At 36.0% G+C, this 72089-nt stretch overlaps 6 protein-coding genes and 1 long non-coding RNA gene across 7 annotated transcripts in view; 4 read left to right on the forward strand and 3 right to left on the reverse strand.

Moving 5' to 3' along the window:
• Positions 1–2709: 2709 nt before the first annotated feature.
• Positions 2710–3485, reverse strand: LOC309483938 (extracellular superoxide dismutase [Cu-Zn]-like). Its single transcript, XM_082150043.1, has one exon. It carries the CDS (start codon positions 3478–3480, stop codon positions 2827–2829), a length of 654 nt encoding a protein of 217 aa, XP_082006169.1. The 5' UTR covers positions 3481–3485; the 3' UTR covers positions 2710–2826.
• A 2647-nt stretch (positions 3486–6132) lies between these two features.
• On the forward strand, positions 6133–26171 carry sacm1lb (SAC1 like phosphatidylinositide phosphatase b). The gene is made up of 20 exons (XM_082150734.1): positions 6133–6233; positions 7906–8003; positions 9471–9545; positions 11198–11325; positions 11982–12131; positions 13467–13526; positions 13928–13961; positions 14141–14242; positions 14316–14401; positions 17631–17717; positions 18149–18217; positions 18306–18385; positions 18462–18560; positions 18680–18818; positions 20470–20539; positions 20640–20712; positions 20802–20895; positions 23163–23255; positions 23674–23731; positions 24346–26171. The coding sequence occupies exons 1-20, from the start codon at positions 6205–6207 to the stop codon at positions 24480–24482; spliced, it is 1761 nt and encodes a 586-aa protein (XP_082006860.1). The 5' UTR covers positions 6133–6204; the 3' UTR covers positions 24483–26171.
• slc6a20 (solute carrier family 6 member 20) lies at positions 25643–45149 on the reverse strand. The gene is made up of 11 exons (XM_082150732.1): positions 44888–45149; positions 41761–41901; positions 41575–41666; positions 40490–40717; positions 39188–39298; positions 38866–39107; positions 37420–37582; positions 35283–35487; positions 33942–34101; positions 31688–31853; positions 25643–28253 (listed from the first exon to the last, which is right to left on the reverse strand). The coding sequence occupies exons 1-11, from the start codon at positions 45009–45011 to the stop codon at positions 28083–28085; spliced, it is 1803 nt and encodes a 600-aa protein (XP_082006858.1). The 5' UTR covers positions 45012–45149; the 3' UTR covers positions 25643–28082.
• Positions 45150–50024: 4875 nt separating this feature from the next.
• Positions 50025–57367, forward strand: ggctb (gamma-glutamylcyclotransferase b). Its single transcript, XM_082150854.1, has 5 exons — positions 50025–50308; positions 50886–51040; positions 52180–52325; positions 52470–52602; positions 56974–57367. Exons 1-5 carry the CDS (start codon positions 50245–50247, stop codon positions 57148–57150), a joined length of 675 nt encoding a protein of 224 aa, XP_082006980.1. The 5' UTR covers positions 50025–50244; the 3' UTR covers positions 57151–57367.
• Positions 57368–58023: 656 nt separating this feature from the next.
• Positions 58024–69578, forward strand: nod1 (nucleotide-binding oligomerization domain containing 1). The gene is made up of 11 exons (XM_082150683.1): positions 58024–59207; positions 62659–62833; positions 62929–64729; positions 65316–65399; positions 65479–65562; positions 66340–66423; positions 66591–66674; positions 66767–66850; positions 66948–67031; positions 67691–67774; positions 68349–69578. Exons 1-11 carry the CDS (start codon positions 59037–59039, stop codon positions 68419–68421), a joined length of 2808 nt encoding a protein of 935 aa, XP_082006809.1. The 5' UTR covers positions 58024–59036; the 3' UTR covers positions 68422–69578.
• A 6-nt stretch (positions 69579–69584) lies between these two features.
• Positions 69585–71549, forward strand: LOC309484507. Its single transcript, XR_014200866.1, has 2 exons — positions 69585–70736; positions 70772–71549. It is a non-coding gene; the product is annotated as an uncharacterized lncRNA (long non-coding RNA).
• The window catches only part of znrf2b (zinc and ring finger 2b), a 65409-nt gene continuing 63326 nt past the window's right edge, over positions 70007–72089 (reverse strand). Inside the window, exon 5 of the mRNA XM_082150855.1 lies at positions 70007–72089. This exon is cut by the window's right edge and continues 1035 nt beyond it. The gene's annotated coding sequence lies outside the window, so the exon portion shown is untranslated.

A 72089-nucleotide genomic window follows, 5' to 3' on the forward strand; every position in this document is an offset into this window, starting at 1 on the left:
GGTTTTCTCAGGTCGTCTCCCATCCAGGTGCTGACCAGGCTTGCTAACCTCTTACAATGACAAAGGTGTAGGTTGATGACACATAAGCGGAATTATGGAACTTGTCGTCATGCCGAAGGATCTAATAATGTTTATGGATGAGTGAATACATTGATGTTTTTAACATGACTGTGGTATGAAGCAGGTCGCGATTGCTAATGAGAGACAGATATCAGCGCCACATGCGAGTCCCGCGGACATGAAGGATTAAGGACATTTCAATCTACCGATCTACCCGCAAGTGCTGAATTAATACTCACACATACCCCTTTTCCACCAGCATGAACCGGGTGCCAGTTCAGAGCCAGAGCTATTGCCAGTCCGGAGTTGGTTCGACTGACGAGCTCTCTAAGATCCGGTTTGCCTTTCCACAAGGCCAGAGAGGTAGCCTGGAAATTCAGACCTAAATATAAAAGATTAATGGTCTGGCGTCGACTAATGAAACTCGGCCAGCTCGAGGGGTGGCACCAAGCATGCATTTGAAGATCTCACTGCACGCAATTGGATAACACTACGACCAATCACAACAATAAACCCCATACGCTTAGCTACCAGCGGAGCTAACTGGTAGATTAGACTCTTACCGTATCCGGTCGGCAAAACAGCAAAAACGTCCTTCTTGCAAAGGAACGACTCGAGCGGCGTCTTCTGTTCCTGTTTTAGATAAAAAGCCAAGTCTAACTCGTTCATTGTAGCGGCCAAAGCCGTTTCAAACAACTGCTGTTCATCCATAGCCATCTTGCAATGTTTACTAATGACTTCGACGTCACAGTGCTGTCGTCTTCTGTTTAGCTCGCCTCTGGCCCGCCTATATCAGATAACCCCATGTGACTGGTGCAGCTCAGATCGAGGGGCATATTTAATGAGCATCATTACTCAACACCAGAGTAACTCGCTGAGCAAATTCAACTTGTGCTCTCGCGAGAATTCTGGATTACCAAGGTACCAGAGAGCCACCACAGAGCCAGATCTTACGTCACTGTATACATCTCATGTTGCCCAGCAACGCTAGCGTGGCAGCGCCAAACACAAACACGCCAGGCTTGTTCGAGATGGTTCGGCTTCTCGCAGACCGATCGGCTCATGACATCAAAGCACTGCGAAAGCGATCCAAAAGCACAAGGAGTCGTATGCTCTCCAAACACTCCCGCAGCTCCGGTCGGTCCGTGCCGCTCCGATGCATCTCGAACGAGCCTTCCATCAACAATGGAGGTCGTTGCGTTACTATTGATGCTCATGGCTTTGCGAACCTACATCGGCATCCAAACACGGCGAATCCAACGTGTTCGTGCAGCTCGCCGTAACTTGCATAGACGGAGATTACAATCAAGCTGCTATTAGCTCGATTAGCTGCTATTTGAAAAATGGCGGTCACAAGTTTCTGTTCGTCTTGTTGGTCACGGTAACCCCGCCCCCAGCCCCTGACGCAAGCGGTTCTTACTTCTAGACCAGCAATGTTTTTTGGTGCTACTTAAGAACCACTTTTCCTGGTTCAGAGCTGGTGCTTTGGGTGTCGAAAAACAAAGAACCGATTTGAAACTAGGCTCTAGCTCCGAACCAGCACCAGCACTGCCTTGGTGGGAAAGGGTTAACAAGTCAGTTTATTTGGCGAATTAAACTTGTGAGGTAACGCAGCACTGTTTCACTTGGTCTATCACACTAAACTGCATTTGAGTGTGTTGAAAGTTATAATGTTATTCTATGTGTTTGTTTGTCTGTATGAGACTAGCAGTAAGCTAGATGAACATTAGAATAACATACTGATCATATTCTAACATTTCATCATGTTGAGCTATATAACATTGATTAGTTTTATGTACATTTGCTCACCTGTCTAATAAAGTACATGCAAGACGTCTCGGTCGAGTCGAAGTTTGTCACGGACGTGGAGCTCTCGGCATCTCCAAAACACCACACCGATATTGATCCTCGTTTTAGTTCTCCTTTTGTCCCAAAGTCTACTTGCCATGGTCCATAATGTTTGAACGAAACAACTCCATGAGCGTGCCGCTAGACGTAACGCAGTTGTCGCCATGGTTACGATGGCAGTACGAGCGGAAACCAGTGATAACGCGGATATTACGTCATTATTTAAAATTGGAATTTCTCTGAAATTAAAAATCTTTGGGAACTTTTGGGATACTGAAAGTACACAACTACAGGAAATATATATATATATCACACTTTGCAAGTGATTTTTGGTTATTTTATTACAAAAATCGTACATATTGTAGCTTTAAACACCTTACAAGAAAACCAACACGTTTTTAAATCTTTTTTTTTTGCATTTTGATTCCGTGTTAACTGTAGCAACAAACTGTCAGAATAATATACCCATTTGTTGACATTTAGCGAGAAACCTTATAATTTAGAAAATAAAATCTTATGTCTACCTTCAACAATAAGGGTGTCCTCCCTTGAGATGTAGCCACACCCTCCAGTGTCATATTGCATCAACCAAAACCATTTTATCATTTAAAGAAATAGTGTATCTTTAATTAAAGGCCATTGTCATGCTCTTAAAGGGTTAACCCATTGAGCACAGTAAATCAAACTAAACGGCCCACTTCGCCTGCATTCACCCTACATTTATTTTTAAGAGTGCATTTACTATTGGAAGCTATGGCCAAAAAGCCTCTGAAAAGAGCAAGAAAAAAAAACATGGGAATGTTCAGGTTATGAAATATACTTTAATGTAGGACACATACAAAGAATACACAAGGAAAATCATGATTATCCTATTTGAGTCTGCCCTCCCACCATATCCGACTCCCTCATCTTTGACTCTCAGTGCCTTCCTCCACATGGTTTCTTGGGGAACGGTCCGGTCTTCTCCCACAGACTTGGAGTAGTAATACCAATCACACCGAGAGCAATTATCTCTCCAGCATTCCCACTGAGTTTACTCTCCTCATCTGAACCCATTCCCAGATCATCCTCCTTCTCATGAACCACCACCGCACGTCCCAGAATGGAATAAGGCCCAAAGAGCTTGGCGTCTGGAAGCGTCAGGAACTGCCTTATAACTCCTCGCTCGGAAGCAAAGTTGCCCAGGTCTCCAGGATGATGAGGGTGGTCAACGCCGTTTGGATTATAATGAGGACCAACAGTGATGCAGCCTTGACTGAGGTCTCCATACTGATGGATGTGCATGGCACGCTCTTGACGATCGGTGGCAGGCAAACCACGGAGGTTGATTTTCACTTCTAAATCTCCATTGGGGAAGAGCTGCTTGAAGAGGATTTGCCCAAAGATCTTTGGCTGGTTACGTGGCAAATTGGGGCTGGGAGTTACTTCACAAGTGGCATAGATTGTGTTGTCGAACTCCACGACTTCCGGCTGTGGAGCTTCAGGCAAACAAGCTGGATATTTGGAGAACTCTCCTCCTTGTATATGCAGCGCCAGCAATATCAGAGGGAATATTAGGATGATTTTCTCCATGTTGATCTTTAAAGCCTACAATGAAGAGTGGATTCAGTCAAATCATGCCGTTTGGTTTAAGGATGTAATATTTTTGATAAAAGGTCAAAGCTTTGAGAATGGAAGTTGCATTAGGTAAAATAGCACAACCAGATTAGTTTGAAAACATTACATTCTTGCACTTAAGTATATTTTTTATAGCTTTATTTTCAATAATATGTACTTCTTTTTAAAGCATGCTAAAGTGTACTTTTTTCACAAGGACAGGTCAAATAAAAGACAAGATCTATACTTTTGCTTAAACTAACTTTTTTTTTGTTGTACTAAATCAAGTCAGTTGATGGAGAAAAAAAACAAAACACAAGCCTAAAACAGCAAAGGTGCATTACCGTATAGCTGAAAAGTTGTCCTCAATCCGTGTGGAGCCTGAATAGTGCAGTCACAAAAACACTACAACGCTTAATCCGTGTGCAGTCCTGACCTGGGGTTGAGAGAATCACACTTTTGGCTGCTCTTTTAGGAACTCATGTTGAGCTACAAGTTAACCATGATAGTCTGTTAGTCACTAATTAAGTTCACCTGTGTTTCATTTAGCTCCCTTTGTTTGCCTGTTTATATATAGCACTCAGTTTGTTCAGTTCTTTGTCTTGCATTGCACAATGTGTTCTCCATTGTAGATTATCTCCATTGTTTTGTGTTTATTAAAAGAAGTACTGCTATGGATTCATCTTCACTTCATTTGGTGGCTCATTTGTGACTCATTAATTCTTAGTGTACAATTCCACTTGACGTTCATGCTTGACACCACTTCTCATAGCAGATATTCATCTCACATAAGTGAATAGCTGACAGTTCTTCTTTTTCATGAAGCCATTTCTACAGACTCTGATGTACCAAGCCTGACAAGCCTATATTACACATACAATTGGACTGCTATTTAATTGTCTTTGAAGGCAGAAGTAAACATTTCTGAGGGAATGATTCTTCTATGGCATCGATGTTAAAATCCCCTTTTAGTAGATTGAATGCATGCAGGTAAGGTGGGACGCTTTTTGTTAAACGTGTCATTTAGATATACAGTACCTAGATGTTTTTTTCTTTTTATTACTTTTGTTAACTTTAAGGTCCGACTTTAATATTTCATTTTGAATACAGTTGATATGTGTTATTTGCAAGGTATATACCAATAAACATTTTGAGACCATGCACTCCAGACAAATTTCTTTTCAGGTAATGTGACCCATCCCTAATTTATCAAAAAATGATCCTGGATCTTAAAAACACATGATTTATTAACTCATCACACAAACATATTCCACAGCATATTTAACAGACCCAAAAGCACATAGATAGGCTATGATGAGTAATACTCATCAGTTCACTCAATGCATGTGTAAAGTTCAAAACAACTAGAACATATCTCATGTTGACATGAAATTGGATGAAATTTGAATATCAGATATCTTAATGAACTCTACGACATATTACAAATGGAACTACAACACATGCAACAACAAATAGGCTAACAAAAATTCAATAAGAGGAACATTTAAAATGGTAACCTTATTGTAAAACTTTTTTTCTGTCTGTTTTCTCTAAACACTGTAAATCAACTTAAATTGTGTCCATATTTTAAAGCGTTATATAGCGGCATCTACATTTTAATAATAATAATAATAATTTGTTACATTTATATAGTGCTTTTCTGGGTCCTCAAAGCGCTTTACAAGGAAGGGGGAATATCCTCAACCACCACCAATGTGCAGCATCCACCTGGATGATGCGACGGCAGCCATATTGGGCCAGAACGCCCACCACACACACCAGCTTAATGGTGGACAGAAGACAGTGATGAAGCCAATCAGTACATGGGGATGATTAGGAGGCCATGATGGACAGAGGCCAAGGGGCAAATTTGTCCAGGATGCCGGGGTTACACCCCTACTCTTTTTCAAAGGACATCCTGGGATTTTTAATGACCACAGAGAGTCAGGACCTCGGTTTAACGTCTCATTGGAAGGATGGTGCTCTTTGACAGTATAGTGTCCCGATCACTACACTGGGGCGTTAGGTCCCACATAGACCAAGGGTGAGCACCCCCTGCTGGCCTCACTAACACCTCTTCCAGCAGCAACGTGGTTTTCTCAGGTCGTCTCCCATCCAGGTGCTGACCAGGCTTGCTAACCTCTTACAATGACAAAGGTGTAGGTTGATGACACATAAGCGGAATTATGGAACTTGTCGTCATGCCGAAGGATCTAATAATGTTTATGGATGAGTGAATACATTGATGTTTTTAAAAGGTGAAACTAATATATTATATAGACTCATTACATGCAAAGTGAGATATTTCAAGCCTTTATTTATTATAATTGGGATGATTATGGTTTACAGCTTATGAAAACACCAAATTGAAAATCTCAGAAATTTTGAACATTTTCATAAGCTGTAAGCCATAATCATCAAAATTATAACAAATAAAGGCTTGAAATATCTCACTTTGCATGTAATGAGTCTATATAATATATTAGTTTCACCTTTTAAGTTGAATTACTGAAATAAATGAACTTTTGCACAATATTCAAATTTTTCGAGCTTCATCTGTATTACATTGAGACTTTTATTACAAAACGGGACTTTTATCTGTCCTCCAGAGTTCATTTCCTGTTGGTGTTCGCTGACTGTCGCTAGATTCCCGCTGCTGTATTGACACGTCACGAAGGTCAGGAACGAACTGATGGAAAAATGGCGTCCACCTACAACACCTTTAATCTGTGAGTATAAATTCACTACTCTGATAGATAACTGGTTATCGATTAGATTAATCGAAGAGAGATCATTGGTCATCTTTGATCTGGTGAAGTCTATAAATAGTTTAAGGAAGCAGCAGTGACTTGCATGTTCAGTGAACTACAGGCGCCCTCTCTGTGGCTGTGACTCAAAACCTAAGTGAGCTGCCTACCTAGACAACATTTTGGGGCTGCATTTTAGTGAAGTGCTTGTCTAGACAGCATGTAAAAGGCACTGTTATTCCCCAAAATGTTAGTATGTTGATAGCTCGTGATGTTCTGATACACAGCTTGTGCTGCTGGTCATCAGTCATGGTGATCAGATTCCAGTCAGTTCACATCAAAAATCAATTTAGTTAAACTAAAATTGTTTCATTGATGGTCAGCAGTAGATTGCTTGAACCTCTTTGCAATTCAGCTTCCTCATTTAGTTGCTTATGTTGTCATTGCTGGTGTTGATGCAGATGCCAACATCTTACAGAAATGAAAATATAAATCAAGAAATAAGTCCAAGCAACATACTTTCAAAGAAATATATGTAGAATATGGTGTGATTGATGTTTTCAGTGGCGCATATTAATGAAATGAATGTAAGATATACATGATAAGTGAGTGTCATGTAGTGGTCGACCGATATTGGTGTTTTGATGGCCGATGCCGATATCTTAGAGAGCAGGATGGCCGATATAAAGCCGATATTTTTATTATATACTTTATATTTAGTTTAATCAATATTTTATACATTTTAAATAAATTAGAAAACAAATCTTTAAAATAAACATGCTTATGCTTTAGATGGCAACTTCTTGAATCTGCAGTATTTTTCACAAATAAAGTAATTGTTTAAAAATATATGAATATGTGAATAAAAAGGAAGTAAACACTGTAACATTGCACTCAGTAATCTGTTAATATTGTGCGCACTGGTAATCATATCTTTTCAAATAAAGACAAGGTAACGCTAATATTATACAGCACACAGTGAAAACGATATGAATATGACACAGTGGGCAACTGGATATAGCACAGCATATTTTAAAATGAAGGATTTAAAGTTTTTCGATGGCGTCTCCTGAAGCTGATCTTCTGTTTGCATTCACTCACTTCACACGGACCGACCGTCACTCGCAGTCACACGTTTATCAGACTACAAACGCACACTTCACAAGATATCACAGCTGGATTCCATTAAATATGCAAGGTTTGTGAAATTAAATGTTTATTAGATATTCAGAGATTTGTTTAAATGATGTAGATGCGCATTTGCTGAATGTTGACGGTAAATGAGAAAGTATTTTAGACTGATTGTTTGCCTTTTCTGTTACAAATAATATAAAAGCAACACTTTACTTTTTCGCATACCATTTACTTTCTTTGTTTACCTGTTCTGTCTAACAAAGTATTAGATATGACTGACAAGAGATCGTAAACTAATGAAGACGGAGAATGTGAGTGAGCGCTGTGTGATCAGGCGCTGGTGTTCTCAGCGCCGCCCGTCAAAATAAAAGTCCCGCTTCCATATTCCAAATATCGGCCGATATATCGGCCTTGGCGATATATATCGGTCGACCACTAGTGTCATGCCCTCGCCCTGTTCCTTAAACTGGATTTTACTACATTAACTACAAATAATCTTCACTATCCTCTCCTTTCACAGGCACACGACCCCTGAGAAGTTCTACATCGAAGCCTGTGATGATGGTGTTGGAGACGTCCTCGCCATTGACAGGGTGTCCACAGAAATGACCCTTACAGGTACAAAAGAGAACTGGATGCTTGAAACGCAACTCAAACGCGAATTTTTCTCCTGCAGTGTAGAATTGATTAAAGGACAGACACCGTCTGTATCTGTTCACACTGAAAAGTGTGTGCTGAAAAGTAACTTGCCTCATTTTATGAGGGTGCTTATTGCATAAATGCTTTGAGTTGTGTTGTGGCAAAAATAATAATTAAACAATCATCATCACTGCATAAGAGACACCAAGAATCAAATTGTATTTTAAATGATATTTATTCTCTTGCAAGTGGCTTAGTCACAAAATCACAGCAGCTACCCCGTGACGTGAGCAAGACCTGACACCCATCCCAGGAAATTCCCTTCTTATACTCCTTCTTCAAGGTCTTTCCTCTGTAGTTTTCCACTCACCCAGCCACATCTAGCTGATTTAGAATGCACAAACATACATGTATCCTGTTCACATTCCACAATATAGACATGTGACACAATATGTTGCAATATATGTTGAAGATCAATGGAAATCTAATTTTTCCATTACAGTTGAAAGCTCCTTTGAGGTGACAGAAGCATTTGAATGAATCATGTGTTTCCCGAGTCGTTCCTTAGTTAAACATTAGCAGAATTTTCAACACTTTAGGACAAATTAGGATGCAAAAGAAAAGTAATATTTGGAAAATGGTTAGAGGTCGATCGTAATACATTCTGCAGGGGTTGTCGATGGTTCACAGTTAAATATCTAACATTATCTGATAAGTTCTATATATCATTATATCATTTTGAGAAATATATCATTATTTAACATATTAAATAATATTAAAATGATATATTTTGATGACTATAATAATAATTAGCGATATTATATACACTGCCCTGCCAAAAGAAAAGTCACTGCTTGGATTTAAATAGGCAAATGCTTAAGAGTCTATGATTGGATCATTATTGCAGTGATTATCATTTTCTAGCATGTTATATGTTTGGCAACGGTTCTTCTAACCCTAATTGATGGAGCTTTTCACTTCTTAAACAACCATGTAGGAAAACACATCATGGCCATATTCCAGGATGACAATGTCAAGATTCATCAGGCTTAAAGTGTGAAAGAATGGTTGGGATGGAGCATGAAGAATCATTTTCACTCATGAATCGGCTCCTGTCCAGACCTTAAATTAAATGTAAAGTCTTTGGGATGTGCTGGAGGAGACTTTACACAGCGCTGGACTCTTGCATTGATGCACGTCTTGATGGAAATAACATCACATCATTTCTCAATTATCAATTTGAGGTCAATGCATCTTGACATTATCATCCTGGAATATGGCCATGATGTATCTTTGTACATGCTTGTTTAAGAAATGAAAAGCTACACACTCCAATCAATTTAATAATATATTTAAAATGTATATCATATTTTTCCTATAATATAATAAATTAAAAAAACAGGACAGATACGGACAGATAACCTTAAAATGATGTCTCTCTTTCAGTGAGGAAGGACGTCCCTCCTTCAGCAGTGACACGACCAATATGTGGCATCATGGGAACCATACGGCTGGTGGCAGGTACGATCTCTGAAAATGAATTGTGAGTCATAAATTACTCACCCTGTTGTTGCTCTAATGCCGTTTGCCCTTCTTTCTTTTATGGACCACAAAAGGAGAATTAAAAAAAAAAATCCTGCTCGCGCTCGTCCATATAATGGCGGTGAATAGCGACCAGCATCAAGCTGGTATCACAGACTGATGCCATATGACACATATCGTATATTCCAAGTGTTCTGGGGTGTACGATATGAAATTTAATGTATTATTTAACGAAAATCCTGGCCTCGGCCGTTGTGCTGAGCTGAAACGTTCGTGTGACTCTGTTAGCGCCGTAGTTCACTCCATCTCGCCCAGAAAAAGTACACAAAATCAGGATTAAGAAACACGCGTACCTTCTTCTCAGAGGTGAATATATTCGTCGTAACAAGAAGTTATCGAGTTCACATCTGTCAACAAATGGAGTTCCGGTCCGGAGATATTTAACTCTGTGAAGAAAATACACTGATTCTTCTAGGCGTTGTGTTTCACGTCGTGTTTTTGTTCATCTTGATTTCTCACATTGTGTGCTTTTTCTGGGAGACAGAGTGAACTGCTGCGCTAATAGTTTTGCGAACACGCACGTCATGTAGCTGTGCACAGACCAGCGGCCAAGGGTCAGGATTTTCGTAAAATCCATTCAATTTCATATCGTATTCCCCAGAACACTTGTAATATACGGCACGGGATCATTCTGTGATACTTCTGCATCTTTTTTTTAAAAGCTTGATGATGGTCGCTGTTCACTGCCATTGTATGGACAAGTGTGAGCGGGACATTTAAAAAAAATTCTCCTTTTGTGCTCCCTAAAAAAAGAAAGAAGGGCAAACGGCATTAGAGCAACAACAGGCTGAGTAATTTAATTTTCATTTTAGGGTGAACTATCCCTTTAAATTCCACATTTAATAAAACATCAGTTGAATATGTTAACATTAGTTAATGCACTGTAAAATAACATGATCAAACAATGAACAATTGATTTTTACTAACATTAAGAAAGATTATTAACTGCTTTAAAGGGGTCATCGGATGCTCATTTTCCACAAGTTGGTGTGATTCTTGAGGGTCTTCATGTAAAGTTTATAACACACTTTGGTTAAAATTCAATGGCTGTGTAAAACAACACCTTTTTTGCTCTGTTCACAGCGACCCGTTTCAGTGCATGTCTCTTTAAATGATAATGAGCAGCTGCTCACCGCACCCCTCTCTTCCATTGGGGCGTGTCGACACAAGACATGTAAAGTGCTGCCATGGCAGACGGTATACAAATGGCTGAGGGCGGAAATATGCTAATACGGGACAGTTGTGGGCGGAGCATGAGCAATATGACATCATATTGCTCAGAATATCCAAACGGCTTGATTATTGAGAGTGTTTAGGCCTTTTGAGGATAAAAAAAAAGGGAGTGAATGTATGTTTTTTCATTGTATGGTGGTTGTGTCAACACACTGCAAAGACACCATATAAAAGTGAATTTTGCATCCGATGACCCCTTTAAAATATATTGCTCATTGTTCCTTAATGTTAACTAATGCATGTACTAATGTGAAGAAATTAGACTTTATTGCACCTTAAAATGCATTCTGAACTCTCATTCTGAATGATGCTGAGCCCTGCTCTCTCTGTTTTTTCAGGCATGTATCTCATCGTCATTACAAAGAAGAAGAAAGTGGGTGACCTGTTTGGCCACGCGGTCTGGAAAGCGGCTGACTTTGACATAATTTCATACAAGAAGACTGTTCTGCATCTGACTGATAATCAGGTTGGGTTGTTTTCCAGAAGTATGCGTAGAATTCTCTTCCATCATGTGCGTCACTGGTGTCACCGCAAGGAAGTTATTGTTTTGACTGGATTTTTGCCCACAATATTTATGGGACTTTTGAGCATCTCTTTATTTAAACAGAGCCAAACCATGATCTTGAACCATTGAATTCTTCAAAATGTATTTATAGCCAAGATATTTTTGTTTTGCTTTAATTTTGGAGCGTGTATATTTTTGCTGCCTTTTCTCAAGAAAAGTTATTCAGGTCACATTTTTCCCCAACAATGAAAAAAACCAAAAATGATATTATATTAATATAATGCATAATGTGTTCTTTAAACAGGCAAAATAATATTTGAATGATTTTAGGGCGATGTGTGCTCATGTTTTTGACAGTTTTTGTGAGATTCACCCTTTTATTTGACCGTTAAGTGTGTCAAATAAATCAACCAAAATTCACTAGAGAAACAATGTTTTTGACTGTTTGATAAGCAGCGAAAAATAACTCAATTTATTACTGAGGGGCCTTTTTAGTCAGCAGAAATAAAAACATTATTCAAGTAAGTTGGGCTGCTTTCTCAAAACATTCCCTAAATGCAGCCTAACTTAGAAACTTTGTCTTATCGAAACTAATAATGTTTCTATGGATCTTCCAGATGCAAGACGACAAAGCCTTCCTGTCCATGATCAACAGTGTCCTGAACACAGACGGTTTCTACTTTGCCACGGACTATGACCTGACGCACACGCTACAGCGCCTGGCCAACACCAGCCCAGAGTTTCAGGAGATGACCTTACTGGAGCGGGTGAGAGAGATGCTCAGTTCCAGCATGCATTTAGCAGACACTTTAAAGGTGCTCTAAGTGATGTCACGCGTTTTTTAGGCCGAAAATTTTTTTGTCACATCCAGCAAATATCTCCTCACTATCCGCCAGCTGCCTGTCCCCTGAACACACTGTAAAAAACACGGTCTCTGTAGACAGCCCAGGCTCCACAAACGTCAACAAAAACAAACTGGCCCAGCCTGGACCACGAAACATAACAAACAGTGTTCCAGCCAATAACCGACAAGAATGATTTGGGGGTGGGGGTTGGGGGGTTAGTGCGCGTGCACATGAAGGGGGGTGTGGAAGCATGAAGAGGGGAGTTAGCTAGAGGAGAGATGTCCTAGACAACGACTAATGTTAGAATTATATTCTCTTGAATTTTGATATGGCCGACACACGACCAAAGAGACGATGTTCCAAAGAACAAATAGCAAAGAAGAGGGAAAAAGGAGAAGGAACGCGCAAAGTCATGAATTTACATCGGAAAAGCACGTAGGGGAGGGGACGGGAGGAGGAAGGGAGGGTCGAGTTAGCCTCTGTTTTGTTTGACTATACTTCGAACATCAACAAGAAGTGACATCACCCAACATCGCTTAGAGCAGCTTTAAATCTAAGGTGGCATACAAATGAGGAATACACCAAGCAATTCATTTTAAAGGGAACCTTTTTTAAAGTCTTGATTTTGTTTTTGGGATCTACTGCAATAGGTTTTCATGCTTCTAAAGGTTCAATAAACATAATTTTTCTCATATTTTATATTGTAACACCTCTCTTCCCAGTCTGTCAGTTTAGCTCCTGTCTCTATGAAGCCCCTCCTGCAAAAGTTTTTTTTTTTTTGCAGGATGTTGTTAAGTTATGAACATAGCTATCATTTAACATCCCAATTCTGTAATGCTCATTGCTTAAAGAAGTCTTATCATGATGTGTTTATGGTAACACACACACTTTACAATAAGGTTCAATTTGTTAACGTTGGATAATTACCTAACAATAAATAAGAAGGAGCAATACATTTGTTACAGCATTTATTTACATTTCTTTTAAATAAAAATACAACTGATCATTGTTCATGTTAGCTCAGTTCCATTAAATATTATTAACAGATACAACTTTAAATTTTTAATTATGTATAAGTTGTTAATGTTAAAATTAACCTTTCATTTCATTGTTAGTTCATGTTAACAAATGGAACCTTATTGTAAAGTGTTACTGTTTTTATTTCATGTTTTTCTTGATGTCTTTTAGAATATGGTGCTTTCATGAGGTATGACAGATAAAACTGTTATTATAGCCTCTTAACATTGTTTTATACAGGCGGATCAGAGATTTGTGTGGAACGGTCACCTTCTCAGAGAATTCATGGCACAGCCTGAGGTAAACGCAAGATTGTTTTAGGTCGAGCTACTATTTTAAGAGGAACTCATTTAGAGATTGTGTAGAATTCTGCAAGGAGCACCACATGTCTCTGGGCCGAATTATATGTAGAAAAATCTGGTTACACTTTATTTTAAGGTGTCATTGTTACAGTGTAATTATATATTTAAGTACTGTGTAATATTAAGCAACTACATGTACTTACTATAGGGTTAGGGTAGGATTAGGATTTGGTTGTGGGTTAGTTGCATGTAAGTATGCATAATTTACTGTTATTACTATGGTAAGTACATGTAACATATGTAACAAGGACACTGTAAAATAAAGTGTTACCAAAAATCTTTATCTAAAGGATGAATTATGTTTCCTGGTTCTTTTTGACGTTGTGTTTTCTCTTACAGCTACATAAATTCGTCTACCCGGTTGTTCACGGCTGTATCCTTTAACCAGACAAACGTTTGTTCACATCGATGTCTGTGTTCACTTTCAGAGTATATTTTGGGCCTTAAATGTCTTGCATGTATGAACAACACTGTGCAGTGCTTATAATGTCTTCATATGTCACCGTCCATATGCTCTCAGACAGATATATAGTCCTTAATCTCCGCTCACAGTCATCACTATGAAGTCGTGCTGCATCAACGGCAAAATCTTCGACTGGATCATCGTGTCCAGGAGGAGCTGCTTCCGCGCTGGTGTCCGCTATTACGTCAGAGGTACGCTTGTGCGGTTTGAAGACGGTGGCTGTTTTTGATTTATATGCTACTAAATGCTCTCTTCCTCTTCCAGGTATCGACTCTGAGGGTCACGCGGCCAACTTTGTTGAGACGGAACAGATTGTTCAATATAATGGAGGAAAAGCATCATTTGTTCAGGTAAGCCTCTGAAATGTAAGCGTCCAAATATCAGTTTCCCATACAACGACGTAACTCGCTGGTTAACTACCATAGTACGATGCATCGTTGTAGAAATCAACTAGCTAGTCACGACTGGTTCCCGAAACCATATTGTCGCAAATTGGTCGTTCAGCCACGTTGTTTAATGATGTCACGCACCTGTTGGAGTAATAACTTATTTTAATGTATCTGTTTGAGATCGAATTAACGCTAGATGTTTTGCTATAAATTATGGACATGACATCTGAGGACTATTTCAAATTTTTCTCAGTTATTTTGCTTTATTTCCAGATTCAATCGTAGGCTCGTTCTTGTGTAGTAGAGCACGTTCGCACATGCGCACTCTTAAAAAAACAACGCTTTAAATCTCTTGACAAACTAAAAGATGTAAATTACATTTGTATGTATTCTAAACAAAAGACAGGTTGTGCTGAATGTCAGCTTGCTTATTTTGCTCACGACAAGGATTTATTAAGTCCACTTCATGCAAACAATAAACTATGCTTGTAACCACAGCTCGAGGGCTGTCGTTCAAACCACACGACTTTGCGATGCTGTTTGCGAATGTTCGTTAGAACTATGGTTTCGGGAAACACTAGGCGCGTTTCCATTACAGATTTGCGCAAAACTTTTGTGATTTTTAGTTTTTTCTTCTAAGTATAGATTAAAAAACGATTGCAAAATGACGCTGTTTCCATTAACACGTTTTATGCGACTAAAATGCTTACTTTTCCTCTCGCGATAAGTCGTTCCAAAAATCATGGCGACGGACGTTGGTAAGTTTATCACATTATTTTTATTATTATTATTACTGGAAGAAAACGTAGGCTTGTTATCCAAGCATTAATGGCAAGGAAAGACCCTTATACTGTGAGCGGCACATATGAGGTGTTTCTGGGTGTTTCTCCCTCATTTCTGCTCCGAGGTCTTGATTGTGGCACCTCTATGAGGTTTAGAATCCAGTATTTCTGTAATTCTTTTGTCTTTTATGAATTTAATAAAGAACTCTGTCTCGTATATTGTCCAAACACACCGCGCCTTCTAAGTCAGGCGACTGTAAATGCAAAACAATTGTTTCTATTGCTGTTTTGCGAAATAATCCTTTTTTCGAATTGCCTGAAAAACCACCTCATGCGAACGTAAACACTTTTTTGAGTTTTTGAGAAATTGACGTGTTTCCATTGGGCGTATTTCCAATTCGCAATTTCAATTTACGCAATTTGAAGGGTAATGGAAACGCGGCTACTGACTCGTTGAACTATGCTGGTAACGATGGAACTTGCGACCATAGTTGGCTAATGATGCTTTTGGGAAACGCACCCCAGTGTAGGGGAGAGCGGGGCACAAAGTAACGCTTTTTGACTTTCTCAGTTTGTGTAAATCTACTTATGGTTCTGAGTATTGATTTTTTCCCACATTAATTTCCCACATGTCTAGTTCAATTATGTGGTTGTGTTTTATTAATACAGTATATACTTTTTTCTTGATATACCCCGAAAGAATGGAAGTGAAATGTGACAACATGCCCCATAGCACATTGTAACATGACCATATGACAGCTTAAAATGTTATCTGATCTAATAAAAAAATATATACAAGACAAACTAAAATATTTTCTAAATAAAATATAATTATGAACTTTTTCATATAAAATAAGGGCATTTTTTTATAATTAAATATAAACTCATTTTTGAATTTTGACTACGAACACAGGAAAACACAGCTATACAACATAGTTCAAAACAAATAAATAATTAGTAATTTCTGAACATTGACTCTCTGTCTTTATTCACCTTTTTCTCATGTTTTCGCAATAGAATTAATAAAAGTATAGAATAGAATAGCATATTTCTAATAGGGGCACATTGTAACGCAGTGTGACAACATGCCCCCAACTGCACAACTGGGATTTAAACCCGGCTAGTGTCTTCTGCTAGTTAGCGAAGCATTAAAGAACTATCTCAACTGTTAAATAACATATTGGAGATTAAAATAATATCAGATTTGTCTAATTTTAAATAAACACAAAAAATAGAGATGACAAATTTATTTAAGTAAGAAATTTACTTTTGCTATGATTTAATAAATGTCTATGGATATCTTCCAAAATGTTTTTAATTTTTGCGCAATTTTTTCTCTATATAGTGTTGATATGGCAACTAGTAAATACACCAAGTTTCGTCATGCTAGCATGTGTGGAAGTATTTAAAGGAGCTGTATGTAAGAAATGTATTTCAATTAATCATAAAATGGACCTGATATGTCACTAGACATTAAGAAATCATGTTCATTTCAAATACTTATATCACTGACAACAGTAGTCCGGCCAGGATATTGTCATTTAAAATGTGAAGTTGCAGCCCTCAACTGATGTTGATGTTGTCATGTTGTGTTTTGGCCTGAAGCTCCACCCTCCACCTATCTACCAATCACGAAGTCAGTAGTGTTTTGGCATCGGGGTTGCCAGATCTGCTCTAGTTACCACAGCTATGTAATAGCCTACGTTCCTGCTGGATCCTGCAGCCTATCTGGCAACCTCGAGTCAGGGGGGAGGGGGAGGGGATACACCGCTCTACAGTAATTTGAAAGTAATTGCAGTACCAGTTTTGGCCACAATCTTACATACTGCTCCTTTAAAACAAGTGTGTTACAACTAGCCCCGCGCTCCCCTAGTTTCAGTGGATAGTCTGGAGGAATTTTTTTGAGCTCTTAATGTTGGAGTGAATCTACATGTCAAATTAAACGGTTTTATTTCAAATTTAATGAAGCCATTATCTTTTTGGTATCTCTCCTTAATGTCTGTCCGTCGGCTCGATTCTCAAGGGTATAAAGACAAACAGCATCTGTGGGCAGCAGAGATGAATGTCACAGTGGTTTGATGAATCATGAACCACAGATATCAAATAAATATGCGCTTGTTTTTGATCTGTGAATCCATGCAGCCGTTTAATGTCACGATACTTACAGATTTAGACCCTCATGTTTCCTTTTCCCACAGTCGGGAGAGGAAACTTACCGGAATGTTGCTCTGCTCTTGTTTTATTTTTTCTTGAATTTGTCTCCACTCTGAATGCTGGCTGCTAGTTTTCAATGTCATTTAATGAGCAAGAATCCCAACATTTCTTATAAGACAAAGTTGTGCTTTCTTTTGATATCTTTTAATGAATGAACGAATAATCCAGTAAATCTCTGTAATCTTTGTCCACAGACTCGAGGCTCCATCCCGTTCTACTGGTCTCAGAGACCGAACCTCAAGTACAAACCAAAACCACAGATCAGCAAAAGCATCAATCATGTGAGATGCTTTCTTTATTTTTCTTTCTTTGTTTTGTTGGAGTCAGTGCAAATAAATATGTTCATGATTTTAAAAATGTATTAGTAAATGTTGCAATTAATAATAACTAAGGTTAAAATATGCTTATATATATAATAATATATATATATATATATATACAAACAAAATAGAATATATATATATATATATATAGATAGATAGATAGATAGATAAAAGTATTTATAAGTAGATAAATCATTTTAAATTGCTTATATTAATCAGCCATTATTGTGTGTCTCCATTTGTGTACCTTTTCTCTTCTCTTCTCTTCTCTTCTCTTCTCTTCTCTTCTCTTCTCTTCTCTTCTCTTCTCTTCTCTTCTCTTCTCTTCTCTTCTCTTCTCTTCTCTTCTCTTCTCTTCTCTTCTCTTCTCTTCTCTTCTCTTCTCACAGCTGGATGGTTTCCAGAGACACTTCGACTCTCAGATCATCACGTACGGGAAACAAGTGATTCTGAACCTGGTACGTTGCCTGTATTTGCTCCGTTTACACTGAGGTGTCGCTCCCAGGCTGGAAATATCTCATTAAGAGATTTTATTTTATTCTCCAGGTAAATCAGAAAGGCTCAGAAAAGCCGCTGGAACAGGCCTTTGCAAAGATGGTGGACAGTCTGGGCAACGGCATGATCAAGTGAGTCGATAAGAAAATCTCATAAAGCACTGATACAGATCCACAAATGCCGAACTCAGACTGTGTTCATCTGCAGGTACATTGCGTTTGACTTTCACATGGAGTGCAGCCGTATGAGGTGGCATCGCCTGCAGATCCTGGTGGACACGGTGGCGGAAATGCAGGATGAGTTTGGGTATGAGGTGTTTGCATGCAAAAAAGAGTTTTATCTGTTATCATCTAATGCTCCTGGGCATAATTTGATATCTTGATATCATAATTTGAATGCTCTTATTTATTTATTTTTTTCAACAGCTACTTCCTGGTGGATTCAGACGGATCGGTCCAAAAGCAGCAGGACGGGACGTTCCGAAGCAACTGCATGGACTGTCTGGATCGAACCAACGTCATCCAGAGTCTGCTGGCCCGCCGCTCGCTGCAGTCACAGTTAGAGGTTTGTGTGATGAGACTTATTTATTATCCTCCATGGGACTGTCATTAGACCAAAATTCACATTAAATTAAGGGTGTGTGATGTCATGATTATATATAGCGAATATCACCAAGTTATGGAAATATATAGGGAAATTTGAGCTATATTGCCCAGGCCTACGTCAAAAGATGAGTCATTATTTGCGGTCCGTTTTGCCAGAAGACAAAGACTGTACGGAGACTGTTTGAAATGTGTGTAGTGTCTTATATGAGCTGACAAAATCATCTTTTAGGAGTACACAAACATAAGGGGCTTTCGCACCGGAGGAACCCTTTCATATAGTTCCCAGAACTATTGGCGGAAGTACCTGGATTTTGGCGCTTGTGCACCGCAGGAACTAGGAACTATTTTAGTTCTTGGAACTCTTTTGGAGGAACTAATTTAGCTCCTACTTCAGGGTAGGGTCTAAACCAGCACTATAGGAACTATCCTTGACGTTAGTGTTCGCTGATTGGCTAAACACCAGAACCCGCCATTTTTAAAAAGGCTGTGTAAACACACAGATTATAGCCTATATATTTACTCCACAAACTAACTCTACGAACATGGAAAACAGTGATAGATGGGCATCTTAACCTTTACGCTGATGAGAAAATCCAACGCAACTTTGAGGGGACCAAGAGAAACATGATTATGTATTTCTGCTCAGCTAGCGACACTGTACATCAACCACACGGCATATGCTAATAACTTTTCATTACTGTCTACTTTCTATGTTTAATAGTTCTATCTAATAACATATTATCGTATTATTTAGATCGTAAACTAATGAACATGGAGAATGCGAGCACTGTTTGCTCAGGCTCTGGCGTTCTCAGCGCCGTCAAAATAAAGGTCCACCGTGCCGTCAAAATAAAAGTCACAGCAACAAGCGCGGCTTACGTCACTTCAGAGTCCCTACTGGCGGTGCGAATGCAACCAGAAAACGTTCCCGGGGAACCATTAGTTCTCGGGGAACCACCCTGGTGGCTAGTTCCTAGAACTATCCGGTCCGAAAGCCGCTATACAGATACACTACCGTTCAAAAGTTTGGGGTCAGTAAGATTTTTTTCATGTTTTTAAAAGAAGTCTCTTCTGCTCACCAAGGCTGCATTTATTTGATAAAAAAAAAAACCAAAAAACAGTAATATTGTGAAATATTATGACAATTTAAAATGACTGTTTTCTATTTTTATATATTTTAAACTGTAATTTATTCCTGTGATCAAAGCTGAATTTTCAGCATCATTACTCCAGTCTTCAGTGTCACATGATCCTTCAGAAATCATTCTAATATGATGATTTGATGCTCAAGAAACATTTATGATTATTATCAATGTTGAAGACAGTCGTGTACAATTTTTTTTCACAATTCTTTGATGAATAGAAAGTTCAAAAGAACAGCATTTATTTAAAATAGAATATTTTCTAACATTATAAATGTCTTTACTGTAACTTTTGATCAGTTTAACTCATCCTTGATGAATAATAGTATTGATTTATTTTATTTATTTCCCCAAAAAATAAAATTAAAATTCTTACTGACCCCAAACTTTTGAACGGTCGTGTAAGCTTTTAGTTCCTGTCTGTTAGCTGTGAGGCTTCCTCATATTTTATGTCTTGTTTGTATGTAGAGGATGGGAGTTTTACATGTGGGGCAGCGGATTGAAGACCAGGCGGATTTTGAAAAAATATACAAGAATGGTAAGCAAAAATGAATGCTGATATTCAATAGTCTGGCTATGTGCGACTGTCTCGTTCATACCCTTTCTATTCTTGCTTTCTTTGTTTTTATTCCCTGCAGCATGGGCGGATAACGCCAATGCGTGTGCCAAACAGTACGCCGGCACAGGAGCCCTGAAGACTGATTTCACACGGTAAGAAGGACCGTCTTCTGCTCTGCTTTGTGTCTGAGAGTAAATGTTTAGATGGATTGTAGAAGATGATTGGCTCTCTGTGTCCTCAGGACGGGAAAGAGAACCCAGTGGGGTTTGCTGATGGACGGGTGGAACTCCATGATCAGATACTACAAGAACAACTTCTCGGATGGGTTCAGACAGGTGAGCCTCGCGTGGACAAACCATTGTTCCTTAATTTGTCTTAAACACATTTTAAATAGTATTTTAACATTTTAAAAATGTATAGTTTATGGATTCAGTAGAAACTGTTAGCTCTTTCCCCAACATTGACAAGATTTTTCATCATTTACAGTACAGGCCAAAAGTTTGGACACATTACTATTTTTTATGTTTTTGAAAGAAGTTTCTTCTGCTCATCAAGCCTGCATTTATTTGATCAAAAATACAGGAAAAAAAAATAATATTGTGATCTATTATTACAATTTAAAATAATTGGTTTTCAATTTATTATACTTTAAATTATCATTTATTTCTGTGATCAAAGCTGAATTTTCAGGATCATTACTCCAGTCTATCACATGATCCTTTAGAAATCATTCTAATATGATGATTCATTATCAAAGTTGGAAACAGTTCTGCTGCTTAATATTTTTTCAGAACCTGTGATACTTTTTTAGGATACTTTGATGAATAAAAAGTTTTTAAAAAAAAGAAAAGGAAAAAAAGAAGCAAATGTTTTAAAAATAGAAATCTTCTGTAACAGCAATATCCACTACTGGTCAGTCATTTGGGGTCAGTAATTTTTTTATTTTATTTTTTTTGAAATAAATCAATACTTTTATTCAGCAAGGATGTGTTAAATTGATAAAAAGTGATAGTAAAGAAGATTTATATTATTAGAAAATATTTATTTTTTTTGAATAAATGCAGTTCTTTTTAACCTTTTATTCATCAAATATATTAGGCAGCAGAACTGTGTCCAACACTCATAATAAATCAGAATATTAGAATGATTTCTAAAGGATCATGTGATAGACTGGAGTAATGATCCTGAAAATTCAGCTTTGCGTCACAGAAATAAATGATAATTTAAAGTATAATAAATTGAAAACCAATTATTTTAAATTGTAATAATATATCACAAAATATTACATTTTTTTCTGTATTTTTGATCAAATAAATGCAGGCTTGATGAGCAGAAGAAACTTCTTTCAAAAACATTAAAAATAGTAATGTGTCCAAACTTTTGGCCTGTACTGTATGACACAACGCTTCCCCGCTGTTGACAAGTTTTCCCAGCAATCCATGTTTTCACTGTTATATGGTAATAATACACACCCTTCTGAAAGAGTAAAGAATCTCTGGATCAAAACACAAGTGAGAAAGCAACAGAAACAAGCGATAGAAGCTTTGCTTACGCTGATAGAAGCTAACGTGATCATCAAACATCCAAAAGTATTTAAATCAAAACTGCCTGACGTTAGCGAATGAAATGTCGAGCCAGGAAGAGTATAGACTGAAGCTTTAGGGGTGTTGATGGACTCAATCTACTCCATCTGTGTTTATCATCGTTCTCAATCCCATCCAGACAAAGTCTTTGACAAAAACGTGATTTTCCCAGTTTTGTTCAAAATGTTGCTTTTTTCATGAAACATTCAAGTCTTGATAAAAAAATTTAATAATGCATGAAACTAGAATATTTTGCTTTTTCTTTTTATATATATTCTGTGTTCAGATATTCATACAAAAAAAATATTCTGGGGCCCTGAAACTTATATGAAAAAGATATTTTAAAAAACACTGGCACTGACAGGCAACTTTTGTAAAAAAAAAAAATATATATATATATAAAAAAATATGCTGGCAGGGAGTGTTCCAACCCCTTTGACCAGAAATATTATTATGTATTATATTATTAAGAAAATACTAATGCTTAAATAATTTAACAATACGTTTACATGTAAAAAAAAAAAAAAAAAAAATGTATTTCAATTTAAATATTGATTTTCATTTTAAAATAATTATTATATACAATGCATTTTTATGATGTAATGAATTTTTTGTCTTTGTTTTATTGTCATTGGTTTTCATTTTGCTTATTTTTATTTTTTACGATTTAATTAATTTATAATTTATATTATTAATTAAAATTATTTGAATAAATAATGAATAATTTTTTATCATCTCATGAATCATCTCAGCTTGGAAAACCCTTGTCTAGTGTAAATCAGTTGCAAATGCAAAAGAGACTTTTCAAAGTCTGTGTGTTTAATTTCTTTGCTGTGTCTGTAGATTTCAGTCTGTTTCTCGAACAAAGCATCACATGACTTCAAAACACACATGAATCCTATTAATGATTTATAAAATCATATTTTTTTTTGCAGATTGACAGATGTGTAAAGGAATTTTTACACTGATCTGTAAAGTGCAGGAATTCAATCTGGGAATAATATTATTTTCTTCTCCAGGACTCCATTGACCTGTTCTTGGGGAACTATGCTGTGGAAGAGGCAGATATAAACACTCCTCTACACGAGCCCAAAGACTGGAAGTTCCTCACGGTGAGAAACTCTGAACCCAGAGGAAACTACATTTGGCCTTAGTCCTGCTTGTCTTTAGGTCTCATTATTTGTTTTCAGCAGCAGAATGTAACAGAATTGAATGCAGGATCATTAAACCCCGCCCCTTTTTTACAATCCACATCTCAACATCCAATCAACAACTGACAAATACAACCAAGACCGGACCTACTTTTTAAAATTATTATAATTTAAAAAAAAATTTCAATGATCCATTACACTACAATGTACATCACAAAATGGAAAAAAAGAATAACTGTCGCTACTTCCATTTCTTCTCGAATTGAAACATTTTGAATCGTTATTATTTTTTACATTGATATGGAGCTTGAGATTAATATTGTCAAAAGGCTAAAAATTATTACAATCAGTGCTAACATTTTTTCCCCCTCACTTTCAGCTGCCGATCATCATGGTGGTTGCTTTCTCAATGTGCATCATATGTCTCCTTATGGCTGGTAAGACACTGATTAACATTAATATTAATACTATTAGCATTAATATGAAGGCAAGACCCTACAGTCAAAAGCATGTTTTTTCATGCACTGGTAAATTTTGAGATTTTGGACTATTTTGCTTCCAAAACACGTCTTCTTTCAGAATAATGGAAAGGAAATGTAAGTGTTTATTTTATTGCCCTTCGCATCTGTAGATTTCAATGACCATACATATCTTTGATATACTTATCAGTGAGTTATTCTCGTGCACCGAGTCAGAAATCTCCACTTCAGCAGCTTTACACACACCAAACTTTACAGTTTTATTCATATATCATTCACCAGATGTATATAACATTTTATTCCTAATAAATAACATGGTGACATGGATTTATGAGAGATCCAGAATCCTCTGTGTAAAAACCTTTGTCAACAAAATTGTGATCCTGGCTTTATCCAGTGTTTCTGTTCTGGAAATATATGCAAATATGTGCCTCAGATAATGTCTAATTTGCATATTTCAACAACTTTTCAGAAAACTTTCAATGCAAATTTTTTTTTTGCAATTCTTAGTGTAATTAATCAACATATCAGTGCCTGTGTGAACGGTTGCTCATTCTCCTTCTGTTACCCAGGCGACACCTGGACGGAGACTCTGGCGTACGTGTTGTTCTGGGGCTCGGCGAGTGTCGTGACCGGCGGCGTGATCCTCTTCAACGGCCGGGACTTTGTGGACGCGCCCAAACTGGTGCAGAAGGAGAAGATGGACTGAACCTGCGTGTGTGGGAAGCAGCTTGGTCCCATCGAGTCTTCATCCTCCTCCTCCTCCTCATCCTCAGTCCTGTCTTACTCTCAGCTTCACCGGTCGTGGAGCCTGTACTGAGGAAGAGGACGAAGGCCCGGGGCCGGACGGGACCGAACGCACGCGCTGCTCTCCACACGAGGATCGTATCACCCGGGACCATCTCACAGAGATCCCATAATTCCATCTTACATATAGGCAGCTTTACAGGCGCAAAAATCAAGCACCTTAGACTTGACCATGAGGCTCTCGGCCCCGTCCTCGTGGTTCACACGTCACGACGACGTGTTTTCATAGACGCCCGTGTCTAATCGCACACGCCTGCCGATATTCCACCGGCGCTCACAAGTCGCAGCTCTCGGACTGTTTTTGGAAAACCAAACGCATTTATAATCGCGTCTGCCGTCACATCAAAACCACTGTCTTGTTTTCTAATAAAGATACGTGCACAATAAGATACATTGGTAACACTTCACAATAAGGTTTGATTTGTTAACATTAGTTAACTACAACGAACACTTCTAAAGCTTACTATTAATCTATCTTATTATTAAATTATTCATCTTAATTTCAACATTTAATGCATTTTTTAAATCCAAAGTTATTTGTGAACAATTGACAAAATATTGCTCACGGTTAGTTCAGGTCGGTTAATATATTAACCAATATAAACAAACAAAACCTTAGTGTAAAGTTTTACAAGAAATGTTTAACTTTTAAGGTTCTGTATGTTAGCATTGGCTAATGCAATTGCTAGCATGAACTAACAATGAACAAGTTTATAGCATTCATTTCTGCATACACATTTTTAATAGACATATGTATTTTTAATTAACGTGTTATAAATTAAACATGAATCACCATTTAATATTATTTTCTTATTATCTGCATTAAATGCTGTACAAAAGTATTCATTTTTAGTTGGATGCAAACAAACCGAACCTTATTGTGCAAGTTTTGTTCTCAGCGAATATATTTTATGCTAAGTTAATTTTTCTTATCCCGTTAGCAGCAGTTTTTCTTCTCCTGTTTTAAGCACACAAAAAGTTTGAAACAAGAAAAAAACATGACAAAAATCAATAATTTAAAATATTTTTTTCAAAACAAATCTTAATATTTTCAATTCTGCATTTTTTTTTTTTCTGAGAGTGCTTTTTAATTTATTATTTTTTTACTAGAAAACAAGACGAACAGCATTTTGCATGGCGGCAGCTGCAGCATTTTGTAGTGAATTTGAGACGGACCCAGACTTCATGTGCGGTTAAATGGACTCGTTTTATCCTCGCCTTCAATATCATGGTCTTCCTCAGTCTTGAGATCTGGGAGCTTTTAACGAATGAACTGTTTATTAAAGTGATTCAGCTGAACGAACTGATTCTGTTTGTAATCGAGACTTGATTCGTATGAATCTTAACTTGGGACCGCAAGCGTCTCATCGTCCAAAGGAGTTTACAGCAGGACCGTCCCATCACTGAAGCGCTGTGCCATATCTGTGTTTCTCTCACGAGTGAAGGATCAGCGATGCCTTATGTTTGCTGTGCTCTTCATCCGATCCCTCTGCATCTTCACTGCGGGATGTTCTTCTCATGTCTGGCTCCTCGCTTGGGCGGAGAACGTTAAAATGATGTGTATTATTGTTATTAAAGTTGTTATCATGAAGTCAGTTTCGGTCTAAATGGAAAAGAATAATGACGAACGCTGCAAAAGAATGCATTGCTAAATCACAAACGGTACTGTTGGCCGCTGTACTCGGTTCGCTTGCTTGATGTCACTCAAAACTAGTTTTATCCGCATTGACTGGAACATGTTTGCATGACATTCCTGGTAGGAATTTCAAAACGTGTGTTGCTTTGATCAAACTCAAATTTAATGGGAATAACAGGCTCAAAATGCCACAGCAGATCAGCCGAAGCGAGCGCAAACCGTGACCCGTGTGTGTGTGTGTGTCCCGTGTGTTTGTGTGTGACCCGTCTGTGTGTGACCCGTGTGTCTGTGTGTGTGTGACCCGTGTGAGTGACCCGTGTGTCTGCAGGGGTTCGACCAATTAACAGCGTTCTTTCCACATGAACTCGATGGCCAGTCAAATTCAATGTTATGGCAAGAAAAAGTTGCTCCTCTAGATTAATAATTCTGTCATTTATGTGCGTCATTCCAAACTTGCATAACACAATGAGACATTCAGTACATTCATGCTGTTCATAGCAATAATTCATCGTCGATCTGCAAAAATTATGATTTTATAAATCATTAATAGGATTCATGTGTCTTTTGAAGTCGTGTGATGCTTTGAGACTGAGATTTAAGTCGGACTCTGCTGAATAATGTTTTTCTCAGAAATGTCACGATACGAAAAGTAAAATGTATTGCTAATGCCATTTCATGTCGACTTTAATGAGCAAGTATTAATGCCATGGCGAAGAAACAATGTGACACATGATAATGCATGTCTTTGAAAATTCAGCAACACTGTAAATCTAGACGGTTATTTCAACTTTACTTGTTTTTGTTTCAGTGATGTGATTAATTTACCGGCACAGCCTTTGTTTATTTGAACATATATTTTCCATGCATTTTCAAGATTAAAGATGCTAAAGACCAATAAAGTAAATATTACAGAAAGGCTACAAAAATATCAAATAACGCGCACAAAAAAAAACTACAATACACAAGTACAAGTTCAAGACTATAACATTCTTTGATATGATTGTACAGTAGGAAACATTTCTTTATTAAGTGCTGGCAAACAAAATATTGACAAAGACCAGAAAATGGTTCATCAGGACTTCAACTCAATTGAGTCCAATAAAACATACAACTTATGTTTTGGCAAGAAATATATTAAGATTATTATCAATAATTCACTGATATTCCTCAGAATATAGATATTTTATTACTCCAAATACACATTTTTCTCTCGCTCTATATACTGTGTGTGTGTGTATATATATATATATATATATATATATATATTAATAATCTTAATATGTGTATATATATATATATATTAATAATCTTAATATATTATATATATATATTTATATATATATATATTAATAATCTTTATATATATATATATAATATAAATAAATCAAGAGCAAAAAATAATGAAATACAGGGGAAAACGTTCATTCATTTGTTCATTAGGCATCCAAAATATTGTGATTTGACGTACAAAATTTTATCTACTACTAAAATAATACAAAAAGTTATTTACACATAGTTTTACACAATTTCATACTGTTTCGTACTACATTTAGTGTAGGTCACAGTCCAGATATTCAGTGTTTGGAAATGTATCTGCTGTTCATATAATGTATAAATAGTTTTATTGTTGCCGTAAGAAAAGAAAAAAAAAAGTCCTTTTCATTAATCAGATTTTCATATTTTCTGTAGGAAAAATGTTTTAGTCCTAATAAGCTAATAACTGTATGGTTCAACCAACCAGAAGCTGAAAGTGTTCATAACACGAGGATGCAAGCATCAGTCAGATATAGAAATGTATAACGTTTCTCCAGCTCACCAAGTAAAAATGGTCCCACAAACGTGTGTGTTTTCCACGAGTCTTTGAGTTCAGATGTCGGAGGACATGTTGAGTGTTTGCGGAGGGACGGGTGTTCCTCGCTGCTTCCTCCGACAGAAGGCGTAGAGAGCCGAGAGCGGGACACAGCTGACCGAAGACACCAGCAGAAGAACGATGAAGACCTGCCCGTACACCGGATACTCCTTCACCACTGACTTACCCTGCGTCACCGAGGAGGGAAGAAAGAAACACACTGTCTTTATCTAATCATTCCTTAGCTTTGAACCTAGAACTGGTTATAAGACCATTTATTATCATTTGACATTTTTATGCTTTAAAGGATTACTTCACCTCAAAATGACAATTTCCTGATAATTTACTCACCCCAATGCCATCCAAGATATTCATGTCTTTCTTTCTTTTCATTCGTGGCACATCTCAGACCAGCACAAGACGAACAATTGTGGTTAAAAAGTATATACATTTTTATTTTATTTTTAGAAAATGACCGATCGTTTCACTAGATAAGACCCTTATTCCTCAGCTGGGATCGTGCAGAGACCTATGAAGCACTTCAGAGTCCTTTGAAACTGCATTGATTTGAACTTCAACATTCTGGTTGCCATTGAAGTCCATTGTGTGGAGAAAAATCCTGAAATGTTTTCCTCAAAAACATGTATTTATTTTCCACTGAAGAAAGAAAGACATGGACATCTTGGATGGCATTGGGGTGAGTAAATGATCAGGAAATTTTCATTTTGAGGTGAACTAATCCTTTAAAGCATAAAAATGTCAAATGATAATAAATGGTCTTATAACCAGTTCTAGGTTCAAAGCTAAGGAATGATTAGATAAAGACCTTTAACCCTTTCATGTATAGAGGTCACGGCTATTCAAAAAGCACTTTCTTGCATTTGCATGAGTTTTGATCCACAGTTGTACCTTGAGCGATCTCTGATGGAATCACGTCCTCATGTTCTGATATCAAAGATACACGAAGTTCAACTTGTATGAAGTTTTCGCATGATTTTATATAATTTTATTGATTGGTTTGTTAAACACACAATATTGCTGTGTTATTACTGTATTATGTTTAATTATTATGTTTAATACAGTATCTCTTCAGTTTAAACCATAAACGCATGCTGTTCATTAAAGTGGACATTTCAAATCTTGTTTTTCAGAGCAATAAAAACACAGAAAAAAAAAGATCCTGAATGAGGTTATCATAATTCATGCATGAAAGGGTTAAGTTGCCAAACTTGTAGTAAGAGTTTATTGGAAACTAAATTTTCATTTTACATTTTTATGATTTAATTTATTTGGGTACTACTTGACAATAAGGTCTCATTTGTTAACATTAGTTGATGTATTAAAGGGGTGGTATAATGCCATTTTCACAAGATGTAAAATAAGTCTCTGACGTCCCCAGAGTGTATGTGAAGTTTTAGCTAAAATCCCCCACAGATATTTGTATATAGCATGTTAAAGTTGTCACATTTTGAGGGTGAGCAAAAACACTGTTTTGTGTCTGTTCCTTTAAATGCAAATGAGCTGCTGCTCCCGGCACAGGGGGCGGAGCTACAACAGCTTGCACTCACATAGACATGCACTGAAAGTTTCAAAAACTTTTAGCCTTTTATGTTCAAACCAAAGTCAGACAATGATGGAGAGACTCAAGAAGAAGTGACAACATGTAGAAGCAACAGGACGTTTCTGAATGGTTAGTTGGTGAATTTATGTAGCTTGTGTAGTTATCTTCTAGTCATTGATTAGCATATTCTGTCTTGATAATCTACAAATTATCAAGGGTGGTGGTGGCGCAATGGATAAGACACATGCCTTTGGTGTGAGAGACCCGGATTCGAATCCACTGTGAGACACCAATGTGTCCCTGAGCAAGACACTTAACCCCTAGTTGCTCCAGAGGCGTGCGACCTCTGACATATATAGCAATTGTAAGTCGCTTTGGATAAAAGCGTCAGCTAAATGAATAAATGTAAAAAAAAAATGTAAATAAATCGTGTTCAGGGGGCGGGGTTTATGTAAATTCTAGGGTTGGTGATGTCACTAACCCGGGAGGAATGTGGTGTAGTCTCTACCAGCCGTTTGTTGTAGTCCTTAAAAAACTATTTCTTTAAAAGCAAATATCTCCCTTTGCTTTGAACTTTGAGCGTTGTAACTCTGCAGATGTTGTTTATGATCAAACAGCAACATTACACACTAACTAAAGATAGAAAAGTGAAATCATAATCAACCACCCCTTTAACTAACATGAACTAACCATGAGAAATAGGCTACATTTGTTACTGTATTTATTAATCTTTGTTAATGTTATTAATACAAATCCAGCTGTTCATTGCTTGTTCATGTTAGTTCACAGTGCATTAAAGGTATAGCGGAGGATGTTTTACTTCCTGGTGGGTAGTCTAAACTATTGGTCCTCCTAATTGTCAATCATTCTGGTGAATCAATCAAACTTTTCAAAAAGTGGAGAGGGCGGGTCTTATCTAAAATTTGGAAAGATCCTCCGCTATACCTTTAACTAATGTTAACAAAGACAACATTTGATTTTTATAATGTATTAGTAAATGTTGAAAATAACATTAACAAAGATTAATAAATGCTGTAGAAGTGCAGTTCATTATTCATGCTAACTAAAGTAGTTTACTAATGAAACCTTATTGTAAAGTGTTATTTATTTTAAGTATGGGTTTTATTTTTTTCATTTTACAGTTTTATAATTTAAGTAATTCTTAGTAAGCGTTATATTTTGATTGTTTTTATTTTAGAATTATTTATTTTCATTTTACAATTTTATACGTAATTTTTTGTGTTTTTATTTTAAAATGATTTTAATTAGAATTTTTTTTATGAATGTAATTGTAAGTGCTTTTATTGTTTTTATTTTAAAATGATTATTAAATTAAATTAATTAAAATAAAATTTTTATAAAGTGAGTGTTTTCATTGTTTTCATTATTTTCATTTTACATTTCCATGATTTAATTAATTTCTACTAAGTGTTTTAGGTAACACTACAATAAGTTTTCATTAGTAAACTACTTTAGTTAACGTGAACTAATAATGAACTGCACTTCTACAGCATTTATTAATCTTTGTTAATGTTAATTTCTACATTTACTAATGCATTCTAAAAATCAAATGTTGTCTTTGTTAACATTAGTTAATGCACTGTGAACTAACATGAACAAGCAATGAACAGCTGGATTTGTATTAATAACATTAACAAAGATTAATAAATACAGTAATAAATGTTAGTTCATGTTATTAATGCTGTAGCCTACATTAACTAAAGTTAACAAATGAAACCTTATTGCAAAGTGTTACCGTGTTTTTATTTTGATTGTTTTTATTTATTTATTTTTAAATTAATTTTACATTTTTATAATTTATGTCAATTTTACTAAGTGATTTACTTTAATTGTTTTGATTGTTTTCATGATTTCATAAATTTTTTCGTTGCATTTTCCATTTTCATGGTGTAATCCATTTTTAGTCTGTGGTTTATTTTCATATTTCTTTCGGTTTTATATTTGTATTGTTTAATTTTTCATTTGCATGATTTAATTCAATGTCAGTTTGTCCTCCACTCCTAAATGCCCTGGAGTTTCCCAGTTTGACCCGTGCCGTACCAGATCTTTGTCCCAGGCCTGATAGGTCGGTGTCCCGCCCTGGATGTAGTTAATGATGTAGAAGATGAAGAGGCTGATGAGGAGTACGGGACTGATCACGGCCCACATCAGCTTCCAGTACCAGTTCGGCCGATGCCCCAACATGTCCTCGATGTCTTTCTCAAACCTGTGGAAGATGAACAACAATAAATCAAACATCTACAACATCACAATCATCAGAGACATGAAAATCTGTGCTTTTTAAAAACTGAATAATTTCCTTTTTTCTTAGTTTTACAAGGTTCAAAGAAGAACAAATAACAAAAAATATAAAGGTTAGCATAGGCAATATTTTATTTATCCCATATTGCATTCATGTATGTTTGGGTTTCAGTCATACTTCATCAGTCCAAACTATATTACAGGTTAAATACAAGTATTTGAAAGCGCATGGATCATACAAGACAAATACATTTCTTAGGCCATTTATGGACACAACGTTTTATATTCGGTCTGAATAAATACATAAAAAATATTACTTGCAAACAATTCTTCATTAATTCTTCATTACTCCAACAATATTTAGTTGGAGGATAGTGATCGCTATTTTTACTGGCTGCCAAGTATTATATAAGAAAATATCTGTCTTTCCAGAGGCCGGTTTCACAAAGCTATTTTAGACCGGTCTATAGAGTTAGACGAGTCTATAATGTGCTCATAGTCTAGTCTAATGCAAGTTAGACTGTTTCACAAAAATAAAGACTGACTTAATTAAGACCAAAAACTAATAATTAGACCCCTTCCCCCCCCAGGCTAACTTAGGTCTAAGACTCTGTTACCTTGGCAACCAGCAGTAACAATCAGTTACATTACAAACAGCCAAAAGAAAAGGGAAAATGGCTCATAATTTAAACATTTCTTCTTGTTACTACATTCTCCGCTAAATTTCCCAAGTAAAATGTCCTTGTAACTGTTATACTCCTCCAACAAACACATATCTTCCGCTGGGGTAAACTGCACTGAGCGGCTGAATGCGCTTACTCGATCCGCCATGTTTTTTGTTTTGAAAAGTGTCTTATTTTACCCAGAATGCATTGCAGTGTAGTCCTACTTAAGATAGTCAAGAGTCTTAAGTGCTTTGTGCAACGGTCTGATTTAGATTTCTATCTGAAGTCTGACTATCTACTATATCTAAGCCATAGTCGAAAGTCTATCTTTGTGAAACCGGCCCCTGGTTATTTTTGTAGAAGAAATGGGGATTGTAAAAACCTGATTATGCTTTTCCATACAAATATCCTCCAACAGTCGAATTCACGACGCAAGAATTCAATTCATGAGTGTCAATTTTCAATTTGGGAATCCCAGCTAGCAAAAATATGTTATAAGAAAATTTTCCTAACATTCCCATAAAGTTGTAAAAAAAACAACAACTTTATTTCGGAATGCTCTCTGAAAGAAATATAATTTTCTATATTTAAATTTTTTGGGGAAAATGTTTTAAAAAGGCTTTTTCTTGGTTATGCGAATCTAAAGGGAACATTCCATTTCACAAACATTCGTTACTTTTGAATGTTCTCTGACGTTCCAAAACAAGTAACATTAAAAAAAACGTTACATGAACGTCCAACTAAATGTTTCATGTTTTGTTCCATGAATGATGTATAAATAATGTTTTTGTGCTGAACATTATTATCGACCAGATAACTTTGCATGAATGTTTCATTAACATTACTGGAAGAACATTTGTTCAAAACTTTGAGAGTACTTTAGCTAAAGTTCTGAGAATGTTCCCTGTCGGCTGGGATGACAAGAAGAGAAATTTACTCAATTGCTTAAATTCAAGACTTTAAAAACTGTTTTGTTTGTTTTCCATCAAGCGTTCTCACTTCAGTTCAGGAATTTCCTAAATGAACATGTATGAAAAACAACCATAATAACCAGCATTATTATAATCCTCAAAGAGTTTTAAACTGTGCAGAGCTTATGAACACATTTACAGATGATTATGTGACGTACAGTGAAGAATTATGAGAAACAGTAAGAATATTATGAGTTTAAATGCTGCAGACTTTAGTCCTGACGATTATAAAGATTATAAAGCTTTTTTAATCATAAAAATGTAAAATATTAATTTTGACCTTCTGAGGTTGGAAGGATTCCTGAAAGAAACTGCATTTACTGAAAATGAAATGCTTTGTAAGAGTTTTGCACCCTACTCTGTGCTTGTGCCCTCATGACTGGAGCCTGTAAAGACAAGAGTCATTGAATTTCTCACCTTCTCAAGCCATAGATGTAACACACACTGATGACTTCAATGAGGACGATGAAGAGCAGAGAGAACGTCGCGGCGTATTCATTGAAGATGGTGAACCAGTAGTTGCCCGAACGGCTGGTGAAGCCGAAACCCAGAAGAAAACAGAGAAGACACACCAGACCTGGCAGAAACCAGAGGAAAACTATCAGAAAGCAGACTAGACCTGAGAGAAACACATATACCGCTGAACACACATGATTTCACTCAGGAATTAGAAAGAAGCGGAAATATAAAGAGCATATGATCATAAGTGCGCAAAAACATTGCCCCTGCCAAACAAACAAACAAACATATAAATAAACAAACATCAAACAATGAAGCAAGAATATATTGGGATGGTTTTGTAATACAAATACAATTATAATAAATACATAAATAAAAAACAAAAATAAATAGATGAATGAATGAATATCAAGAAGATTGGGATAGTTTTGTAAAAAAATTAATAAAAAAAATAGATGAATGAATGACTGAACAATTAAGCAACATCAAGAACATTGGGATGGTTTTGAAATATAAATAAAATTATAAAAAAATACATAAATAAAAACTAAAATAAATAAATAGATGAATGAATGAATGAATAATCAACATCGAGCATATTTGTTTTGTAATACAAATAAAATATAAAATAAATAAATTATGAATTAATAAATAAATGAACATCAAGAACATCGGGACAGTAATAAAAAATAAATAAAATAAAAACAATGAATGAATGAATTAATTAATGAGCAATTAAGCAACATCAAGAATATTCTGATGGTTTTGAAATAAAAATAAATAAATAAAATAAAAACAAAGAATGAATGAATAAATTAATTAATGAGCAATTAAGCAACATCAAGAATTTTCTGATGGTTTTGTAATACAAAAAAAAGGTGAATGAATGAATGAATGAACATTGGGATAGTTTTGTAATACATTTGTAATAAAAAAAAAATATATATATATATATTTATATAAACAAAAAATATATAAATGAATGAATGAATGAATTAACATTTGATGGGATGGTTTTGTGATGCAGGCTCATAAAAAAAATGAAATAGGCCTATTTACAAAAATTTCACTACAAATATTTGAAATATTATAATTTTACATTGATAATAAGGTTTTCACCTGACAGTGATCTGACAGTGGTCACATCAGCATAGCTGCCGTTAAACCAGTTCAAACTACATTATTGACCAGTACAAGGCAAGTTTAGTGCGCGTTCATGCTGGGTTCTGCTGGTCAAGCTGCAGTGATACACACCTTAACCAGCTCGTTCCAGTGACACACCATCTGCATCCTTCTTACCGTTGATGGTCTCGTTGCTGAGTGTGCGTGACAGAAACTTGAGGTCTCCCAGTGGAGTGATGATGGCCGTGACGTTTCCCAGCATGCTCCCCATCCCTAACAGCAGCAGCATGACGAAGTACAGCACAGACCACAGCTGAGACAGAGGCATGTTCTTAATGGCCTCACTGTACACGATGAACGCCAGACCGGTGCCCTCCACCGCCTGCGCGCACACACACACACACACACACACACACACACACACACACACACACACACACACACACACACACAATTATAAATGTCTTCACTGTCGCTTTTAATCAATTTAACGCATCCTTGATGAATAAAAGTATTAATTTCTCTCTCTCTTTTTTAATCTTACCACAAATGTTTGAATGTTATCATTGTTTGCTGATGTAAATCAGCAGTTTTCAACATGGATACTTATAAGAAATGTTTTCTTTTTATAAGAAAAGCAAATCAGCATATTAGAATGATTTTTGAAGGATCATGTGACACTGGAGTAATGATGCTGAAAATGTAGCTTTGATCAAAATAATAAATTACATTTTTCAATTTATTAAAATAGAAAATAATTATTTGAAATGTTAATAATATTTCACAATTTAACTGTTTTTACAGTATTTTTGATCAAATAAATGCAGTTTTTTAAAAACATTCAAATTTGAAAGGTACTGTATTTATACAAATATTGCTACACAGCAATTTTTACACTAAGAGTTAGGGTTAGGGTTAACCAAAGACTGACCAGTTTACCATAGAAAGTTTATAAGTAATTGTTTTTTTATATATATATTTGTTTTGTATTGCTTGTATGGTCTGTTTCTGCTACATTGTATCACTTTAATTTATTTATATTTTTGCTCTGAAAAATATTTATACAAATATATGTTTACCACCCATATTGACAATTTTTTATATTTTGGAATATATTAAAAAATGTATCTGAAAATATATTTTTCTGCTGTATGGGCAAGGTCGCTTTAAAGGGAATAGGAGAAAAGAAAAACAAACCTAAAAAAAAGTGGACAAAGAGTAAACAGAGTGTAAACAAAAATACAAATACAGAGAGAGTAATAAATAAGCCTAAACTGTCAAAAATCATTTTCATGATTTGTTATCACAACTTTTAATCTTTTGTCAAATCAACTTAGATAATTATTGTGGTTCAGATAACATAATATTTTGAGTTTCTGTTTATTAAACCAATCTCTTTGTTGTATTAACAAAAATTTTTTATTTCAATGAACTCAAAATTTTAAGGCAACCAGGTAACTTACTTTTTTAAGTTAAACCAACAATAATTTTTTACAGTGTAAAATAAAATAATAAAATAAAATAAAATAAAGCAGAAATACACTGTAAAAAATGATCGTGATTTTAACAGTAAAAGACTGTAAAAATGCTACAGTGAAAAACTGTTAATTAGTTTCCTTACTCGGTAAACAACTGTGATAGATCTAACGGTATATTTAATGTAAAATAAACTGTAAAATACCGTTAAATTTACAGTTTTTGGAAGTGAAAAAGAACAAGTCATTGCATAATTTACAGTGAAAAAACGTAAATTGACATTCCCACAATTCCCTGCGTGACACTTCACATTTGATGTGTTTTTGTTGAAATAACTATGTTTCGTCTTAGTCTTTTCTAATCAGTTATGACAATAGGGTTTTATGTTACATTTAATGTTGTTAAATTAATGTTTATTGCATCTTTTACATTTCATGTGTGTTACCATGATGGTGTTTAGTGTTTGTGTGAATGACATTGTACAGCTTCTTGTAATTAGTATTAACTCTCTTGTGGAAGAACTGCTTGTGATGAGCTTTAAATCACCATGTGATATTTCATCACCACTGTGATTGGTTGTTGTTGGTGTATTACTATGGTACAAAACAGGTATTAATCCTTCATTAGGTCAGTAAATTAACATCATATCAGACAATGAAATACGGTTTATTACTGTAAATTTATGTAAAGACTGTTAAAATCTAAAATGGTGCTACCGTTTTTTTTTTTACAGTGTAGATATATAAAATTCCGACGGTAAATTGGTCAGTCATTGATCACTGTCGCTGTGTAATGTGGACAGTGATCTCCTGATGTGGTGATAAACAGCTCAGTTTACCGTGTCCAGTTCCGCCTCTAGACTGCAGTCTTCGATCTTTGAAGCGATGGCCGCAAACCTCTCAGGATGAGTGAAGTTCAAATGACTGATCCAAGAGCTGATGTTCTCAACGCTGATGGTGTCCTCAGACAGATCGAAGGTGTTGAGCAGTAACAGCCTCATCCTGGATCAACAGAAAACGCTTTCTGAAAACTGATCCTAAGAGCTTCCTTGGGAAATTACAAGAGTTTCACCTGCATTGTTTATTAAGCAGATAACACTCATGTTACATAAACTGTCGGAGTACTTTTTTAAACTTTTTTTAAAAATACTTTCTTGACTTGCATCACAATTTGATGTTCAGAGTCCTAGATGTCTTTCCGTGCTCACGGCCAAAGGAGTATTTGAAACTTTTTTCTTTTTTACCTTTGTCTGACTCAGTTTAAGACGATATTCTGATTCCCCAAATTAAAACAAGCAAGTTTACAGGGATATTCAGATGCATGTTCACATATAAACATCATATTCAGAATATGGCTGCAACCTGAATTTAAATGTAATTTTGCATGTAAACACACCCTAGTGAAAAAAAAAAAAACTTTATTTATTTATTTTAAATACATTTATTTCATACTAAGTATACTACAAATCCATTAACATATTTACTGACATATCGCTTGAGACTTACTGATATTAATATTATAATAAAAAAAGTGGAGTAGCCTACTATTGCACAATGCACATTTCATAATATTAAGCCTAAAATGTGTTTAATATCACTATTAGTAAGAATAGTATGATCTCTGTATAATATCTTTAAATGCAAGATATTTAAAGTGTACCTGAAGTTTACTTGCAATAGTTCCATTTTAGCACAATATTAATATACTTAAGTGTATCTTTAGTTGAACTTCAACACTATTTCCAGAAAACTAACGTATATTAAGTACAAAATTAGTTCCGATTTAGCAGACTTTAAGCATATTAATTAAGTATAGCAAAAGTACAATAGCTGGGTATTTATATTAAGTAAGTACATCAATATTTAAAGGTATCTGTGGTGTACTTTTACTCAAATGTATGTGAAATACACAAATCTTTCACTAGGGCAGTGAATGAGTCCAATGATGAGGGGAGTGTTTTAGGAAACCTATTAGAAAACCATCATTATTGTTGCAGATGTTCTTCTTTTTCCATATAGTTTTGTGAATAAGTGATGGATGATACTCTGAATAGTTTAAACATTCTGAAAGACGTCATCTGAAACAAGCTTAAAAATAAACTTCGAGAAGCCAAGAGATCATAAAATGGACGGACTGCCAACATTCAGTTTAATGTTTGATGGAATCAAATAATGAGAGAACGATCATTCATTCTGCACATGTTTGTGAATCTCTTGATGAGATCACAGAATGGCTAAACCTGATGTTTAAACTCATATACGTTAGAACATCGCTGGCATCTCACCTTTCCAAACAGCTTTCGTAGTTGAAGGTGGCTTTGAAGCCGTAGATGGCGAAGGTCACGATGCTGGCGAACACAGACGTGCTGCTGTTAATGAGTGACACGACCACGGCCTGCCTCTCGAAGTTATTGTTGTGGTGGTTGTAACTGGCAAAGGCGATCAAAGAGCCGAAGCCCAAACCCAGAGAGAAGAAGATCTGAGTGGCAGCGTTGATCCATGTTTGAGGGTTTGCTAACTGCTCCAGCTAAACACACATGGAGTGTGAATGCACACTCAACACTCAGAAATCAATGAAGAAGCAACCAATGATCTGGACTTTCTTACCTTGGGTGTGAACAAGTACTTGACTCCGTTCCAGGCCCCGTGCAGAGTGACACCACGGATCAGATAGATGATCAGAACCACATATGGAAACGTAGCTGTAAAATACACGACCTGTGGAGGAAGGTCAAAGGCACAACGGGTTGGAACTAAATGAAATGAGTAAATTAGCTGGTTTCTCTAGTGATATATTTTAACATTATTATTTTAAAATATTCCTGTGATCAAAGCATCATGTCTTCAGTGTCACATGATCCTTCAGAAATCATTCAAAAATGCTGATTTGCTGCTAAAGAAGCATTTCTTATTATTATCATCAATGTTAAACACAGTCAGTGCTGCTTCATATTTTTGTGGAAACTGATTTTTTTGGATTCACTGATGAATATGAAGTTCAAAAGAACAGCATTTATTATCAATAGAACTTTTTCGTCATATTTATTCATTTAATAAATGTCTTTGTCTTTTTTTAATCAATTTAATGTGCCTTTGCTAAATAAAAGTACAATTTATTTTTTCTCTCTTGTTTTCTTTTTTAAATCTTACTTACCAGAAACTTTTGAATGACAGCGTATTATCATTTATTTTAATTTTTTATAAACACATTTTAAACAAAAAATTTAAATAGAGCAGCTAAAACTGTTTTCAACATTGATAATAATAAGAAATTATCTTAGAATGATTTCTGAAGGATCATGTGACACTGAAGACTGAAGTTATGGCTGCTCAAAAGGAATATTACATTTTAAAATATATATATTTTTAAAAACAGTTAGTTTAAATTTTAATAATATTGCAGTATTACTGTTTTTACTGTATTTTTTTATCAAATAAATGCAGCCTTGATGAGATTAAGAGACTTCTTTCAAAAACTTTCAAAAACCTTAATGTTTGCACCTGACCGGTAGTGTGTGTGTATATATACCATATATATATACCATCATACACACTAACACACACACACACACACACACACACACACACATATATGTGTGTGTGTGTGTGTGTGTGTGTGTGTGTGTGTGTGTGTGTGTGTGTGTGTGTGTGTGTGTGTGTGTGTGTGTGTGTGTGTGTGTGTGTGTGTGTGTGTGTGTGTGTGTGATGATGATGATGATGATGATGATTTATGAAGTGAAATCCGACAATTAAACTATAAAAACAAACCTTTCAACAGATCATAATTAGTCAGTTGAAAAACATATGAATCCATTTCAGTGTTTGATGTTCTGGATGTTCTGTTTACTTCCGTACAATAGACGGTTTTGGTGTTAGTCACCAGTTGAGAATCAGACGGTTTAGTCTCACCATTCCGGTAGATTTGACCCCTCGGACGATGAAGAGGTAGACGATGATCCAGGCCAGCAGGAGACACAGCGCCTGGCCCATGTGAATGCCTCCGTTCTCATCGATGGAGGACGAGATGTTCAGCGTCTCACGGAAGAAGAAGTACTGTGTGGGTGAAGCCACCTCACACTCCTCCAGATACCCCGTCCGGTTACTGTTGACGGGACACTCGGCCCAGGGCAGCACTGACTGCAGACGCATTAACACCACAAGACGTTTATGATCCACAGGTCCAGGACAACTACTTCATAAAGATCAAACTCATTATAGTTCCACTTGAGGCAAGCAACTCTTTTCAGAAATGAATTACGAGCTACTCAGAAGAAGTTCTCATTTTAGTTTTACTCTTCAACACTTAATAGATTTTAAGATTTTAGATTATTTTGCCATTTTCTGCATAAGTAACGAAGTTTAGTTTGGTTTACACATCAAAAAGTGATTTTCTTGTCTTGTTTTCCAGTACAAATATTCTTTACTGAAGATACATTTACTTAAGATGCCAAATAACAGTCTTGTTTTGATAAAAGTTAAGTGATTGTTTATGCTTAAAAATTAGAAAAAAATCTGATTTATTTCTGATTATGCCATTGACTGATTTTTTTATTTTGTTTTAAACATAAACATTGAGTTAATTTAATATTTTCCTTGTTTTAAGCATAAACAATCACTCAATTTTAATACATTTCTCCCAAAACGCATGTTATTTTGCATCTCAAATAAATGTATCTTGTAAGATTGTACTGGAAAGAATTTTGATGAATTTGATGATGTTTTTAGCTGTCAATAAAAGTGTAATGCAAATTTTACAGTGAAAAATCCGCTCCGCAGAATTAGCATAAAATGTTGGTTTTGACCATCGGCCTTCCTCATCTCTTTATATCAGCATTGGGATAATTGATAAGCTCATCAAACATGGACAAACCCAGCCATTGGGTTACATTTTTTAATTATTTTTTTTATAAAAAACAACCCAGCGTTTTATTATAGAGTGTAAAAACATTATTCTCTTCATAGAAACATCTACATTTATTTTTCAGTAAACTAACCTGGAATGAATGGAAGAGATACCAGAAGCTCCAGGCGTTGATGACGTTGTAGTACAGACACAAGTACATGGAGGTCACAACACTGGCAATGCCTGAACAATGCATGTACAGATGAGGATGATAAAGGATGATATCTGATCATTTTATGGCATTAAATGTCTGGTAAGTGAAGTACGGGTCACTGACCCAGTCCACCCAGATACGGGTTGATGGCGGTCCACGCTCCGATGCTGCCCAGACGCATCTTCTGCCCGATGGCCAGCTCCATGCAGAACAGAGGAATCCCCTCCAGAACCAGCATCAGCAGATACGGGATCAGAAACCCACCTGGAGAAATACAAACACACATTAAAAAAAAGGTCACTTTAAAGTCAGCATAAAACGGACGTCGCCATCGTCTTTCCTTCCCTATTGTGACGTAAATTTAAGTCAAGTGGCTTTTGGAACAAGAAAAAATTATATTGGGGAAATGATTTGGATGGTTGTGGTTTGCTATTGGTGCATCTCATGTGATTGACAGGTCGCCCCGCCCTCGCGCCAGCAAACGCATCATCAGAGAAGAGATGTTGCTGCAAGAGGGAGGTGTTATTTTGATTAGAAATTACGAGGGTATACATGCATTAAAAAAATGTGTGATGTACATGAGAAAACAAATCATTGAGAATAAATATGACAATATTTCATAAAAATATTTATGAATTTAAACTTTGATTTCATGCATGGTGACTTTAACCAGTAGCCTTCTAGAGTTCACCATTCACTACCTATTTCATCATTATGTGGCTTCATGAGGACTAAAGGACTCAAACGTATCTATCTAAAACTAAAACCATAATTTTTTTTTTTTTTAAATTCATTAGTTGAAATGAAAATAAACATTACCTGAAATAAAATAAAATATAAAAAAAACTTTAAACATATTTTATTTCAGCTAGTTGCCAAGGCAGCATTTCATATTTTCATTTAGGTTAAGTTGAAGTTCTAAAATAACTCAAAATTAAATAAACTAAAATGTAATTTAAACTATAATAAAAAAAATTTAAAAACGAAATCACTCAAATTTACTACAATTTTAACTTGAAATTTAAAATGAAAAGTAATATATAAAGTTTTTGTTAATTAATATATATAAACTTTAATAGCATATTAGTGATACTAGAATTTCCATGACTTTTTCAGCCATTCACTTTTACAAATCAGTTTATAGAGGTTTAAGGAGCACGTCAGGAATTTGTAGATACAGATTAAAAAGTTGGATATTATTCATGAAATCACCATTTTGAAATTACTTTCATAATATGAAATTTGAAATAATTAAAAAACAAAGCAAATTCTAGATGCATTTTTGTCATGCAAAATGTGATTACTAAGAACATTTAATTTACTGAAAATCATGTTTGGTACATTCCATGTCATTTGTACAGTGTAAATGTGAGCAGCTCTAACTCTCTCTAATCCTCACAGGAAAACAGGATTACTCTGGATCATGAGGGAATTTTGGAATATTTGACAGCATCATGCAAATCAGCAGTGACTGACTGCGCATAACACACCTTCCTTCACGTCTGTACTTTGATCGCATTGCTAAACGGTAAACAGAAGATTTGTGAATTGTTATTCAGGAGATGCTCCTCAAAGATGCACTGAATGCATAACCAGAGACGTTTAGCAGACGAATGAAACGGAGGAGAAATGTTAATCAGTTTTCTGCCAGATGAATCTAGAGGAGCCTCGGCTAAAAGAAAGCAGGAATCTCAGCTTGACTTTCTGCTTCCACACACAATCCCCACACTAAATCTGACCGCAGAACAGCTGATATGTGCTGAGAATCTGGATGAGACGCTCAATGAAGTTGAGGACGATAAAACTCTTTGATGACGAGAACTCGGACTTTCTGCACAAACGAGTGCACTTGAAGAGACAAATATATCTAAGAACTACTAAATCACTAATCTAACACTTATCTTACTGCAATTTCATTCAAAGAAAATTGAAAAATTGAAAAGACCTGCATGATCTCTCTCTCTCTCTCTCTCTCTCTCTCTCTCTCTCTCTCACACACACACACACACACACACCACACACTTGTTTTTATATCTTTACGTAGACTCTCCATGGATGTGATTTTTTTTATTGTACAAACCGTATATTCTATCCCCCTACACTAAACATAGCCATCACACAATTTTCTGCATTTTTACATTAAAAAAATAAAATAAAACATCACTTGGTATAATTCATAAGCTCTTTTCCTCGACCAAATGACCCCACAGTGAAAATGTGAAACATTTTACTATCTTTGAGGACACTTGGTCAAGAACACACACACACACACACACACACACACACACACACACACACACACACACACACACACACACACACACACACAAACATTATGATTTATGATTTAATAACATAAAAAGATGCACTAAAATGAGTCAAAATCAAAAAATCTAAGTAATTGCTATTAATTAATAATATATAGTAACAGCCACAGTGTAAAAAGTAAATATTGGCATTTTGGTACCACTTTATTTTACAGTGTCCTTGTTACATATGTTACATGTACTTACCATAGTAATAACAGTAAATTATGTATAATTACGTTCAACTAACCCTCAACCAAACCCTAATCCTACCCTAACCCTATAGTAAGTACATGTAGTTCATTAATATTACGCAAATATATAATTACATTGGAACAATGACACTACTATTTCTACCTGATCTGCTTGTGAAAAATCTTTTATTAAAGTAATATATTCAGCTCGATTTAGTCCTATTAAATACAAATGAGCTCATTTAGACATTGCCACATTAAGTATTTTTTGTTCATTAAATTAAAGGCATAAGACGACTGACATCATGTTTTATCATACATCATGTCATCTTGTATGCATTGCAGTTAATATGGATCAAAATAACATCTTCATTTCATGTCCAAATGTTCAGACCTTTATAAAGAAGTTATTGAAGGGATTAAACTTTTGTTGTAGAGCCATGCTTGTTTTTCCACATGCATCCCACTGGTAAGACACGGAGGATAATGATAATGACAGTGTAAAATACATAATCATCCAGGAAAAACTCTTTATACATAATAGCTAAACTTTTTTTTTTTTTTTTTTTACAAAGTTGTTTTTGATATTTCTAAGATTTAAAAAAGCCACACACACACACACACAAAAAAAATATTATTTGGAAAGAAATATCAAATTGCACATATTTTGTTCTGTTGTTGTTATCAATGTCTCTGTCAAGAACTACACTGCAAGCATGAGGAGAACAAGTAAAACACTAATCATCTTACCTCCTCCATGCATTTGGCAGAGATACGGAAAACGCCAGACATTCCCAAGTCCCACTGCATAAGACACACATGCCAGGACAAACTGCATAGGACTGTCCCAGGACGGACGGGCTTCCTTGCTCATGATGATGATGATGATAATGTCCTTCAACACTGTCAACTCGCACAGGAGGAGATCAGTCACACTGCACTCTGCAAACAGACAAATCCCCAGAGAACGACGGAGACTGGGAATATTTCAAAGTCCAGTGTGCAAATGTGAGGTTAAACTTGGAGTGTAAAGTGGGAGTTTTCTGATGAAGCCGGGGGGAGGGACGGACAGTCTAACTGGCTGAGTTTATCTACGCAATTCAGGTGAATGTTTGATCATAGTGAGTTATGTCCTCAAACATTCATTATCGTCTTTTTATTGCAGAGTTTGTAAAAGAGCCGAGTACTTTCTGTAAAGACAGTAATAAATCAAGGCTTTAAAGGTGTTTTTAGTCCATGCCTGTCTGTCGCTTCAATCGATATTTGTTGACCTACAAGTTTTAGCAGGTTTATCCAGTTAAAATGAAAAATCTTGCTCTTCTTGAAAACTTTTGACTTGCATAAATATTTATGACATCATCCTGAACAACTTTTGTCCAATCAAATGCTCTGAAGAATGAGAATATCCCTCCCCTATAAAACCACCTGCAAATGATGTCCAAGTGGTTATCATGATAGATGTTTTTATTTATATTTTATTGTGTCTCTAGTGGGCTTAAGATATTGTGTCATGTTTAAAACAGCTCAGGAAAAAGTTCCTTTCTGTGTCATTTTGGTAAAAATGTACAATTTAAATAAATAAATATTCTTACATAAAACACGTACACTTTGCACAAATGCATTCTGGATTCTGTTCCATTTTTTGTCAAAAATGCTAAATTAAAATAAATAATTTTAAATAAAAACAATTCAAAGTAAAACACTTAATGTGCAAAAATGCATTCTGTTCCATAAAACAATCATCATGTGTCATGACCCCATCAGGATGACAAAGGTCATGAAGGTCATACACACCTCAAACTTCTTTACCTTTAACCACTCAGACTGAGAATGCAAACATCTTCAGGTTATAGGTGGGTGTCCTTTAATAATCAGCTAATTGACAATATTTGTGTACGTCATGTAGATCTATATTGTGCTCAACATTTGATGTTTTGTATTTTCACAGGTGCGTGACCTTGATTACTTTATGAAATAAGAAAAAAACTCAAGCCTGTTTTACACAATCAGCGTACGCAATGAACATTATAAATTTGATATGAATATGCATCACTAATATCATATGCACCGCAGACGTGAGATGTATGAATCAGGCATTCGTTTTTAAATGCCTCTTTAAACATGCTTGACTTTTGTGGATGCAGCATCATGCAAAACCAAATGATGACATATATCAGGGATTCACTAGCTTATGAGTTGATGAGAAGCTAATAATTAATTAAATCATAATACAAATAAAACAATAATTCTAAAACAAAAGCTAATCAAGATATTATATAAAATTAAAAAGATGGAATATTTTATGTTTACCTGCATGTCATGTGACCACACATTAACCATCGAAAAAGCATGTCAATGTGTTGTTAAATTATTGAAATATTAACTTAAAATCCCACAGGGACCTCAAGTAAATATTTTAGCTCTATGAGGTTCGGTCTGCAAATACTCACATACATACTTGCCATTATTTAACTAAAACCAAAACCATAAAACATTTTTAATAAGAATAATAAAACCTATAAAAGTAGGCCTGGTCTATAAAAAAGTGTCTGATAACTGGGGGATTACTGAGATAAAGTGAGTAAGCCTAGTATTTGGCTTGTCAAATCGGGAACATAGAAGAAAGGGAAACATTTCCCCAATGCAGTGGAAGAGTTTAGTGACAGGTGCGTCCCATCTGCGGACGTCTCATAACGCACAATGTGACCGAAGCTTCCTTCATTGGAGGATCGCTGCAGGCGACACAGCTGTAAACCTGCATGCAAACTTGTTTTTCCACATGCATCCCACTGCTAGGACACCCAAACGCGTGTATTTGCTCCAGGAGTGACCCCGGTTTATTTGATGTCTCAGCAGCCTCACTGCTCGAGCCGCTCTGTCCCGCAGTGATGACGCCATCGTTGTTCTGGAACGGGAACAGAACATGAAGCCGCTCAACGGGAGGTACACACACACACGAGACACACACACACAAACACACACGGGTTATGCGAAGTGGAAGTGACTTTAAAGAACTGGCAAACATTCTTCCGGTAACGTTAACAAAACATTAATTTAAAATGATAGCACAAAAACGGTATAAATATAGCCTTCATCGTTCATGGAAAGTTTTTCCCCCCTGAAACGTTTTAGTTGAACGTGCTTGTTCGTGTAACATTTTTAAACAAAGAAACCCCCAATCAAATATTTTTGCTTTCAGATCTGATGCCAGATACATCTTGTCAAACCGAGAGACCAGTTCGTCCCCTAAAGTGCTCCGTGTATATAAACCAAATCCAAAACTGTTCATAGAATTCTAAAGAAAATAATGAAAGCTCTATAATTAAGACTAGTTTTAGGTTTTTAGCCTGCCAGCCATTGCAATTCATTAACCATTAAAAACTGACCAAGTCTCGTTTATTTATACCTTTAAGTGTAACACTGCCATCTACTGGCATTGCATTGCATCAGTTTATGTGCAAATCAGCGAAGCTTTAGTCTTTCTTTTATTTTCAGATGTGTTACAAACTTAACCCTCTGGTTTATGTTGCGGGTCAATTTGACCCATTTTGATTTTTGAGTTGTCGGACATATCGGTTAACGAACATAATACCGTTCAAAAGTTTGGGGTCAGTAAGATTTTTAATGTTTTTAAAAGAAGTATCTTCTGCTCACCAAGGCTGCATTTATTTGATTAAAAATACAAACAAAAACACCTGTGTTATTCCTGTGATCAAAGCTGAATTTTCAGCATCATTACTCCAGTCTTCAGTGTCACATGATCCTTCAGAAATCATTCGAATATTATGATTTGATGCTCAAGAAACATTTATGATTATTATAAATGTTGAAAACAGTTATTTACATTTGTATTTCATGATGCTATGATGAATAGAAAGTTCAAAAGAACAGCATTTATCTGAAATCTAAAGCTTTTGTAACATTAAACACTACCGTTCAAAAGTTTGGGGTCAGTAAGTATTTTTATTTTATTTTTTGGGGAAAGAAATAAAATAAATCAATACTTTTATTCATCAAGGATGAGTTAAACTGATCAAAAGTTACAGTAAAGACATTTATAATGTTAGAAAATATTCTATTTTAAATAAATGCTGTTCTTTTGAACTTTCTATTCATCAACGAATTCTGAGAAAAAAATTGTACACGACTGTCTTCAACATTGATAATAATCATAAATGTTTCTTGAGCATCAAATCATCATGTTAGAATGATTTCTGAAGGATCATGTGACACTGAAGACTGGAGTAATGATGCTGAAAATTCAGCTTTGATCACAGGAATAAATTACAGTTTAAAATATATTAAAATAGAAAACAGTCATTTTAAATTGTCATAATATTTCACAATATTACTGTTTTTTTTATTTTTTATTGTTTTTTTATCAAATAAATGCAGCCTTGGTGAGCAGAAGATACTTCTTTTAAAAACATAAAAAAATCTTACTGACCCCAAACTTTTGAACGGTAGTGTATGTTCATCATGACCCTAAATCATGAGAAAAATTCAAAATACCAAGAAAAATTATTTTTGACATTTTGTGACTTTTCCTCATTTAGGGTCATGAAACATGCATGCAAAGTTTCAATACGCTGATGTGTTGTAAAATGTGCAATCAGACATTCTGTACGCCCTTGCTGTTCATGGGGCCCATTCAGGGGTAATAAGGTTCATTAGTATTTATTCATCTTTGTTAATGTTAGTTAATAAAAATACAGCGGTTCATTGTTTGTTCATGTTAGTTCACAGTGCATTAACTAATGCTAACAAATACAACCTTTGATTTTAATAATGTAGAAATTAATATTAACTAAGATTAATAAATGCTGAAGAACAAAACTGTTTAACCTGTTGTCAGTCACACTTTTTGAGCGTAGACAACTTAAATAGTTAGAAATCTGGAATACTTCAGGGCACTCTCAAACTCAAGTTTGGTTGAACTCAAGGTGAAACTTCACTAATGATTGTAGATGATTAATAAAAATAAAGTTTTAAAAGTAAAGTTATAGAAAAAGCTGTAGAAATTTATGAAAATATAAAAATATTGATTTTATATATTATGTATTTTACAAAGCTTGTTTATCCTTAAATCTAAGAAAATCAAAGCCAAACATCTGAACAAGTTCTGTGCCAAATTTTTGGTTGATATCAAAAAAAAAAAATTACTTTCCACTAGACAACATCCAGGCTTTACTGAGGACCAGACAAGGACTTTTCGATTTCCATATGGGTTTAGTGATCTGAACCTTATATTTTTCTAGAATTTTCAAAATAGTAGACATCCTATTCAGAGGTAGGGCAGTAATCTTAATATTTGATTTGAATTCATTCTCTAAAACACACATAAACACATACATAAAGAACCAGATTATGAATTATAGTTTGGCATAACATCACAAATGGAGAATCTATCGCTATTTATCTATTATTGCTCTGTCATTTCTTTTTGAGAATCAAATATGAAAGCTATTGCACACGTCCCACAGGTGTGGGGAGAGGCAGTCTTAAAAATAGTTGTTAAAAACATTTTTATAAATCATAATTTCAGCTATTTATTCTTTGTAATGTGTGAAAATAGTATGAATTTTTTTCATAGTGTGATTTTTGGGAGATATGTATTGAATCCATTTTGACCTGCTCCAACAAGGCCGTAGCCAGAAATGGGACAGTGCACGAGGGTTAAAGATAAGAGAGATGCAATCATTTGACAAAGATACAAACATCCAGGCAATTATTGACAGGTTCAAAAGGCTTCAATACACAATGTTTTGTTTTTAATGCACATCAAGTTTAATACATTTACAAAATACATAGTATCTATATTCACATTTATATTTGCCCGATGTTTATTCATAAGAACTTCACAAAACCTATCTTTCTGACTTTCAGATTCGCTGAAGCTCCTCTGGAGGCGCAGTGTTTGTCTATGTGAAGATGTGTTAATCAATAAACACGAATGGATCACATTTACATTGACTCAACAAAAGCATTGACCCCTCTGGGTTTGATGAGAACAAAAGGGGAGGGAAGGGAACCTCCCACCGTCCAAATGTCCCGCTCCAGCCGTCTCTCCGTCGACAAAGAACCAGGTCAACCCTGAAACAAACACCATGTCCTCCTGTAAAAACCTCTTCATGCTGGTCGCTGCGGGATTCAGCCTTCTGTGTTCGGCAGGTGGGTGATGAAACGCTTGATGAACTTTGAGAGATGTGTATCACTGCTTTATGTCCGCTTTTCATTGTTAAAGCTCGCTTGCTCTTGTTTTATCAAACACATATGGGTGGATGAGGGTCTAGAAACAAAAAACCTAAACCAAGAGAACCTAAAACAAATCAGTTCTTATAGGCCTTTTTTAATTTTATTAAAACACCATGTTCCTACACTGATAGTCACTTTGCACATTTATGTGTTAAACACGAGTGAGATGAAAGCAACATGATAATAATCAGCTAAAATGCCAGTTTTGGGTTGAATTTAGATGGTGAATGTTCACCAGTCTGCAGGTTATTCCTGCTGCTTCCACTAGAGGGACAGTTGGGAAAGTTCTTTAGTGTCAGATGAATGCAGTGGAATGGGACACAATGGATTTGCATGAGAATGGAGTGTTGCTGAAAGGTCCTGTAACAGAGGTGTTTTCCATCTCTGTCACGCCATTCGCGTTGCCTCTGAACCCAGCCGACTGTGATTCCACTGAAATCTGTCCATTTCCTCACCCTGTCCCTCCTCTTCCTCCTCTTCCTCATCCTCCTAGTCTCTCTGCCCTCCGAAGTCTCAATCATGGACAACAGCACCGATCACAGGAACGGATCAACCTTCCTGTACTTTGCCTACGGCAGTAACCTTCTGAAAGAACGACTGCAACTGAAGAATCCATCAGCTATCATTCACTGTGTGGCCAAACTGAAGGTATCTATCTATCTATCCATCCATCCATCCATCCATCCATCCATCCATCTACAGTATCTATCTATCCATCTACAGTATCTATCTATCTATCTATCTATCTATCTATCTATCTATCTATCTATCTATCTATCTATCTATCTATCTATCTATCTATCTATCTATCTATCTATCTATCTATCTATCTATCATCTGTCTGTTTCTATCTATAGTATCATTCTAGCGTTCTATCTATCTATCTATCTATCTATCTATCTATCTATCTATCTATCTATCTATCTATCTATCTATCTATCTTCAGTATCTATCTTCAGTATCTATCTACAGTATCTATCTACAGTATCTATCTATCGTTCATTTGTTCGATCATTCTACCTGTCTATGGCCCTGTTTACACCTGGCATTAAGATGTGTTTTGCTTGATCGGATCACAAGTGGACGCCTCTAAATACAGGTGTAAACGGGGTGTGAAACGTTTTGAGCTTGTCCACTTTCGACCACTTCCAGATGTAGTTGAAAACGCATTAGACCGGATTGCTGTCGTAGTGTAAACGCTCAATGTGTTTGAACAGCCACATAAGACGTCTTCTCTCCGCCTCCTGATCTAATGCCTGAACATTATGGGAAGAGCTCTAGCAAGACGGGATTTAAACTTTGTCGGCTGAAGATCCAACTTTGGTTTGAAGATGGAAAAACATACCAAGCACAATGTTCTCTCACCATCCCTGATTCCTAACACACACTCACAGCGTTCGGCTGGTCTTGCGTCTGTCAGAGCAGAAACGAAAGCTGATGCTCTCCGTATGTTTTTCCATCATCTCTGTGTGCGTTCACATGTAGATTAAGCATAGTTATTTTGTCCATTAGATCGAGTGATCTAAAAAAAACACAAAAAAAACCACATTCACCTGCCTATAGACCGTCTCCTTGAAGAAATCAGGACAGAAGTGGTTGAAAGTGGACAAAAGAGACGGATTAAAACACCAGGTGTAAACGGGTATGTGTCTCTCGTCTACTTGTGATCCGATCGATCAGAACGCATCTCAATACCAGGTGTAAACCTTTCTATCCACTGATCATATGTAATTCATATAGATCAGTGAATCTGTCTGTCTAACTAACTAACTTATCAACTCCTCTAGGACTACAAGCTGGTCTTTGGCAACCATAAAGGGGTCGCGAGTCAGCGCTGGCAAGGTGGTGTTGCGACCATCGAGCACAGCCCAGGTGAAGAGGTGTGGGGGGTCGTGTGGAGGATGAACATGACCGACCTCGAGTCCTTGGACCGGTAGGAGCTTTCAGACCCACAACCCACACTTTATAAAGACAAATGAGAGATCATTATGTAAAAATGTTGCATATACCTAATTAGAAGAAAGCAGAAGTAAGTGAATGATGGAGGTCCTCATTTGTGCTGAATGTTCTTCTGCAGTCAGGAGAACGTGAAAATGGGGACTTACAGCCCAATGGAGGTGTTCGTGTCCACCAGTGACCAGGATCTCCACTGTCGGACATACATCATGAACAGCTGTGTGTATGCGCCACCTTCACCACATTATCTAGAGGTACAGTCTCCTGCTTCCTGTAATGTCACAACAAACATGAGGCTTTAATCAGGACTTTAGTTTAGCTCAGTGCTTCTCGACTAGCAAACTTCCATGCAAGCCTCGAAATGACAACATTAAAGGATTAGTTCTCCCAGAATTTTAAATTATCCCATAATTTACTCACCTTAAAGCTATCCTAGGTTTATATAGCCGCGTTTCCACCGCAGGAACTTTCCCCAGGAACTAAGAACTTTGGGCTGGTACTCGATGTGTTTACACCGCAGGAACCAGGGTCTAAATGAAGTTCCGGGTAAATACTTCCCCCTCCGATAGTCCCTGCTCATGAGGTAGTACTTTTTCAAAGTTCAGGAACTTTCAGGGGTGGGACTTGTGCACTGCACAAGCTGATTGGTTGTGTTCACGCCGCATTTTGGTTGGATGACTCCACGCAGCATTTATTTATTTTTAACCTCCCTTTTAAAAAAAAATCTATTGCGGTTCGTGTCGTGGCTTCATGCAGTAAGAGTTGTCTGTCTGCAAATATGGAATTTAATTAAAAAAACTGGTGGACTGGCGACGAGTTTCAGGCTTTATTAAGGGTATTTGTGGAAGAGGAAACTTTCTGCGCGTTCGTCCCAGCCATCTCACGGTCAATGTCCGCAATAGCTGATAACATACAAATTTTATATCTAACGTTAGCATTACGAGCTTACTGAACACGCTTTATCAGTGCTCGTCTCTTTTCTACCACAGCTTTTATTATTAAGTCATTATGTTTACACATTATCATCTATTGCAAGGCACTCCAAACCATGTTACAAATTTACTATAACAGGATTGAAATAGCGCTTTGAGGTTAGTAACAAACAACTATTTACAAGACTGTCACTATTTATGATTGATAGACGGGGTTCAGGCTTTTTTTTAAGCGTATTTGCGAAAGAGGAAATGTTTGCGCGTTCGTCCCAGGCATCTCACAATAACTGATAACATACCTTGTCTAATTTTATACGCATACAAGCTTTCTGAACACGCTTTAGTATCAGTGCTCGTCTATTTTGTTTTGTTAATTACCTCGTTAGTAAACCAATACATAACTGCAGCACAGTTTGAATCTCCTCCATACTTATTATAAATGTGGCGCTCAAAACTGATGACTGGGAGGAGCAGTTGCGCGCAGTTTACCTTCCCGGTACTTTAGACCGTGGTGTAAACGCAGAAAGCAACCGGTCTGGGGCAAAAAAAGTTCCTGGGAAAAAAGTTCCTGGGACAAATTGTTCCGGGTAATTTCGGTGGAAACGCGGCTTATGACTTTCATCTTTCAGCCGAACACAAGAGTTATATTAAATAATACCCTGGCTCTTCCAAGCTTTATAATGGGAGTGAATGGTACCTGAGATTTTGAAGCCCAAAAAAGCTCATCCATCCATAATAAAAGTAATCCACACGACTCCAGGGGGATAATAGCGGCCTTCTGAAGCGAAGCCATGCGTTTTTGTAAGAATAATATCCATATTTATAACTTTATAAACTATAATCACTGGCTTCTGGTAACGGCTGTACGTGAGTCGAGGTCTGGTGGAAGAGTGACCTCTGATTCGACACATTTTTTACCCGACGATAATCTCAAGAAAAATGTATTTGATCTTTGGCTGCATTTACACTGCAAGTCCTAATGCACAGGTTGAATATTTTGACCCTGATCCAGTGTTTTGTCCCACCTGTTGACATCTACGTAAGATAAACTAACTGTGCGTAAATTTAAGGGATAGTTTAAGGCAGGGGTCGGCAACCTAAGGCAAGTGTTAATCGCTGGCACACAAGCAAATGCGAGAGAAGTGTATGTATTTCATTCAGATAAAGTAGTCTATTCCTGCACACAGATCTACATTTTGATGTAATAATTCCACATAGTAAAAAAGCTTATTTTATTAAGTTAGGAGATGCACCGATTGATCCGCTGGTGACCGGAATTGGCCGATTTTCACATGATCGGCCATGACCGGCGACCGGCCGGTCAGTCTGACATAATTATGCCGATTTTATGCTGGTCAAATGCACTCGGGCTCCGCATGATTAACATCGCGCAACATCAGCATCACACGTGCACACGGAACACACATGTAGGAAACCTCGTGAATTACGGCCGTTTCACGCATATTTTTTCCGGCGTGCATGTTAATCAATGAGTGCATTCACACCGGCAGCAGGAGCAGCGCGTGAGCGTCAAGCAGGAGCGTCGCGTGAGCAGTGAAGCGGGGGTTCGCTCAATTAAAGTGAGAGCACACTTCTGATGGACAAAATAAATATGATTTCAAACAAAAGTGCCCAAAATGCACAGAATGTGCATGTCTAGTGTGTTTTAACAAGAACTGGATTAGGTTATGTCAGAAAAGAAAATGAAGACTCAAAAATATTTATATAAAATTGACCCATTTAAACTTGTTTTTATTATTCAGTTTGGCTAAAAGGATATGGTATTTTATAAAAAAAAAAAATATATATATATATAGAAAATAAATATTTTTGTGTGCTGTAAAGTGGTTCGAAAAAATGAAATCGGAATCGGCTAAAATCGGCCTAGAAAATTGTAATCGGTGCATCTCTAGTTAGGAGTTATAAATACTATTAAATTGTCTATCTAAATCTAAAACAAATTTCAAGAGAAATGTTTAAATTTCTGTACTATTTCTGTGTAAGTCATTATGAAAATGTAAAATGTTTGTGTATTTAGATGAGTGTGTGTGTGTGTGTGTGTATGTATATATATATATATATATATATATATATATATATATAGGCTATGTGTGTGTTGTGGCACAGTGATGAACTCGGAAACTTAAAAATGGCACTTTATGACAAAAAGGTTGCCGACCCCTGGTTTAAGGGATAGTCATCATTTACTGACTCTCGTCATTTCAATTTGTGAACTGGATCCACTGAATCATTGCAAGATCCGAAGATGTCTGAATTAAGAGGGGATTTAAATAATAAATGTATGAAGCTGATTCTGTTCTCCCTGCATCTATTGTGTGTGGAAGCAATTAAAACAACAGAAACTTGTGCTTCTCTAAACAGAGTAATCTGATATCATTCTTCAAAACAGAATGAGTTTGTTATTTGTGCTGCTGGGAAAGGACAATGTTGTGGTGTTTTTTTCTGGCATTTACCCCGGCCGGCTTTGTAAGTATGACACAATAGAGATCCGCCAGCAACTGGGTCAGTGATACTGCCCTTCACAACAAAAACACATTAAACCGAAGTATCTGGAATATGCATTATCATTTTTATACAAGAGTCTCTGCCACAAAATAACCTTTTTATATTTATCCACTGGACATGTTACTTTTAGTAGACGAATTAGGCAACCAGAACATGTGCTTGTTATGGCTTTATGAATAAATCCCTCATCATGGAAACACTGTTCTTGTTACATGCACTTAAAACAATTTGTAAGACATGTAAAGATTAGTTTGTGACACTGCAGGATCATGTAATGATGAAAAAGTTATGGTGATTAATAAAATAAAATAAAGTTTCTGGTGACAGGACCCATGATATCCTTTATACATTGATTTACATTTGAATCTAAATTTATATTTACACTATTATTCAAAAGTTTGGGGTCAGTAAGTTTTTTTAAGTGACAGTAAAACATTTATAATATATTTATTTGTATTCCGAAAAAATTCTGTTCTTTTGGACTGTTTTCAAATAATAATATTTCATTTCATAATAAATGTTTCTTGAGCATCAAATCATCATATTAGAATGATTTCTGAAGGATCATGTGACACTGAAGACTGGAGTAATGATGCTGAAAATTCAGCTTTGATCACAGGAATAAATAAATTTTTTTATGAAATATATTCACACACAAAATATCACTTTTAAATTGTAATATTTCACAATATTACTGTTTTTACTGTATTTTTGATCAAAACATGCAGCCTTGAAAAAAAGAATCTAAAACCTAAAATTAAAAGAAAAAAAACAGTCAGTTAAATAATCATCACTTGTCATTTATAAAAGAGTTCATTATTTAAAGTTGAATTACCATTTTGTATTTTTATTTATTGATAGTTGTTATTATTACTATTGTTATTGTTATTGTTGTCTTAATATTTTATGTATGTATAATTATTTCGGCAGAAAGGGTTATTATTGGGAAAAAAGTTATAACTTGACTTGTATGAAGCTTTCTGTTAATGCTTTGAAAAAGTTTATAAATAAATTATAAAAAAATAAAAACAATCATCACTTGTTACCTTTAGACGTACAGACACAAAACCGATACGCTGTCCGCTTTACTCTTCCTTTTCTAAATGACCAGAATAGACTTTTGCCTGACTTTTCCTCTGTAGAAACGGAGTGGCTTGTGTGTTGCAGGTTATTGTGATGGGTGCGGAGCAGAACGGGCTGCCGGAAGACTACCAGGAGAAACTCAAGTCTATCGAAACCAACAAATATGAGGGACGTCTGCCTGTGATGGAAGAACTGGAAGAAGCTTTGAAAAAATCCAAAGAAAGGACACAAGAGATTCTATCTGATGGTTTACCCTCATAAATGGTGTCCATGTGCACCCTTATCTGTAGTCTACAGAGTGTACACCACATCACAATGCTAAAAGACAGGTTAGTTACGTTGTTTATGCAGGACAAGAAAAATGTCCAGTGTTCGTAATGTATGGTAGTGACACAATTCAATTCCATAAAGTATTTTCTTGCCGGCATTAATTGTGTTGTGTTTTGTTATTTTTCACTTCTGATTGTCATATGGCAAATTTTTTTATAATAATAATTAGATTCGGAATTAATTAATCATGAGGTTCAGTCTGGGATTTTAACAATATTCTTAACAACTACTTATTTCCCTTCTGATTTTAATCTAGACAACACTGGATGAAACTTGTTACCATGGTATATTTTTGTAAGGATATATACATGACATTTAGCAGTTTAGTAAAACTTCCACAGGGAATGTTCTCAGAACTTTAGCTAATGTTGGGGGAAAAGTTCTCTTAAAGTTCTTAACAAACGTTCTTCCAGTAATATTAGGCTAATATAAGGTTATCTGGTCTTTATTAATGTTCTCAAAATGTTAGCACAATAACATTATTTACTTTTTTTTGTTTTTACCTTAAACGTTGGATAAGTTTACCTAACATTTTTTTTGTGTGTGGGAAAAAAATAGGATTGATCCAACTAACCAATTTTATTTAAGTAAAATAAATAACTTAATATATTTGATTAAAATAAATCAAATTTCATTTAAATAAGAAAATCAGTGTAAAATGTAAAAACAAATAGCTAAATAAAAATAAGATTAAACTTGTACTAAATAGATAAATTGATTAAAATAAATGAAATATTATTTAAATGAATAAATAATAGGCATATATTCATACATTTGATTAAAAAAATGTTTTATATAAAAAAGAAATACAATAGGCTACATATAAAAATACAACTTACTTAAATCTGCAACTAACAGTGAATTACAAACTCAATGAAGTAGGCTAATAGAAACTAAATAGTTTACACATTTATAATATACAATTTTCACAGTATTAATTGGGTCTTTGTACATAAAATTATAAAGCTATCTTTTACATTTTAGGATGGGAGTCCCTCTCATACGAATCATCATAAAGGATCATGGCATCTAAAAGATTGAAAAGCTCTGGTTTAGAATAACATTTACATGTGTAGGCTAATGTTCCCATAATGTTTACAAAATAATAAAATGGAATGTTCCATTGGAATGGAATGGAACGTTCACATATCCAAGAGAAAAAAACGTTTTTATAACATAGATGTTTTGAACGTTCAACATTCGAAATAACGGTTTTATAACTTGATTGGAATGCTAGAAAAACGTTCTTAGAACATTATTATTGTTGTTGGCTGGGACTGGTAATAGCCTTCCAGCAACAGCAAAATTATGAATTATGAATGACTGAGGGATTGTTTTGTTTCTATGACATCTCCCACACAACTCATACTCAAACAATGTTGACACAGCAGAAATGAGCAAATCCAGGGTGGGTTTCAACTTTCACCAATCCGGATCATGTTAATTTCGCCATGATTTTAGTTTCACTTCCTAGTTAACGTGGAGGTGCGGAACCAAGTAAACAACACTCCGTCCAGACCGTTTAACCTCGCGAAGTTTCTAACGTTTGTACAGATTAGATAGCCTCTTTCATTTTCCGTTTTCTTTTGAGTGAGGACGTTGAGATGGCTAAACTTTCTTACAATACAATATAGCGTCATTTTCTTCTTGAACCTGAGAAATCTGTTTTAACTCGTGCTGATTTTGTTCGCATCGACTATGACGCGACCTCTGCGGGAACAGTCCGGTTACACCCTGCCCGCGCGTGTGTAAAGAGACTGGTTTAGATGACCATTAGGGTGTTGACTAACTAACTAGCTACAGTGTCCTGCTGTAAAATGGGGTCTTACAAGAAGGGGTCTCACCTGAGGCTGCTGACTTCACACCGCGAGCTGCTGGTGGAGCAGGTGAAGAACACACAGTGTATTCTGGACAATCTCCAGATCAACGGCTTCATCTGCACTGAAGACATCGAGATTATACAGCGCAGCACCACCAAAACTGACCAGGTATACAACACTAGAATTATATTAAAGTACTGATATCCAATACTGTACCTGCTAGTGCAAAAGTAGTACAATATTTACGACAAAATAAACAGAGGTTGAAAGGTAATTACAAGCACTTTCGTTACAGTACTTGTGTACTTTTTTCATTCTCTTTAAAAATCTTTTTGGAGTATAACTAAATTGTGATACTTTTACTTGAGTTCCAGGATAACAATGTCAAGATTCATTAGGCTCAAATTGTGAAAAAAATGGTCTCCATTTGGTCAACCATGGGTCTCCAAATCTGTCAAAAGCATAATTAATCATCGAAATATTAGTTTCAATCAAGGTAACATGACTCAATACAGAGTACTTCAAAAACAAGCTAAAAAGGAACTTAAGCTTGCAAAACATAATTATAAGGACAAAGTTGAGAACATGCTGAGCACAGGTAACTCACGTCCTGCATGGGAGGGTGTGAAAGCCATGATGGGGATGTTAGCCAGTTAGTCCGATTTCCCTAAATGGCATGTCAGACATTGCCTTCTCAAATGACCTGAACACTTTTTATAATCGTTTTAATATTCATGATTTTAGTGAGGAGCTGTCAGTTTTTAATAAAGTTGCCCCTGGGCAAGGTAAAGTCCAGGTTGACAGAAACAAGGTCCTGACACTCTTCAGAGGTATAAAGGAAAGGAAAAGTCCCGTCCCCGATGGCATTGGAGGCCGTTTATTAAAGAACTGTGCTGAACAGCTGGTAGACATTTTTTGTATTATTTTCAAAATGTCCTTACATCTCCACACTGTTCCTCGCATTTGGAAAGACTCAATTATTGTCCCGGTGCCTAAAAATAAAGCTCCAGAGTCTTTTAATGACTTAAGGCCTGTGGCGCTCACGTCCCTCACTATGAAGACGTTAGAGAAGATTGTGAAGGACGAACTTTTGAACTCTGTCCAGGATCTAGGGGAGACCGGGGACAGTTGCAACACTTTTTGCATTTCTCTCAATTACTCAGAGACTATTTGGACTAGACCAACCAAATTTGTATATATTAAACTTGCATCTGTCTGCTAAATACCCATACCATTTAAAGATGATTATATATGACATATCGTTCACAGTATTTATTTGAATGGAAGAAGCCAGATGTTGCAACTGACCCAAACCCAGGGGACAGTTGCAACACAACCCAGGGACGGTTGCAACATGTTAAAAATACCTTAAATTTCATTAATTAACTTAAGCTTTTTGTCTCAATGAGCAAAGAATTCTGAAAATATTAACTGTTTTAGGCCTACTATAATATTATTGTAGCCTATTATTAATTAATTTAGTCATATTTATCAAATAACAGTTATTGAGTTTTGTTTGTTCATGTGTAGAACATAGGCCTACATAGATTCAGTATGCAGGTGTTACAGATGCTATCTCTCCATATTTCAGTGTCAGACAGGAAGAATTGAGCAATTTGCAATGCAACAAACTTTTATTAAACATGCAATTTATAACATGTTGCAACCGTCCCCAACCCTATCAGCCATGACAGAACATCATATGCCTGCTAGACACACTGACTTTGACACATGCTAACCATGTCACTTAGAAGTCAACAAAACAATCATTCAAACTAAGTAAGTTTTGATTAATTCATACAAAATTTCATGACAGTATGACAAAAATATATCTTATGAAAAAATTTACTTTCATACCTCCAAAACACGTTTTGTTCAATAAATGCAGCAGCAGATGCTGAATATGTCTACTGTCTTCTTGGTGGGTGGAGGGTCTAACTGTGCATGTGCAGTATGAGTGACATCAAAAATGACATGTTGCAACCATCCCCTGTTGCAACTGTCCCCGGTCTCCCTACACACTAAAAAAAAAATGGTTCTTCAGCGGTTCTTTGCGGTGGTTAAGGTGCTATATAGCACCACTACCATTTAAAGAACCTGTTAAGCCCAGATTGGTTCTTCAGCAGTTCTTTAGCGGTTCTTTGGGGTGGTTAAGGTGCTATATGGCACCTCTTATGGTTCTACATAGCACCATTTGACAAAGGTAGGTGCTATATGGCACTTAAAGTGGTTCCCCTATGATTACAAGCCAATGAACCACTTTTAGTGCTATTTAGCACCATTTTTGTTTAGAGTGTACTAGATCCGTTTTAATTTGCCTACAGACCGAACCGGGGAGTGGAAGACGCAGCATGTACTCTTTTTAACTTGATCTGCACACATCTTGAGGGTGCAAAGAGCTTTGTGCGGCTGCTTTTTATTGACTTTTCTTCAGCTTTTAATTGCTTCCAACCACATATTTTAGCAGGGATTATAAAGAGTACCTTTAATATCGATCCTTGTCTTATCTGTTGGTTGATGAACTTATTAACTAACAGGTCTCAACGCGTGCGAGTGAATAGTATCTTATCCGATGTCCTCTTTTCCTCCACTGGTTCCCCCCCAGGGCTGCGTCCTCTTCGCGATCTTATTTATTTTATATACAAATGCATGCCAAAGCCAGCACACTAGGCGTCATATCATTAAGTTTGCTGACGACTCGGTAATAGTGTCACTGCTGACACACAAGGACCCTGAGCATGGCGCTATTCTAAATGATTTTACAGAGTGGTGTAAGTCGTCTTTTATTAACATTAACGTGGCAAAAACTAAAGAAATGTTGATCGATTTTAGAAAGAAGGCACAATCAGTCCTGGCTGACCCAAGTCACCCCCTGAAGAGCTGCTTCATTTTGTTGCCGTCGGGCCGCAGATTCAGTCTGCCTAAATGCAGGACAAACAGACATAAAACATTTATTTGTATAGCACTTTTCATACATGGAATGCAACGCAAAGTGCTTCACAAGCATAAAAACAAATTCACACAATGTCAATATAATATATATAAATAACAGATAAAATAAGACTTATACACAACTTCACATAATAATATTATTGTACTGATAAGCAACTTTAAAAAGGTATGTCTTAACCTGCCTTTTAAAAATATGAATGCTAGTTGCCTCTTTCATTTCATTTGGTAAAGAATTCCAAATTTTTGGAGCATAGTGGCTAAAAGAAATAATAATAGTGGCTAATAAGTCAATGTGAGTCGTGGACTTCTGTGTAGTATGTATTTATTTAGTTTTTTACTGATTGTATGGTTGTTTTGTATAATCTGTGTGTTACTTATGTCACATGCTGCTGCACAACGAATTACCCCTCTGGGATAATAAAGACTCCTTGAACCTTGAACCACATACACACACACACACACACACACGTACGCACACAAGCGCACACGCACACACGCGCACACACACGCACACACACACACACACACACACAGACACACACACACACACACACACACACACTAACAGCCAATAAACAGTACTTGACATAAGTTATATTATTATAGTAATTATATAGTGTATTTCTTGTAATTTAGTTCTCATTAATTCAAATTTTTGGACATGCAGGTACGCAAAATTTTGGAGCTGGTTCAGAGTAAAGGAGAGGAGTGCTCAGCATATTTCATGCACATTCTTCATGAAGCATACGATGCTTACATTGATCTGCGGCCTTGGTTTGATGATATTCAGTACACACCATTAGACACTATAAGTGCCATACCAGTGATTAACACAGACCCAAGTGAGTTTTTTCCCCCATTTAAAATATTTGCATTTATGCACTCAATTTATGAATTAATTATTTTGGTGCACTAATGTTTTTCTTCATATTTGCAGTTAGCAAGTACTGTGAGAAGCTCAGATGTGAGCTGGGAAGGGACACTAAGTTCATCACGTCCTACTCTAAAAGTGAGGAGACGCCGCTGGAGGATCTTTACATGGACACACAGATGGAGCTCCTGAATGACAGAGGTGAGAGCTTGGGATACTTACAGAGTCTGGATGAACTACTAGGGGACCAGGGTGTCTTCAACCAGCAGGCTGAGACGATCTTCATCACCGGTGACGCTGGTGTAGGCAAATCAATTGTCCTTCAGAAACTGCAGAACTTGTGGTCCCAAAGGGAGCTGAAGACGCGTGCAAAGTTCTTCTTCAAGTTCAGATGCAGGATGTTCAGTGCCTTCAAGGAGACGGACGAGATCTCGCTGAAGGATCTGATTTTCAAACACAACTGCTATCCAGACGGAGACCTTGATAATGAGGTTTTCACCTACATCTTACGATTCCCAGAGACGGTGGTTTTCACCTTTGATGGATATGACGAAATCCAAATGGATTCTGACTTGGATAATGTGCCTGAAGTGGTCTCTCCGGAAGAAAAGACTCGTCCGCTTCTGCTTCTCATGAATTTGCTTTGCGGAAAATTGCTCAAAGGTTCTTGGAAGATCCTGTCTGCACGAAGCGGCACCGAGATCCAAAGCAGAGTAATCCGGAAGAAGGTGTATTTGAAGGGATTTTCACCTGAACACCTGAAGAGATATACAGCTCTCCATTTCCCAGAGATGGAACACAGGACATTGGTGACGGATCAGCTGGACGCCAACCCTCACCTCTGCGGTCTTTGCTCCATCCCATTGTTCAGTTGGATCATCCTCAAGAGCTTCAAGCATCTTCATTCGGTTTATGATAACTTCGAATTGCCAGACTCTTGCATTACGCTCACAAATGTCTTCTTGCTCCTTTCTGAGGTCTTTCTTGGACACTCAACTGCACGGCCTGGTCTTTTGAAACGGAGCCCGAGGTGTCCCGCGGAAACCTTTAAAGCTGGTGAGCAGAAGCTTTCGGCCTTTGCTCGGCTAGCCTTACAGGGTTTAGAAAGGGGTGGACTTGTCTTCAGTATAGAGGAAGTGACATCCTGTGGATTGGACGATGAAGACCTTCAGTTTGGCTTTCTGAGGCCTGCTTCACATTACGATGCATGCGGAGGCTCTGCTACCTTTGAGTTCCTCCATGAGACCCTCCAAGCCTTCTTAGCGGCTTTTTCTCTGGTGCTGGACTCCAAAATCTCTCCTGAATCCATTCTAAGGTTCTTCTCCAAATGCGAATATAAGAAGTCTCATCTCTCCTGCTTGCCTTGTCTGGGAAAGTCAAGACCAAGAGATAAAGACCCTTTCCAGACCAATTTCCAATTCACCAACTTATTTTTATGTGGTCTCTTGTCCAAACCCAATGCTGCACTCCTAGAGCATATCGTTCCACCAGCATCACTGAACCAAAAGCGCAAGACGCTCAAGTCCTATCTGTCCAACAGCGTGCGGACTCATCTTAAGGGCCTCCCTCGTTATCCATCTACAGACATTGAGGGCTTCAAGGTGCACGCGATGCCAAATTTCTTGTGGATGCTGCGATGCATATTTGAGACGAACAGCGAGAATGTGGCCAAGATGACGGCCAACGGCATATCGGCAGATTACATTAAGATTGCCTTCTGTAACATTTACTCGGCCGACTGCAGCGCGTTGAACTTTGTCCTGCACCACCGAAGGAAGCACCTGGGAGTCGACATGGACAACAATAACATCAATGATTATGGCGTGAAGCAGCTGAGACCCTCTTTCAGCAAAATGACTGTAGTAAGGTAAGAAAAGCCAGGCAGGGTTTAGCTTAAAGGGTTAGTTCACCCAAAAAGGAAAATTCTGTCTGTAATTACTCACCCTCATGTTGTTCCAACCCCATAAGTTCATCTTCGGGAAACAAAAATTAAGATATTTTTGATATATCCCAGAAAAGTTAGTAAAGACAATGTTTAAAATAGTCCAAGTGACTACAGTGGCTCAACCTTAAGTTTATCAAGCGACGAGAAAGTTATTTTTGTTGTTTTTTGCGCACAAAAAATTCTCGTCGCTTGATAAACTTAAGGTTGAGCCACTGTAGTCACTTGGACTATTTTTAACATTGTCTTTACTAACTTTATGGGCTGGCAAGTTTAAATAACATAGAAGCCTATGAAGGAGTGAACCAGCTGTCAGATTTAATCAAAAATATCTTAATTTGTGTTCCGAAGATGAACTTACGGGGTTAGAACAACATGAGGGAGAGTAATTACTGACAGAATTTTCATTTTTGGGTGAAGTAACCCTTTAACCCAAAGCTCATACAGTATTGAGAACTAGAACGACAAATGACGTTTGTCTCCATCTTCTAACCCTAACCCTACCTTTCAGATTATGTGTGAATCAGCTCACAGACAGCAGTATTGAGGTTCTGGCAGAGGAACTCGTCAGACACAAAATCATTAAGGTCTTGGGGTGAGTTCATCCGTCCATCTTTGCTTTGTTGTTTGAGTTTTGTTTTGGCCTTATTCTACCCTGTTCTCTGCATTTACAGCCTTTACCAAAACTACATCACTGATGTTGGAGCGAAACTAGTAGCAAAGATCATTGAAGAATGTCCACACTTGAAGACCGTCAAGTAGGTATTACAGAAACATACCCCGATAGCACAAGTACTTGTCATGTGATCATTCAGAAATCATTCTAATATGCTGATTTGGTGCTCAATTATATATATATATATATATATATATATATAAAAAATCTTATCAAAAAAGGTGGTGCTGCTTCATATTTTGTGTGAAATTTTTCTCATGATTCTTTAGAAAGGATTTATCTGAAATGGAAATCTTATTATAAATATTATAAAAGTATTTACGGTCACTTTTGATCAATTACATTTTTGATCAATTAATTACATTACCCAATTACACTATCATTGAAAAGTTTGGGGTATCATGGTTTCCACAGAAATATGAAGCAGCACAACTGTTATCAACATTAATTTTAATACAAAATGTTTCTTGCACAGCAAATCATCATATTAGAATGATTTCTGAAGAATCATGTGACACTGAAGACTGGAGTAATGATGTTGAAATACAGCTTTGACCACAGGAATAAATTACAGCTTAAAATATATTTGCATACAAAATAGCTATTTTAAATTGTGATAATATGTAACAATAATTATTGTTTTTACTGTAATTTTGATTTATAAACTGCAGCGACTTCTTTCAAAACCATAAAAAGAAAAAAACTTAAATTATGAAAGGTAGTGTATGGCATTAAAATAGATTGCACCAAAAAGCTCTTTGACAGACCGTGATGTTAACGTTTCGACTTTTTAACCGTTTTGCATGCGTGTGAAATACTTTCTCGTTTTGATTTGCATTTTTTTTGTTTCCCTATTTAGGCTCGGCTGCAACAACATCACAGGTGTGGGTGGGAAATACCTTGCCAGTGCAATTCAAAAGAGCAAATCTATCTTTGACGTAGGGTAAGAATATCTTAGGGAACAATTAAACCCCACCTTTTAAATTATACTGCCATAAAATTAAATAAAAATTGCCATTTAAAAAAAGAAGTATATTTTACAGAAATATTTGATACAAAAACGATGGTGAAAGTGGTGAAAATTAAATTGTTCAAATGATTTGGTTGTAGAATGTGGGGTAACTCGATCGGGGACGAGGGGGCAGATGCGTTTGCAGAGGCTCTGAAGAATCACCCCAGCCTGACCAACCTCAGGTATAAAATGACTCTTATGTCTCCATTCTGATCAATTTAGCTGTCAAATAAAGAACGAGCCATCTGAGAATGACTATTGCATTGCTGTTTAGTCTCTCCGCCAATGGCATTACTTCTCTTGGTGGAAGAAGTTTGGCAAAAGCACTGAAGCAAAACACAAGCCTCCACATCTTCTGGTAACAACAGAACGTCATATTTCCTCATGCATGTAAAATAATACCCTTTTTGATGATTGTTCCCAGATGCATTCTCACAAAATGTGCTTTTTTTCAGGCTGATACAGAACAAAATCTCTGATGATGCAGCGTCAGACATTGCCGATGCCTTCAAGTCCAACTCTGCTCTGACACATCTGATGTACGATCGATTATTCCTCAGTATTTCAGAAATATCTTTAAAACTGTTTATATCTTTACAACTGTTTCATATATGCGAGCATGTAAGTGGTCATTTCTGCATCTAAATTTACAGCATTCACTTTGTGCAAATGCAATGATGCAAATACTATTTTATTGCTGCATCTCACATGCTTTGCTCAACAGAATCTAATATGCTAATCAACACATAATACAGGTGAAACTAAAAAAACTAGAATATCGTGCAAAGTTCATGTATTTCAGTACTTCAACTTAAAAGGTGAAACTAATATATTATATAGACTCATTTCATGCAAAGTGAGATATTTCAAGCCTTTATTTGTTATAATTTTGATGATTATGGCTTACCCTAAATTCAAAATCTCAGAAATGTTTACAATTTTCATAAGCTGTAAGCCATAATCATCAAAATTATAATAAATAAAGGCTTGAAATATCTCACTTTGCATGAAATGAGTCTATATAATATATTAGTTTCACCTTTTAAGTTGAAGTACTGAAATACATGAACTTTTGCACGATATTCAATTTATTCGAGTTTCACCTGTACATGTAGACTTTATGCCAAGTAATGAACCTCAGGTCTGTCTGCACAATATTTACTCCGACAGATTAAATAATATATTCGACTCTCTACAGGCTAATGGAAAACGAGTTGACCATTCACGGAGCCAAACTGCTGTCTGAAGGCTTGACAAACAACACTACACTGAAGGAAGTCAAGTAAGATCTGTGAAACCTAGAGAGTTTGCATTATTTTAAGGCATAAAAGTTGTAATAAAAGATTATTCTGCCTTCATAGACACCTTGGTTAAGTCAAATTGTAAAAAGCATTGCATGAATGCCATTAATGCTCTATCAATGATGGTCGGGGGTTAAATGTCAAAACTGAAAAGTAGTGATAAAATTGACTTTTTTAACCCAGTATTAGTATTTGTTCAGTGCATTTTATTGCATTGACTTGGCAACATGCAAACTCAATTAAAAAAAATTATTGTGAGTTGAGTCTGTACACTCTTAAAAATAAAAAGTTAATTGTTGGCATCAATGGTTCTGTAAAATCCACTCAACCTTTCCATTACACAAAAGGTTCTTTATAGTGGAAATATATTCTTTAGATTATTAAAATGTTCTTCATGCCAAGAAAATCCCCCTTTGGGAGTGTAGTGTGAGGTGTCTATGTAGGCGGCTCACTAAATCTTGCATCAGAGCCCTAGTTTTAGATCACGGCACATGACGACGTCTTCCAGTTTCACACATGTCCACATTTTCTGATTTGTTTCTGATTTATTCACAGCATTAAAGGAAAATGTGTCTCTGAAGAAGAACAACAACTCTTTGAGGGCGACAAGAGGCTTCGCTTCCGCTAAGAAGAAAAAGTAAAACTCGTGATTTGAGAAAAGACTGTGAGAAAAGAAGGAAGTTGGCGTAAAGCCACGGACGTTGGTTTACTTCAATAACAGAAGCGCCATCGGCTGCGAAGGCAACACTGATGCAAGACATGCAGATTTACTACAGTCGTGAGTTTCACACTGAAGCCAGAACTCAAGAACTACTGTATAGATGAAAATTATGAATGTCATTTTATATATTATATACACTACTGTTAAAAAGTTTGGGGTCAGTAAGATTTTTAATGTTTTTAAAAGAAGGTTCTTCTGCTCACCAAGGCTGCATTTATTTGATTAAAAATACAAACAAAAACAGTAATATTGTGAAATATTATTCCAATTTGAATCATCTGTTTTCTGTGTGAATATACAGTAAAGTGTAATTTATTCCTGTGATCAAAGCTGAATTTTCAGCATCATTACTCCAGTCTTCAGTGTCACATGATCCTTCAGAAATCATTCTAATATGATGATTTGATGCTCAAGAAACATTTCTGATTATTATCAATGTTGAAAACAGTTATTTACATTTTTATTTCATGATGCTATGATGAATATAAAGTTCAAAAGAACAGCATTTATCTGAAATCTAAAGCTTTTGTAACATTAAACACTACCGTTCAAAAGTTTGGGGTCAGTAAGAATTTTTATTTTATTTTTGGGGGAAAGAAATAAAATAAATCAATACTTTTATTCACCAAGGATGAGTTAAACTGATCAAAAGTTACAGTAAAGACATTTATAATGTTAGAAAATATTCTATTTTAAATAAATGCTGTTCTTTTGAACTTTCTATTCAAAGAATTTTGAAAAAAAAAATGTACACAACTGTCTTCAACATTGATAATAATAATGAATGTTTCTTGAGCATCAAATCATCATATTACAATGATTTCTGAAGGATCATGTGACACTGAAGACTGGAGTAATGATGCTGAAAATTCAGCTTTGATCGCAGGAATAAATTACAGTTTAAAATATTAAAATAGAAAACAGTCATTTTAAATTGTCATAATATTTCACAATATTACTGTTTTTTATATTGTTTATCAAATAAATGCAGCCTTGGTGAGTAGAAGAGACTTCTTTTAAAAACATTTAAAAAAATCTTATTGACCCCAAACTTTTGAACGGTAGTGTATATATATATATATATATATATATATATATATATATATATATATATATATATATAGAGAGAGAGAGAGAGAGAGAGAGAGAGAGAGAGAGAGAGAGAGAGAGAGAGAGAGAGAGAGAGAGAGAGAGAGAGAGAGAGAGAGAGAGAGAGAGAGAGAGAGAGAGAGAGAGAGAGAGAGAGAGAGAGAGAGAGAGAGAGAGAGAGAGAGAAAGAGAGAGAGAGAGCTCTGAAAAGGATGACACTATAATGGTGCTTTTTCAGTTCAGAGAAATCATTATTAATCATTTTAGTCAATTAGATGATTAAAAACCTGGCAAGTAAAAATATCACCAAGCTCTAATTCTCACACACACACACACACACACACACACACACACACACACACACACACACACACACACACACAGAAAAACGTCCAGACAAATATTTAAAGATCTGTGCTTCAAAGAGTTTGCTTTTTTTATTTCATTATCTCTGTACACAGTTTTTTTTATTATTTTTTTAATATTTTTTTTTACATATGTGGAATGTTACAATATCTCTAAATCATAAAAAAAAAAAAAAAAAAAAAAAAAAAACTTTATGATCACCCGGGTGGTCACTGTTAACATACATAGACAAGCTCCTGTTGAATACCATTTTTGTTCAACAAGAACCGTTTCCTTTGCATCAGGTTCCTCTCAACTGCTGTAAGGATGAAACTAGATCAGACAGATCTTCACCTGATGGAGTTTGGAAGCACATTAAAACATACAAACAGAAAAGACACTCCATCTTCTATATCAAAAGATCCAGTCGGATGTATCAGGGCTCAGATCTGCTGGAAACAGACGTTTGCACAAAAGCAGCAAAAAATATGAAAGAACATCAAAACATAAAAAAATTGAAATGTGAATTTATGATGTACTTAAATGATATGTCATAAAAGGTGTTTTGCAAGTGGTCTGGTAAGGCTTTTTAAAAATAGTGGTGTTTCCCATGCAATGTGTGTGCAATGATGTCATCTACTGTTACGTGACCAGAAAACCAAAACCAACCTGGCTTGGACTCGCACTGAAACCGGTTCTCGTCTCCCTCCACATTCATGATTAGCAGCATTTTAAAGCTATTATGGCACCTTTGATATGCCAGGCTGAACTACAGTAATACTCTGACAGTGGGAACACTGCGGAAAAACATTTTCTTCCGCAGTATTGTTTAGTAAAATGATCAGATATAAAGTTTTGCTTTCCTAAAAAAAAAGAGAAAAAAAAAACCCTAAGTGAGTTTATGCTCAAAACAAGAACAAATATCTTGTTTTTCTTGTGAATTAAGCAGATTTTTCTGACCCACATTTTTTTTTTAAAGCATAAACTTACTTAATTTTGAAGCAATTTTTTTATTTTTAAGTTAAAGTTAATATCTTAAGTAATGTGTGCATTTCAAGTAAATGTTTGTTGATTTACGAATTAGATATTTATATAATTTATATATATATAAGAATAAAATCTTTTGTTTTGTTTTTTTGCAGTGAAGACGCTTTCCAATTCAGCTTCAATGGGCCATGACTAGTTCACAGGTCAAACTCATCACCTCATATAAACCTAACCACGTAAGGCTTTACGTGAGACTGCTAAAAACAGAATGAATGTAAATCTATAATGAAAAATAATAAAAATAATCCCTTGTAGAATCTCCGATTAGTAACTCTAAAAAACTAGTCAGCAGCGCATTTGTTTGAAGCGGTCAAAGCCTACTGGAGAACGACCACCTTTCTCCAGGAATATGATATATTATTATCTCCATCTGAAATGTGACTGAGTGTTTAAATGATATAAATCACACACATGCCGTTCAGACTCTATAATTTAGATCAAACTATATGAACTGCACAAAATGAACAGATTGAGAAACCGGTGATAAAATCCCAAAGACGACAGAGACATGAAGCTTGTTCCAGCAGCTACAGGGGAATTAAAGACTAACACAACGACAGAATTATTCAGCATAATCTCAGGTCACATTTCAACACACGTAATCAAAGCCATTAAGATGCGTCACATTATTTTCATAACAATCAAGCGCATTTTCAATCAATTTTACCAGTTATTACTGGATTACACTGATTTTTAAAATGTAAATCAGCATAAATTGAGAGCAGTACAATACTATCATGATGTATACATATCACTGAAGGGGTGAAAATATGTATAATTGTCATGAAAATGTGAAAAATATTAGGCTTTAGAATTAATTCCTTTGATTTTTGAGGTGAAATATGACCTGGAGAGTGTGTGAGATTCACTCATTTGGCCTGACGTGGTGCCGTCCATTTCTCATATCAAATGGATGATCATATGATCTGATGCATGTACAATGAGTACATAAACATAAGAGCCCTAAATGATGTCATAGCTGAAGACTGAATCTCACCAAACCTGTCAAGAAATGTAATCAAAATTATATTTGGCTAACAGAAAAAGGAGATTTTAGGAGCTGTTGCATTTTTATTTTACATTATTTTCATAAT

This window comes from Leuciscus leuciscus (assembly GCF_965113295.1).
Source record: "Leuciscus leuciscus genome assembly, chromosome: 20".
Classification (NCBI taxonomy): domain Eukaryota; kingdom Metazoa; phylum Chordata; class Actinopteri; order Cypriniformes; family Leuciscidae; genus Leuciscus; species Leuciscus leuciscus.

Coding starts and splice junctions, on each gene's coding strand:
- sacm1lb (XM_082150734.1), top strand. CDS start 6,205: ATGGCGTCCACCTACAACACCTTTAATCT. Junction 17,718..18,148: donor TCAGCAAAAGCATCAATCAT/GTGAGATGCTTT, acceptor CTCTTCTCACAG/CTGGATGGTTTCCAGAGACA. Junction 20,713..20,801: donor CTGAAGACTGATTTCACACG/GTAAGAAGGACC, acceptor CTGTGTCCTCAG/GACGGGAAAGAGAACCCAGT.
- nod1 (XM_082150683.1), top strand. CDS start 59,037: ATGGGGTCTTACAAGAAGGGGTCTCACCTGAGGCTGCTGACTTCACAC. Junction 65,400..65,478: donor AAAATCATTAAGGTCTTGGG/GTGAGTTCATCC, acceptor CTGCATTTACAG/CCTTTACCAAAACTACATCA. Junction 67,032..67,690: donor TCTGCTCTGACACATCTGAT/GTACGATCGATT, acceptor GACTCTCTACAG/GCTAATGGAAAACGAGTTGA.
- ggctb (XM_082150854.1), top strand. CDS start 50,245: ATGTCCTCCTGTAAAAACCTCTTCATGCTGGTCGCTGCGGGATTCAGC. Junction 50,309..50,885: donor CAGCCTTCTGTGTTCGGCAG/GTGGGTGATGAA, acceptor TCATCCTCCTAG/TCTCTCTGCCCTCCGAAGTC. Junction 52,603..56,973: donor CTTCACCACATTATCTAGAG/GTACAGTCTCCT, acceptor TGTGTGTTGCAG/GTTATTGTGATGGGTGCGGA.
- slc6a20 (XM_082150732.1), bottom strand. CDS start 45,011: ATGAGCAAGGAAGCCCGTCCGTCCTGGGACAGTCCTATGCAGTTTGTC. Junction 41,667..41,760: donor CCCGTATCTGGGTGGACTGG/GTCAGTGACCCG, acceptor TGCATTGTTCAG/GCATTGCCAGTGTTGTGACC. Junction 28,254..31,687: donor AGGCCTGGGACAAAGATCTG/GTACGGCACGGG, acceptor TCGGTGACGCAG/GGTAAGTCAGTGGTGAAGGA.
- LOC309483938 (XM_082150043.1), bottom strand. CDS start 3,480: ATGGAGAAAATCATCCTAATATTCCCTCTGATATTGCTGGCGCTGCAT.